The sequence below is a fragment of the Oreochromis aureus genome, linkage group 4 (assembly GCF_013358895.1).
Source record: "Oreochromis aureus strain Israel breed Guangdong linkage group 4, ZZ_aureus, whole genome shotgun sequence".
NCBI classification, from domain to species: Eukaryota; Metazoa; Chordata; class Actinopteri; order Cichliformes; family Cichlidae; genus Oreochromis; species Oreochromis aureus.
The window spans coordinates 20,338,355-20,410,443 of record NC_052945.1 but is presented as its reverse complement, the minus strand read 5'-3'; the positions used below and the strand labels follow the sequence as shown (position 1 = coordinate 20,410,443).

Sequence of the window (72,089 nt, the reverse complement as noted above, 5' to 3'; positions counted from 1 at the left end):
ATGCATTGCACATGTAAACAAGACATGAAGTGTATCCAGAGAAAACAAGCAAAAAAAAAAAAAAGCCAGGAGGGGAAAGCATCCTATTAATAATGAATCATCTCCATTCTCCCTGGGAACATTCCTGTATTTTGACTCATAAATGGTTGCTTCCTTCAAAAAAGTTGAATATAGATAGGCTATTTCAGTATAGCGCTATTACCAAACATCCAGTCCCAAAGTTAGATTTGATATGTTATTTGCAACAAAGATTTCTCTCAGGGGATAAAAGGAGCATTTTCTTTTCTTTTTATCTTTTATTTATTTATTTATTTATTGCTTTCTGGTATGAGTAGAAAAGGTATGATGCAATAAAACATGTGAAGGAAAAATGCTTAAAATCAGCACGAGGAGACTGCAGATTAGGTTTGCTCATCGACACACTTCTATCTTCATGTTTTAGGAGAGTTCTTTTAGTTCAGATGGCCAGCGCAGAGAAATCTTCCAGTTGCGGTCGGTGACAGCTAACTAAGAAACCCATGCAGGGTCCTTGCAACCAGGGTTACCGTCTATGTCAGCAACCCTGGACTTAAGAGGCTTTTCTCCAAAAGTGTCATTCAAGCAACTTCAAAAGACACATGGTGGTTAAAAGTAACCGCTTAAGGGTGTAACCTAGCTGAGGATGCAAATGTCTGAACCTTCAACAGGTTCTGAAGCTATCAACATCACAACGTGATCCCTTCTGTCTTCTTGCCTAGTTTTAGATATGCACTTTTCTGACTATGTGAAAAATCCAATGTTTCGCTTACAGACGGCGAGGGGGGCTTTGCCATTTAATAATCAGTGTGTAAAGCGACACTGACAGTGTTACAGTGTGTTGTCCATGACAAATACAATGCCTGGCTTCTCTCTCACCTCCACACAGTTGGCAAATCATAGTGTTAAACGGGTGTGAAAGTTTGTCAGTTTCTCAACGTTACAGTAAGATAATGACTGACACAACACCTCTTATCTGACTGTAGGGAGGACATTTCTGAAGCTAATCAACACCCCTCAACACACACACACGTACACACACATACACATTTTTTTTTACATTGTCTAGAATTTCTTCAGTGCACTTAAAGTCGTAAAGTATTATTAGAATGATTTATAAGACACAAATGCACTTGTTTCATTTGTTGTACGCCCAGTTTGTATGGCAGATTTCTGAGAAACGCTGGCAGCCAATTTAATCTCTTAAATAAAATATCTTGATTAATGCTGGAAATAATCTGTCTGAAGTAATGCAGCGCTTAAAATCTTTGCTACACCTTCTTTGCGGCAGCGATTTGATGAACAGTATCAGGCTGCGATGTTCTTTCTGTCTGACAAACAAGTATAGCACAGCACCAGCTACTGCTGGTAAGGATTTAAAAGCCTTGCATGGCACCATGTAATTACCCTGAATATTGTGTGTCATCCAAGCTCCTACATTAAAAGCATGTCAGGAATCACCCTGTGCGATTATAAAACTATTAACCCTCATTTGAATGTCTCATCATCCCTCCTTTCCACCCTCTTTTCACTTTTTTAAACCTTCCCATCCCTTAATCCTTTCATATCTCTCTTTAGTTTATCTCTCCTTACACGGTCTTTTCTTGTATTCAGCAGTTAAACAAAGTGCGGTCTTTTTTTCCCCCCTTTTTATTTTTAATTCCAAGTCATTATCATTTTTGATTGGTTGTGCAGCACCAATTTGACCAGTTGCACTAAACTTAAGTGCCCTCACAAATGGAAATGACCAGTGTGAGAATTGTGCCCAGTGTCACAATACAATTAAAATTACATATGTTTGTTATGGTCCAGCCTGGCTTACGTTTAGTGTCTCTTTTTGTCCCTCTCATTCTGAGTCTTCGGTGGCGTTGAGGGTTGGCACATCCTTACTGGCCTGTCCTTCGGCAAAGTTTCTCCCTCTCGGCTGCCTTTCCTGCACCTGGATGGTTCTGCTGTTCTCTGTCAGGTCATTAATACCAATATTGTGGCAATCGGGTTCTCCATAATAACTGCTAGCTTTTGTGGTCTTCATCTGTTAACTCTTTTTCCCTGTCTGCCTCCTAGTTGCCTGTACAAAAGTCAGTACAATAAAACCTTTCTCCTGGATCCATGTGTTCCTTAGGAATTCTGTAATCATGGCCAGACATTCTGTTTCAATCTTTCCCCCACATATATTCAAAAGGAAGTATTTACTAGAAGCTCACCTGCCAGCTCACTCTGCACCACCACTCACTCTCCAATGCCACTCACCCAGCTGCTTTGGATTCCTGCCTGCCTGCCAGTTACCCCTCCAAAACTCCTGTTCAGGAAACAAACAAGTGAGGCCATTGAAACTGATCACAACAATTACAAAATCCTTTTGAACTCGCCTTGGCTGCGCTTAACTCCGTCTCTGGCAGTGTTCCCGGTAGCCTTCCTGTTGCAAGACCACTCTCCAAGTCACTCACCTGTTCTCACTTAACTCAAGCCTTTTAATAAATGCTTTAAAACTGCTGTCAGTTTATTGAATCTGTGTTAAATCTAATTTAAGGCCAAAACATGACATTTTTTGGCAACCCTCACATCTGTGATCCCAGTGTTTTTTGTAGTTATATATATATATATATATATATATATATATATATATATATATATATATATATATATATATATATATATATATATATATATATATATATATATGTGTGTGTGTGTGTGTGTGTGTGTGTTATTTATAGATAGATAGATAGATAGATAGATGTAATGTGAGCGCCAGAGTCGCATTACTGAGATTGGTTCATAATAAAAAATGTTGAGAGCACAGTGTTCACATACAGAGCTCTGCAACAACATAAACCACCTTCATACCGAATTTATGACGTAACACACTAAAAGATCTGTCAGATTATGTGATTCAGTCAGATCTGAAGCATAATATGTATAATGTCTATAAGTCAGTGAGGTATCAATGAATGTAATTTGAGATTTTGCAGAAACTGCTGCAAACAGATGGGTGACAAACAAATTTCTTTGTTTAACTTTATTAAATCCTGCAAATTGGTCATGTCTTAAAAAAAGTTATCCACAGCACAGCTGCTCTATACTATACTACGAACTGTTTCAGGCAATGCCAAATGGAAGATTTATCACCAAAATCAAAACATATTAATTCTGCTTCATCTGTCTGTCCTTGATCTGAATTATGATTTCCATATGTTTCTAGAGAGAAACACAGGCATACAAGAAATTATGGTGAATAATAGATTACTTGCTCCCTCTCTGGGTTTGCATGCAAGCAAAGTTTCAGCCTTACATGCCTCTCTACAGCTTCTCTCCTCCTGTTAGCACCCCATCCCCATCAAAACTGTCTTTTCCCAGACCATTTAAACCACAAGCCAAAAATCAGAAAAACACAATTTAAATATAAAGAATAATATAGCAGCTACCCTCAGCTGCACTGAAGAGTAAAAATCAGTTAAATGTGGTTTATTAAACATTAGGTCTCTCTCTTTTAAGTCCCTGTTAGTGTATAATTTAATAAGTGATCAACATGTTGATTTAGTCTGCCTTATAGAAACCTAGTTACAGCAGGATGGTTAGTCAATACATACTATCAGATTTCCCAAAGCGCAGGCCGAGGAGGAGGAGTGGCAGCAATCTTCCAGTCCAGCTTATTAATCAACCATAGACCCAGACAGAGTTTTCATTCATTTAGCAGCCTGACTCTTAGCCTTTTCCACCCTTGCAGGAAAACTCTAAAAACTGTTTTATTTGCTGTTGCTTACTCCACCTGGCCCTTATTCAGAGTCTCTTTCAGAGACCTTTTATATGATTTAGTATTCATTTCAGATAAAATTATTATTGTGGGTGATCTTAACATCCATATAAATACTGGAAATGACAGCCTCAACACAGCATTTAATCTACTATTAGACTCAATTGGCTTATCTTAAAATGTTAAAGAGTCCACCCACCACTTTAATCAAACTCTGGATCTTGTTCTGACATTTAATAGTGTTCCCTAAAATAACCTCTTTTGTCTGATTATTTATTAATATCATTTAAATTTAATAATGGATTATGAAGGAGTGGGGAATGCATGTCATTACAGTAGTCGTCTTCGGAAAAGTACTGTAACTAAATGTAAGGGAATATTTCCTCCACTGATACGTTCATCATTACCATGTACAAACACAGAGCAGGTAAACACTCCCACATTGGTCATTTCCTTGCTGACCCACTTCCTTCGGGGGAGGGGCGTCTTGAGGCGTCTGACTTTGGTGGTGCAGGTGCAGCAGTTGGTGATACATCGTACTTTTCTATTTGTGCTCTCTTTGTGCTTCTTTTATTATATTTTCTTCTATTTTCTTCACCTTCATTTTTTTTCCTTCTGCCTGTCAGCTTAAACATTTTCATATTGCACACATACTGTAGAAACTAAAACAACACTAATAGAAATGATTTTTAAATTTAAAACAATCACTTCCTCCAAACCATCAGTGTATTTAGTAGATCCCTTTCCTTTAAGACTGCACAACCAGTCAGTACCAGTTAGTAGTTATTTGTGCTCTTTTGTAAATAACGCATAATATAAGTACTATTAGTACTACAAAAGGAAACCCAGAACACAAAGACAAAAAAAATAGCTCTTTAAATGTTACTATTTATGGTATTTTCTTATGATTTTAATGAAAATGCCTGGCTAATTATTTCATTCTTCTTCTTCATCATTATAATAATAATAATAATAATAATGTTGTTTATTATTATTATTATTATTATTATTATTATTATTATTATTATTATTGTACTAAAGCAATGAGCAGACAAAACAGTGGTTCAGTGTACATGCTATGTGTATATAATTACATGCTGCTTCGGGCCGTTACTAGTCAGGACTGTAGTGTCAACATTAGTGACTGAGAATCCCATCACAGCCAAGGAGCAGGCGGGAATTCAGCACAGATCTACCACAGATCTGTATAGAGGTTGTCACCAAGCAGCTGGAAATTTTAAGTGGCTGTATCCATAATTTTTTTTAAATGAAATGATTATAACTGCTTTATTTTTTTAATTTACATTATATACTGTATTCAATACAATTAAAAAATTAGGTCCGAAAAGTAACTGTCTTTAGTATATACTGCTAATTAGTAAATATTGACCATTCCTTCAAATTATATTTACATGGTCAGAGGCATGGTCTTTTAATCATCAAGTCTTTTCCTCTGAAACAGAATTATGAATAAAATAGCTCTTCCATAAAAGTGAAATGAAACATACGTAAAGGACTGTGCACATAGGACAGGAGCAGACAAGGTCGAGTTGCCAGACCAAGCAGATAAACAAGCAGAGTGATGGAGGTTAGGTGAAAACATTCATACTGCAACTTTATATTGTGCCAGGAACGCAGTTTGTCAAAACACGAATTCATGCATGCACATACAGAATATAATCTTATTCTGTATAAGACTTTTACCTTCTACAGAATATAAGACAGAGTTTTACCATCCTAACAAGCTTGAAAGCCAGTATATGGTGTGACCACCTTTGTATTTAAGTTCTTGTCTTTATAGACAAAACAAGAAAATGAAAGAGAGAAAAGAAAAGAAAAGAAAAGAAAGAACAACAACCATAGCAACTATGGACTGTTTTCAGTGCAGCTACTAACATTAAAATCCCTGTGTAGAAGACCTGTTATGGATCCCTGGCTGCTGTGTCTCGTTCAGTGTGTGAAAATGGTGATCCTTCAAATTGATTTTCATTTTCAGAAGTGGATGAAGTTGCGGGGAGGCAAATCTAATGAGTGAGCCCGCAGTGAGAAATGATTGCATTGATGTGACCAGAAAATTCCTGCTTTAACAGTGTGCTCTGACCTGGTAATAGATGACACGCTGATATTCAGAGGATTGTTGTCAGGACATTACAGCAGAACGCTGTTTTGACATTCTCAACCTGGGGGACCATTTCACACTGTACAACACAATGAATGTTCAAAACATGATGCGCATGCTCCTGGACTTACTCCTCACATGACGCACAGCCACTGTTCTTGGAAACTGTGGACTCTTCATCTGAAACCTGGTTAAAACTGCTCATCATATCCATAGCCAGAGCCCCGTCTCTCATCAACAGTGATGATGCGCTTCATATGAAATTTAAGCCGGTTTGAAAGAGAGATTTACTGCAAGTTTGTGGTGCAGAACACTCGGCATAAGTAGTCAAAACAGGCCTTCCAGGGAGAGATCTAAAAATATTAGCTGCATGGCAGTGGATTTTTATTGACTTTTATTAGTAAATTTATAGGTAAGGCTTTCAATTTTTATGAACTTATTCTCAGAACTTTTTGATCGTACCTCATACTTGATGAGGTGTGATCTGGGACAACTACGAGGCTTAGTAAGGATTAAATATCATTGAAGTAATGACCAGTGATCATCAGTGGAAAAAATCTGAAGCGCTGCCCTGATCCACTGGGCCTCCCACATGTTGCCCTGCTATTTTTTTCTGTCTTGCAATTAGAAAAGAGAACAGCAGCTTCAGTTTTATGGTTATCCACTATATTGACAATTAGATGTCTATTCTCAGGGGTAATCATCCTGCTTCTGCTGACAATAATGCTACAAAGATATTAATTGTGCGATCCAGGTAGCGCTTCACAGAGCAGAGGCATCCTAACAACATGACCCAAATGAGCATTCACTCACATGACTCATTCTGCCAATCAGGCTCATTAAAACCTGTTAGAAAGATCCTTTGCATTTTTAATGTACAGTGAGCATTCGGGATTCTGCCTGATGTTTAATTCATTCTGGCTGAATATGAATGGCATGCGACAAATACTTTTTAGATGTATTTGTTCATAACCTCGTTGATTATTTCAGGTGTGTAAATGTGTGCGTATGTGTGTATATTTTCATATTTCTGCGATAGCTGACTGCTATTCACAGTGTGAACTATTCCACTGGTGTTCTTATTGGTAATCCTTATCCGTTTGGTAGCAAGACTTTCATAGAATTTCTTTGACATTATTCAAAGCCTTCTTTTCAGTAGTCAGCCTGATGATATAACATGTCCGCTATTCAGCATTAGATCTTTATTTTACTAAAATCTGCTTTGATATTGGAAGTCATTGACTATTCAAAGCAGCTGAATTCCAAGGCTGGGCAAATCAACTAAAGACCAGTGGTGGAACAACTCAAAGCTTTGTTGCAGTATGTCTGGATTGGATGCACTAGAAATATTAAATCCAACATGCATAACTGTTCAGTGGTCAGTGGAGCACATATGCAAATAATCATTAAATATCAGCGTATTCTTTACATTTTGTTAACACTAAACATGATTTTCTCAAACCTTGACACATCCACATGTAGTTGCGTCAACCTAACCTAATTTGCTATACTCTGTTTTTCTTAATTATACGGGGGGAGTAGTATTTTGTACTTGATTTCAGGTAAAATACTGTAGGCTAATTAATCAAAAGATTTTTTAAATACTACCTAGAGTCAGTAAATGATTTTTAAATGGAAGTGTGCCGGCAGTCTTAATTGCTTAATAAAAAAAATGCAATATTCTCACAATACTTATCCCACAATATCTTAACGGTTTCTTCGAAGTATTAAATTGAAACACAATTGAGGTATTCAGGGTTCTGTAATAAATGATGAATTGTTCCTAATTCATCTGAGAGTAAACCATTAGGTTTATGAAGACTGTAACTGTAACTCCTGGATTAGAGCATCTCTACTGTTAAACATGAGATCTTCCATTCTGACCTCCTGCAGAATTTCAGCAGCGTTTCAAGGGAGCGCAGACAAATTGAGTCAGAATGCCCCGTATTCTGCACCTTGATGGCAAATGTAGAATAGTCAGTTCCTGCACAACAGGAACAATGGCTTGTGCCTGTTGTAGCGCTAATCCCCAAACTAAAAAAGTGGACATTGGAGGTTAAAGGAACCATTCGGGTGAGGAAGAAGTCTTCAAGCAATTCAGGAGGTGAAAGCGGTGACCTTTTTACACTGTCTACATTGTGGATGGGTTGCTGCTGACTTTAACCGAGGATATAGCTGGGCAGTGGAAAGAATATTTCGAGGACTTTTGACCCAACTTTTGTAGAGAAAACAGATTGTGGGCATGATGATTCAGAGCAACATGTTCTGGCACCAATTCTCATTAGTATTTCATGGTAGACCTTGCTTATTTAAGTAAGACAATGCAAAACAGCATGACCCAGTAGGAAAAACAAAAAAACAAAAAAATACAGAATTAAAAGAAATAAAAGGATATGATGACTTAATCATTCATTAAAACTGGCGAAACTTAAAAATTGAATTAAACTGAACTGAAAAGATGAGTAAATGCAAGACACTGTAAACATGCCCCTTTTATGTAACGTATGAATGTCATGATGGATATTATGCACATTTTCTGCAAGTACAAGTATTCAAGCCTATATACATATTGGTGTTTTAACTGCAACCTAAAGCTACAATTTGAGGCCGAATAACTGCAGTAAGACTCTATCAGTGGCAAAACACATATTTTCTATTAGCCACAGAATATTAACAGATAAAAAAAACCACACAAACATGTGTCAGAGATTCAAAGTTTTTAACTCAAGTGTGCCAAAGTTAGAACTCAGCTAAGCCTCTACAGAAACACAGCTTATGAACACCAGCCCCTAAGTAATCACCAACATGCACATAACCCGGAGCTTTGCTTGAATCCTTGTGTATGTTTATCCAGCAGAGCAGGTGTTCTTGTCACGGCTTTGCACACAGAGGCGATTACCAAAGGCAAGCATATAAATGTACCTATGAGACCCTTCACAAACAGGTGGTATCCCTTGATGCTGTATCAAAGAAAACAAAGCAGCAATACTACAGCTGGCACTATTCATTACAGTTGTGGAAGAAAAAACAAAGCAAGTACATCCAATGAAATTCATGAGACTCTGCTAATGATGCCAATAAACTAAAAAAAATGACTCAAACTGTCTCAAAACTTTTTTAGTAATTTAAAAAAAAAATCTAATAAAATGGCAAACAGACAGTCACCCATGTCTTCAACTCATAAAATAACAAGTAGAACCTGTTGCATTTAAATCTCTGACATCTAAATGTTGTTATTGAAGTCTGTGATATCATTATGTGAGGAGGTAAAGAAATACCACCAGAAAAAAGATTGTGTACGCTCAGGTTTTTAACAAGAGTCAGTTCATGTTCTTGAAAAGCTCAGCAGCTTTGACAAGGTACCAATATATTTTAATGAAAAACATGAAATTAACATAAAACTAATTTTTAAAAAGCCATCATGTGTGAAAGTAAGTATCATCATTAAAGAGGGTATGTGAGTAGATGAGTGAACACTATAGACTGGAGTATGAACGTGCAAAGCAGTGCAGAGTGATTTACTTGTTTAAACTTTAAGATGGGGGACCAAACGAGCTCTTCTCTGAGCAAAGTGAGGCTACTTTTGTGGAAAAGTTCCTGCAGATACTTCAGCAGTAACCCACAAAGCACAGGAAAAGGAGTTCTTTCATTTGTGATTACTGGCTCGTCCACACCCAGCAGCGCAGCTGAGGTGGATCATGGTTGCCCTTGGAGATTCATACTTTCCAGCCAAAAAGCAAATAGTTACCAGATACATCCAAGGTCACTTATCCCGGTGTATTCAAAGATTATTTATGGTCATTATGCAGTCACATCACAAAATTCTGTGCTGCAGTCCTCAGCTTAAAGGCGGGTGCATGGTCTTGTTTTTATAGTCCCTCAGTCTTGTTTTTATGGGTCTATATACCTTCAGGCAAGGCAAAGGGACAAAAATGTTTATTACCCAGGAGAGTGAAGTCTGCAGCAGTGCAGCTGGCCTTCTTATGGACATGGCCACTACATCTGGGAGAGGATTTCCCGCAATCACCTGTCTTGTTCTTACTACCCAAGTCCTTTCTGTCTCGTTTTGTGCAGCTGCTATGCCAAACTGTCATTCTGAGACAGAGGATGTTTTCTATTGTGGATTTGTAAAAGTTTGCCAGCAGCTGAAAGGAGAGCCCAGATCATAGCGATAGATGTAGCTATATGAAGAGATAGAAACATCAGGAAGAAGAAACACGAGAAGCTCTAAAAATACCAAGGTCTGAGAGAGGAGGGTGAAGGCGACATTGGTCCAGAACACTTGGGGCAGTGACATCCAAACACAAAGAGTGGCTTCAGCAGAAATGGCATCAGAGATTTCCAATTTTAGGATAAAATCAGAAATTAATATGCAAAGCTGCAACATTCAGTCAGTCAATTAAACCAATAAATAAACTTTAATAATATAAGTTTGAATCCGAACAGCCTTTCAGCTCTACTGAATTATACGTAGACAGCTACAGTATAGTCCTCCTTCTTAGACTAAAAAAATATTTAGTTGATAGACGTCTCTCCTCTTTTTGCCACCCCACATTTTTGTGAATCTTCACACAGAAGAGGAGGCAGCCCCTCTTCCATTTAGTGACATGAACAGCAGACGTTTGGACTTTCTGAAGAACTATGTACAGAGGGTCTAGACATATCTGAAAATGACTCACCTCCATAATATGTTTTACAGCATAAAGGCCTGATAGGATGTGCCTGCCTGTCTGTATTCTCCATATCCACCCATTACAGAAGCTGTGTCATCAGGTGAAATACAACAAAAAGTGAGAGTCATATTTCTTCAGAGATGCCTGGCATATCAAGGTTCTTTGAAGAAAAGTAACAAATAGCCCCAGTGAATGACTCCTATTCAACATCCTGAAATAAGTTGCAACTTTGTAGGGAATTTTACTGTACTTGGTAATATAGTGAAAAACTTTGCTTTTTTTGTAATTTAAATAAAAAGTCTAAAATTTGTTTTTCTACACTATGTTCATTCATTGTAAAGTTGAGTTCAAGCCTTTTGTATTTTAATTTTAATGATTCTGGTGCAAAGAGCATGAAGAATGGGAAATATAGTACATCAGATTATAGCATTATTTCCTTTTGAGTTCAAGTAAATGGCTGTTCATCACTGTATGTCTCTCAGCAGTTCATTACACCCAACCACAAAAAGGGGAAACACTGTTCACTTGATTACACCCAGATGACATAACACACCCCATGAGGCAGGGAAGTCACGGAAAGTTTGCTTAGGAAAGTGGCTCTTAGCAAAGGATATTAATGGAAAGTCCATTGGTCGGGAAATCTGTGGAAGGAAAAGCTACACAAACAATGTGGATGATTGAAGCTTTTAGAGGACTCAGATGTGTAATATTTTTACATAAAAAAGGTGTAGGCCTTGTAAAATATGATCATTTACTGTTCTGAATCAGTTTCATATTTCTTTTATTTAGCATGTGCTCGGATAAAATGCAGATTTTTCCTAGGACAAGGATTATCCCATCCAAACAGTGTGAACTGTAGTTTCACAGGAGCACAAAATCCATTTCTGAGTTCATTGTCGTTTACACTATTGACTGTTTCAAGTGGCAGTACTGAAAATCACTAAGTGGAGAAGATACCCTTTGTCCCCAACAGAGATACCAAATAAATGAGCACAGAGGGGATTCCCTCACCCAGTTTCTAATACAAGTGAAATACAAGTGAAGATGCTGTTGCTAAAGACAGTCAGAATACCTGCATGAGCTTTTCCTTTTACACGCTGTGCAACTTTATTATTTAGCCATTAATGAATATTCTTAGGACTCATTAAATCATATTCATTAAACATTTTAATGTGCAATATGTTAAATTAATTCACTCACAAGAGAATATTAATGCTCATTCCTCATCACATTTGGTAGACTACAGTATGTCACACCATTAAAATAGAGGTTTAGTGTTTTGAAGAAACTCCTTGGGCTAACAGTGTGTGATAACTCTGTGTGTATACAGTGTTTGTTACTTTGTTACTAAACATTCACATGTATTCTCTTTGAGGTTTTAATGACAATTCTTTGTCTGCCATGATTCCTGGTTGCTCACACATAAGCCGCATATCACAGATAATGCATATTTTTATTAGAGATTAGTGGAAGGGCTGACATCAGATAAAACCTGATAATTTTTCAGAAATTTTAAGTTTTTCAACTCTAAGTAAAAATACATCTGAGACACTGTGGTACTGAAAGATGCATATGTTCTTTTTCCCAAACAAAATGAGTGCGATATGAGATCTTACCTGTCTTACATCTAATCTTCACCTCTGCAATTGCTCTTTCTCTCATGTTCTGTCAATAAAATGATACAAACAGCTATAAATATTTCTGAATTTCTTTTATACATAAATAGAACCAAATTTTTTAAAAACTCATCAAACCTTACCTTGAAATTAGTCTTTTGTGTATTGAAGCCCCACTATAATCAGATGTAAAGGTGTGCCATGTGACAAAACTAGACCACTGAGCTAGACAAGCAAGGTATGCAAAGAGCCTGTGGATGAGGCAGTGGGACCAAGTCATCTGCTGCTACAGCAACGGGATGTACATAACCTTTTCTCAAACTCTTCTGGCTTCACGCCTTGTTGCTTTCCTCCTTTTTCCATTCATCGTTTTTCATCAACAGCATGCAGACACCACCCAGGAGACACTGAGTAACAAGTGTTAACCAACCAAAGAATTATTTATTTCAGAGGGGAAGCTCTTCAGCTACAGATTTTCCTGATCTGTAGCTGATTTAGTTTCAAACTTTATTATATTTTTAAAAGATTACTGTTATTGTTAAAATTGTATTGACTGTATCTTTGTACTTTAAATTACTAATACATTATGTCATTTGGCTGGTGCTGACCTTCATACATGTTTATCATTGTTCCCATGAGGTACATGGGAACAATGATAAGTACACCCGTGTACTTGTAGCTGTCCTGTATATCCACTATACTGCCTTCTGGTAGCTCAACCCCTTTCAATCCGGATCACTTTCCCTCTCTTTGTAACCATTCAGCAACATTGTGGTGAGATGGATCAGTCAGGTGATGTCTTACTGACTCCTAACATACAGGTTGATGTCATCCATGTCCATGGAGGTGGCTGATACTCACTCCACTCCTCAATCTTTTTCTGTATCTGCTCTTAAGGATGACATAGCTTAGGGATTTGAGGTTTATGAAGAACAGCAGTGCAGACAGTGCATAACCTTGATCTATTCTGCACCTGTTGGTTACTTGTGCGACAGCTTCTGAGTTGGCCTCCAGTGTACCAGTCCCATATGGAGGTCCTGATGGATGTTATTAGTACACTATTAGCTTTAGAGAGTGTCAAGCACTCCAGATTCCAAGTGTATGAATAAGGTTATAGGCTTTCTTGTAGTGTTCAGATTGATCTGCATACTGCCTGGTATACTGCTTTATCAACCAGGAGCTGGTGCTTGGCCCTCTCGTGTTATTTCCATTGCCAAAAGACATAGGCACCATTTGATGTTTGGTGACATGAACACTCATCACATTGGATGGTGGTCTCCACCAAGAGTCCAGAAATCTGAAGCTCTATGACTAATGGAAACGGGGAAGGCGAGGATTACTGAGTGTCAGACCAGGATGAAATGTGGAAAATCAGAGAATACACCAGGAGATGGGCCTCCAATATAAGCTGCAAGGGCAGCTGAAGATAGAAAGTGATATTACACAAGAAAATGAACTATCATGAATTACTCAGTGTCTGCATATGCTATCTAATTGGTTGACATCAAGAAACCCTACCAGTGGCTAGAGAAGGCTGGCTGAAAGGACACCACAGAGGCTCTGATCTGGGCAGCACAAGAACAGGCTCCAAGCACTAGTCCATAAAGACAGGATTGACCACAGCTGACAGCACCCAAGTTGCAGACTGTGCAAAGGTGCCCAGGAGCCAATACACAGTAGCAGGATATAATATGCAAGCCAGGACTGCATACACTGAAAGAAACAACCAAGAGGTTGGGATAGTGTCCAGGAACATCTGTACTGCATACAGACTAGAAGTTCCCAAGTCCCACTGGTGGTTAAGGTCTTGTGGGACTTTGTACTCCAGCCAGACATTTAGCTGCTGACCAACCAACCAGAGACAGTAGTGACTGACTAGGTGCAGAAGAAGAAGTTTTAATGGATGTACCAATATCAGTGGACAACATTATCAGGAAGAAAGGGCTCAAGAAAATAGATAGGTAATAGGGGGTGAAGGAAAAACTGAATCAGATATGGAAGATAAAGTGGTCCCAGTGGTAACAGAAGCATTTGGAGTTGTAACCCTGGAATTAAAAAAGTGGCTCCAGCAAATTCCAGGCACCACATCTGAGGTCTCTGTCCAGAAGAGTGCTGTCCATGGAACAGCTAAGGTACTGCACAGAACCCTCAAACTCCCAGGCCCATTATAGAGCACCTGAGCTTCCATAGCATAACCCAGGAGGTTGATATGTGTAGAGGGAAACCCTGAAGGATAGCAGTTGACCAAAAGAGGTGAAGAAAGGCATCATGAGTGACAGGTCCATAACTGAGGCTCTAGAAACTGCCAAGCAAAGGCACGCCGCTTTGGCCACTAGGCTGAAGAGATATACCAGAGAAGCAGATGCCAGGAGAATAAATGGTCTGTTCCTCAAAGATACATTCCAGGTGTAATCTCAGCCACAGAAAAACAATAGTATGGGCAGATCAACCCAGTCTGAGACTCAAGAATACTGGAAGAACATTTGGGAGAAAAAGTTATTACACAACACCAACACCAAGTTAATGGTGGACCTAAGAGCAGACCACAGCAACCTCTCAGAACAAGAACCAGTCAACATCACAGGCAGGCAGACAGAAGAAGACACAATTTGATACCCAAATTACACTAGAATCAGTGTCATAACAGACATGTACTGTGCAGGGAGACATTGGCTGTAAACTCTCAATTTCAATTCCCCAGGCTACTAGTGTCATTTCAAGCTGCTGTGAAATGTAAATGTACGTCAAAGCACAAGAATGTGTATACCAATACTGAATGGTGGCTGTGCAGAAAGATGAATTCTATGAGGTACTTAAAAACTGAAGAGTTAATGTCTGGAGCTAGTATGGGAACTGTGTTTGTGCATGGGTAATTTTATTTTGAGCAGTCAGTTTTATTGCCTTTTCCTGAGAAATGTGTGTTTGCATCCCACAGCCATAGCCTTAAATTGTGCCCACTTTCTGATTTGTGATGTAATAACAGCCTATGTCTATATTCGTGCAGATAAATTTAAAAGCAATAACCTTGTTTTTATATAAAGTCTTTCAGTCCATTTGCTCTTTGCAAAATGTTTTCCCAGCGTTCAACACAGGTTGTGTTAAATTTAGCAAAACCCAGAAATATTTCAGTGATACACATAAAAACATAAAAACAATAAACAGGTATAACATTAAATGAAACACCCATAGCTTTGTTGCTGGAAACCTGGTATAATGCCCATTTGAGCCAAGTTAGTAGAAAGTTCAGATTACTATTTATGAGAAGTAAACCAATCACTCACCAAATTAAATTAGTTTAACCAATAATCTGGATTCAACTTTTATGGAAACTAATGGGGAAAACGCAGGAAAGAATCAATGGAGAAATTAAATCCAGCCATCACTTTGTGAATATTTAAGGACAAATTCTTTTTTTCTTTTATCAGAATTATTTTAAATTAAGTTATCATTAATATAAGTCATGATTTGAGTCACGATGAGCTTAAATAGCTTCCTGGTTTGATTGTTATTTGTTTCTGTGTTGAACAGTAACTTCACAGAATTTTGTTAAATTTACTGGAAATGGGAAAACACAGGGTCAGATTTATTATTGGTTCACATCTGAACAAAATCCTCTTTTGATGCTGATGCTATCTATTTTGTGACACAGGTATGTTGCAGCTGGCCTTACTGCAGATGTGACTGTAGGAGTTTCCCTTTCAATGCACAGAATTTGTGGAGGAGAGTAAATGAGTCATGCAATCATTCTGTCATGATTTACTTAATTGCTCTGAACATCACCCTGAAACAAAGTATGTCTTTTTTTTAAATCTTTTTTTAAACAGGACAGTTGATTTACTTGCAACATTTGAAGTATGTAGACACATTAGCCAAAGCTTTCATGTGAATTCTCACCCTGCATGTTTAGCATCTAGCATCATATATTTCTGGTCCTCAGTTTAAACTGAACAGAATGTGGAATGTCTGAGGGAAGGGGAGCGTCTGAAAGAACTCTCAGGGCTGCTCACAAGGTCACAATGTCACTACAGGTTAAATACCACAGACTTCCCATCAGCTGTCTGACCTTGAATATGCAGTTTGGATGGGAGGTGAAATTTCTTTAAGAACCTAAAAAGGAAGTCCAGTTGCTTTCAACTGAAGCACTTATGACCTTGTATGTGTCTTGTATTATGTGTTTTACTTTTTGTATTATTGGCAGCAAAGTTTGTTTTTACAATGATCCTGTTCCATTTGCTGTGTTTGACATTTTTAGTCACATTTCTACACAGAAATTGGTTTAAAATAAGAAAAAATTAAAACATATTCTCAGTAGTGTGGAAGTACAAAAGGATTTTTTTTTAATCACACTTTATATGTAAAAATGCACCTTTTAATGGAACTGAAACAGATCTGAAACGCTTTACATTAAAGTGTGATACTAACTACCCATACTGGTGCAGGTGGTTGACTGTGGTGTCTACAAGTTGGAAGGTCGGTGGATTCATTTCTGACTCCTCCAGTCTGCCCGAGTTGCCCTCAATCTACTTTATGAATGAGCGTCTGTGTGTTTGGGTGAATACGATTTGTAGGAAGATATCACTTTGAGTGCTCAAATGAGTAGAAAGTGACCATTTATCAGATACCAGACCTTTTAACATCTTATAAATAAACAATAAACACCTGCAGCCTCATATGTGCACATTTTGTCGCAATAACATTAGTTTATTAATACTCGTGTTGTTTTGGCTTGACTAATCTTACTACAATGTTGGATTTTGATTCTGTCCTCTAGATTTGCATTCCATGAGCTGCTTAAACCTCTCTCCCTAACCCTAATGCTTCCTGTTGCATTATGACTAACCTTTACTTCTCTCCCCCTGCCTGTAGAACTGACCTTCCCAGAAGGCTGTGCACCATCAGCCTACTGCCAGGCCTGTCATGCTCCACTTGGAGCTCATCACGCTACGGACCCCAACTGACAGCCCGTCACGGCTGCAGATCTTTTTGCCCTCTAGTGGGACATGAAGGTGTTCATTAAAAAGGCATTTGTCCTGCTGCACGTCCACAGAATCACCAAAAAATAGCACAATTTTTATGACAGCTCTTTTCAACAACGTCCTTCATATATATTTCTTTTCTAAAGCATGGTATTATGAATAAAAGATGAATCAGGAATAACAAAGTGGGATAAAGAAGCATTCACAGAGATCTTACTGGATTTAATTGTTATGTTATTCTTTGAATGAATGAATTTATTTCATTATTTTATCCATATTCTTATCATACTTTCTTAATATTCACTAAACACTGTTCTCTAAAACAAACTGTCAAAAACCAAAAGTCAATTCTGTGTATTTAAAAAGTTAAAAAAAGAAAAGAAAAAAACAATTCTGATTTGGGCTTATTTTGTAGTTCTACTACTTCAAGTTAGAGAAGAAATTTGAAATTTTTTGAACTTTAAACCTGGCCAATCTGGGCATGAGGGCCATCACTGTAAAGACACCAAAGATTAGTCAGTGCCAGAAATATGTGGTTACAGTGGCTCTGAAAGCTAAATACTCAGCAACATGAACAAATCAAGCAAAAAATGTCCAAACCCGATGGAAATTGAGAAAAAAAATGCTGCCAAACACAGAAAACATTGTTAATTTTGGAAATTTTCCAATCCGACTGACAGATTCCTGTAACTTTTTGATTCAGCAACCATTTTACTATCAAACTATCCCCTGGACATTTTTTTCCATTGCAGTGCTTTTTTCCTTTGTTTCTGTATTCGCAGCTTTCTTTCCCGAAACGCAGCCCCTGTATACTGTGTTGTCAAACTGAGGATGTTTTCCTAATTTGCTTGTGTTTTATGTGTTTGCATGTTTTGTCAATCTGCAGTGCTTTGTGCTCTCGAGTCCCAGCAGCAGATTAAGGGACAGCGTGTCGCAAAGCATATTCGCAAAGCACCTTTCACCTGCCCCCAGGTTGAAGTGAGATATGTATATATGTTCTCAGGGTGCTACCAGGGAAAAAACATTAAAATTTCAAGGAGGAATAACCTCTCAGAGTGCCCCCATAAATATTGAATGTGCTCTATTTCTCCATGAGAGACCTCTAGCGTGTGTGTACGCAGACTGTGATTACCTTACTGCTGCAAAAACACCAGTCGAAAAAGAGAGGGAAGGGGAGTGGAGTGGAGGAAAGAGCGAGCAGAACGGAGGGAAGAAAGAAGCCTGACATGATTATGATAATTCCAACTATTCAAGGGACATTGTAAAGGTTTCAACTCCTTTGCACTGTAATTAGATGGAAGCCTGAGAGGATCTGAGATAGATGCACAAATAGGCACTGACACACAAATATTCAATGCTCCCCTTTCCTCGCTGTTTTATTCATCAAACTGTCAATTTAACTGCTAAAAGACATATAAACAGCCAAATGATACTAATATTTAATAATTTCATGTGATTCATGTGCCAAGTCACCCATAAGAATTCTGACAGAGATGACCGATAGTGATCATTATAAAAATTATGATAAGGCCAGGGTTGCTCTTGAGCAGAAATAATTGTTGAGGAAATTGAAGCGAGATATCAATGAGAGTTAAACACACAAGGACACTCATGTTAAACTTGTCATGGTCATTCAGAGCTTTTGAATGATAACTTCTTATAACCCCTCCACTGTCTCGTCTGCAGATGAGAGTACCTTGTTGATAGTCTCTGTCCACATGTCGAAGTTGCCAGTTCCATAGGCACTAACGTACCACCATACCATCACAGACGCAGGCTTTTTTGTTCTCTATTCGTCTCACTACAGAACAACTTCATATTTTGGCTCAGCCCATTTTAAATGAGGTGTGGCCCAGAGAAGAAGATGGTTTTAACCCGCATTTGTGGATGGCACAACAAACTGTATTCCTGAGTGATTGCAGTGATTTCCAATGCAGAACAAGCTTTTTTTAATGCAGTGCAGTCTGAGGGCTTGAAGGTCATGGACATGCAATACTGGGCTTGTCCCTTGTGCACAGTTATCCAGAATATCTGAGAACTGGTAGATAATGACATATCCAAAGCTTTTACAGTTTTACATAGAAAAACATTGTGAGTAATCTCTGCCCGTCTTTACTTCTCAGAAATTCTGCCTCTCCAAGATGCTCTTTTTATACCCAATCATGTTACTAACCTGTTGCTAGTTTGGCTAATAGTTGCAAAATGCTCCTTCGTCTGTTTCGTTTCGTTTCCAGCCGTTGGCCCACACTGCAACTTTTTTAAAGCTGTGCTGCTGCCATCAAATTTAAAATCAGTTAATATTTTTCACGAAAGGGTGACTGTCTCATGTTTTCTGTTTGAAAATCATTGCGTTCTATTTTTATCTACATTTTACACAGTGCCTCAGCATTTCTGGGATTGGGATTTGTTTGTGCTTGCAAAGTGTTGCTTTTGTGTTGCTTTGGTCAGTGAGCCTATCCTCATGCTAAGGATATCTATGTGTAACCAGGAAATGCCCTTTATCAATAATTCTGAGACAGAGACTGGTTAATCCAAACTATGACCTAAACAAATAACGATGAAAAACTTGTGATCTACACTTGAGAAAAAAAACGTGCTACATTTCATGAGATTTGGTCAAATGAAATTTACTTTATTGTTATACATTGAGTTTATACCAAGCACATTTTCCTTAATGATTAATTATTTGAATACAAAAAACCTCAGTTGGATTTTACTAAAAAATTACTGCTAATTTTTCTTGAGGGCGAAGAATCACCTGCCTACTGTTTAAAACAGTCGGTTAAAACTTTACAAAAACCATCGAGATAACATTTATGGATGGATTACAAAGTAGGTTTTTAATGGGTTAATAAACATTATTAATTATGATTTCGTTGTTTGAAATGGAATAGTTATAGTAGTTATTATTAAAAAAAAAAAAAATATTGCCCGAACAAATATTCTCATGTTAAATCTACCATAACAAAGTAAATGGCCACAAGGACTGTCCCATTCACACATTAAATCACTGTGGAATTTCATGCACGTGGGACTTCTTATAACCTGAGGTAACAGTCCAATTACAATCTTCATCTGCAAAGAGTCATGCAATAAAAATGCTGACATGGACCATTTGAATGAGTTTAATATCACTCAGATACTGTGGTGATAATTACACCAACCCATGGAAGAAAAAAAGCATTTGAATACAGCTTTAAGCAGTTACTCTTGTGCGTATCTTTTTTCACTACTCTTCTGTATTCAACAAAAGAATCAAGTATTGGATCAAATTAAAGCTGAACGGGGCCAAAACATTAAACCACACAGAGAACAAATGCAGGTAAAGATCAGGCAGCATTGCACTGCAGCATGCGTCATCTAATGCTTGTTGGTGATGCATCACATGATTAGATGATAGTTTAGATGTGTATGTTTGTTACACTAATACATGTTACATTAAATTTTGTATTTACATTCATAAAATAATGTATCAATAAAAACTGTTGCATTAATGGATAAAATAATTAATGTAATGCAAGTACATTCCTAAACAATTCAGAGGCGTGGCGATAGAGGGGTTACTACTGTCTCTCTCACCGTGCTGGTTAGACATCACTGAGCAGTAAGAAGTTACTATTTCTGAGTGGTAATAGTAATATTTTATAATATTATGTTATGGACTATGCTAGGGTTGTCAAACTCATTTTACCAAAACCATCCATGTTTGTTTTGGCCAGAAAACTCCTCTTTCTGTAAGGGTGAAGAAGTGAAGGAGGAATGGGATTTCAGGTATTAAATATTTATTAATTAAATCAAATATTTTTTAACCCACAGGAAAAAAATCATACATTTTTATAGGTGAATGTAAAGAAAACAAGAACCTTCTGTCATGTAATTGTTTATCTATTACAGATTTACTTTGGTGTAGTATGAATGTCCACGGGGGAGGTCTTTATCAGTAGGAAAAGTTGTAAAACATGTAAAAGACTAACATTTATTTCCTCCTTTACATTTTCCAAAGCCATGCAGTGGGTAAGATTGGAGTATTGGTTTTGTAATTGTAGTTTTAACAGTGGCTGTTAAGACAATAGACTAACGATATTGGGTGTTTGTTAGTAGATGTGATAAGTTTGCAGTGGAAAGGATATATTCATTTTGTCACTGACAGTTATTTTTTTCCCAAAACAGGTGAGCTGATTGAAATTCCCAGCTACATCCATCACCTCCTGTGTGGTGTCCTTGGCACAAGGAGGACAGTGTGCACCTTCAATCTTTGTCATAGATGTGGCGAAGCCATTATGCATATGAGCAGAATGCTTATAAAATTATAAATCATCACATACCTATAAGAGGGAGGCTGATCTGATTTGATCATATATATGCAGCAAATATCACTTTATAGGAGCAGCAGAACACTTAATGGGTGCTTTGCTTTTGCTGCAGTTTGCAGAGCTGCAATATGCTAACTGTCCAAGCAATACTGTTACAGTCTAAAGGCACATGTTGTGTTCATCTTGAATTTAAGAAGTGTGTTTGTTGTTTGCCTGCTGGGTCACAATGATTCATATCTAAAAGGAGCACTAAAGTCTTTCTTAGTTATAAAAGAAATATACAATTTGTACACTCTGGCCTACCCCACTCTAAGACATACAGTCACTCACACATTCACAAACACACGCGCACACACACACACACACACACACACAAACAGTGCACTGAAGGGCAGAGGGATCAGTCATGGACTCCCCAGAGCATGTCTGTGTTGTAGAGAATGCATTGCGACAGGGAACCTGACTCACCACTGCACCCGGGGGAGATCGGCATCAGCAGCGACCCAATGTAGCCAGCCGCTCGCAGCACCAAACCTCCTTTCCAATAGGAAACAGCACCCAACACACAGTCATCCTACGACTGTCAGCGTCAATTACGTTGACTTTTTTCAAATCATCTTCATGCTTCAATTCATCTCGTTGAACTGGCAGTGAATTGCCATCATCCGTTACGTTTTCAGAGATCCGAGTAAAATCACAAACGCACATACTATCGGAATCGTCGTTTTACGCCGACACTTCAGCTTCAGTGCTGTTTGTATTAGTAATATGTAACCTCATGCACGTCGCTCTGTGGGCAAATATTTAACAATTAACAGCGTTTGTTAGGCCTGTCCCATTACTTGTGTGCACAGCGCAAGTCAAATGTAATAGGATCAGTGTTGCATGTTAGAGCGTAAATGCTTTTCAGGCTTTACTTTTCTGTCCTGTGGGAGAAAATCCCGAGAGAAGTTGTGTCAAAGGCATGTCACTTTCAAAGGCATGCATGCCATTTTGCAAATCTCATTTCCACTCTGCTATATTTTAATAACCTCCATCCACACTGAGGTTTTGACACTGGTTTGTATGAAACAGGTGAATCTGCTTAAAGCTCTTGTGTATATGTTCTCTGATTTTTTTGTCTTTCTTTTTGATGAAACTTAGTTCAAATGTGATGTTGATTGCTGAGGAATTAAGTGTGAGCTTGCACATAGATTAGTAAATCCTTTTATTCATCTTGCCTTCAACAATGTTAAAAATTTAGATGAAGCGTTCCCTTACTCCCTGGGATGGATGAAAGACTTGCTGCGGTTTTAAAGTTACTTGGGGGGAAAACAGCACAAAGCTCTTGCTGTAGCAGCTCTGGATTAATGACTATTAGAAAATAATTAAAACTACAGGAGCCAAAAAGTTATTAGAACCGCTCTTGCACCATCAAGACACCAAGTATCTTTTTCTGTGTTTTTTTAAAGCTGAAACAAATTTGCAGTCTTCTTCTTCTCATTTCCCCCCCTATAGCAACAACGCTTGTCCTCATCTTAATATTCATCTTAATTTTCACCCAGCTTATACTCCCTTTCCTCCTGCTCTCTTCTTTCCCACTGCATCTTCACATGCACATCACTCCCCATATCTCTTGCAAGCTCTTGGTCAATGGCAAACAGGATTCAGGGCCTTAATTACACCCCAGAGGAGCCTCCTCCCCCTTCTCTTCCTTTTTCCTCTTATCACTGCTGCTTCCCTCATTCTCTTTGCTTTGTTATTCTTCACTCTCCCTCCTGTGCTTGCCCCTTTTATGTACCTACAAATTCTCTTCTCTTGCTTTTAGTTTCTGCCTTTTGACCTGTCACTAAACCCTGCATTGTTCCTCTCTTGTTCCACACTTTTGCTCTTTGCTTGCTTGTGCCAAACACGCCACTAAGGCATTCATCACAAAAGTCATGTATCTTTTGTCACCACCACCTACTGCCTCTTAAGGCAGTCGCATTCACTCTTTCGAACTAAAAGCGTCACCATCGTGAACTTGAATTGCGATTTAATTTTGTGCCTGTTTGACAAGCTGCTATCATACTGTGTTGCAGCTGTTCTCTGTGTCAGAGTACATGAAAAATATTTTACATCAGCACGTTAACAGTCTCATAGTTCCAACAATAAGGTTTGGTATGTCTATGATCTTAGCTATTTTGTGCTAAAAGGCACTAAAAGCACATTATTGCTGAAAGCAGTAGGAATGTCTTGCTCCTAGAATGACTGAAAGTTTATCATATTTTGTTCCATTTCTCTCATTCTGTGTTGTTTCTATATGACTTTGCATCTTTTATTATGATTTTTCTTCTTTGCTTGCTTTTTGCCCAACGGCGTTGGTTTTGTGCGGGGAAGTTTTCTTTACTGAGCTGCTTGCATACATCGGTCAAAGTTCAGAGTCAGCTCAGTAACATTTAAACTGAGTGGATGTTTCTTGTCATCCAGGCGTGAACTGCCTGCCCTTTCCTCGCCACCATCCTGCCATAGGCATACACTGGTCATGATTCACCGACAGGAGCTATAAGGCAGAAAAAAACAACCCCAAACAAGCACTAATAACTTTAGATAGAATGATGATTAACATGGTTTTAATTAATTAAGTCATCTGCTGAGCCTTGTGCTCTCTTCACCCTGGGGATATCAGCAACTAGAGTGGTGCTTTGGGACCAGGACTCTTATGAATTGAGGATTCAAGATACGCACTGCTAATCAGAATACTGTTAGTGTCCTCTTCTTAGTTCTTATGTCATTGGAAACCAAAAAAACCACTCAATTAATTTTTATATAATCTATAGTAAGTTTTTGAACATTTTATATACAACTTTGTACATTTTATGAAGCTACATGTATTGGCATCTTTTAAGCTATGTTGCATCCTATGAAGAGTCAACATACCTGGTATTTGTATGACATGCTCAATCATTTTAATGACTTTATATTGGATGCAAGCATTGTTTAGTCTACAGCTTTTTTGGTGTTTTTTGGCATCTATGTATTTTTTAGATGATTATACTTTTATCCAGTGTTTTGGCTCTACTATAATAATAGAATATCACTGAGAAACTTGCATTGCATAGTCGTGAAGGAAGCAAAAAGAGTACATCATTTTAAGGGTCTTAAAATGACAAAATGCGTCTTCAAAAGAACTACAAAGCATTGTACAAAACTAGTGTGATCACTTCTCTAACAATACAAAAACACATGCTGGCAGTTTGAAGCATTCAGGTGTGTGTTAACACAATGCCAAGGAGAAAAGACATCGTCAGTGACCTTAAAGAAGCAATTATCGCTGATCGTCAGTCTGGATAGAGTTAGGAGGCCACTTCCTGGAAATCTGAAGTCCATCATTCGACAGCAAGAAATATTATTAGCAAGTTAAAAACATTCACAACAGAGGCCAAAATCTTTCCAGGACTGGACTTCCCAGCAAATTCACCCCAAGGTCAGAACAATGAACCCTCAAAGAAAGTGCAAAAATACACAAGTTAACATTTTAAATGTTAAAGTTCGTGACAGTACAATTAGAAAAAAATGTTTGGGTTGTTTGGCCACGTGAAAGCTTCTCCTCTCTAAAAAGAACACCACAGCATGGCTTAAGGTTTGTAAACATTGCATTTGAGCAAACCACAAGACCAGACCAAAGGGGAGATGTTGAGCCATAATGCACAGCACCACATGAAGTGAAAATCACGCACAGCACATCAGCACAAACACGTGAGATCAACTGTCAGCACAGAGGTGGAGGGGTGATGATTTGAACTAATTTTGCAGCCACAGGACCTCGGCATCAGTTACTGTATTGAACACGAGCTCCTCTCTATGACAAACTATTCTAGAATCAAATGTGAGGCTATCTGTCCACCAGCTAAAACTTGGCCAAAATTGGATCATGCATCAGGACAACGATCCCAAGCACAGCAGCAGATCTACAACAGACTGGCCAAAAAGGAAAAGAATCAAGGTGTTGCAATGGCCCACTCAAAGTCCAGACCTCAACCTCATTGAAAAGCCGTGATGAGATCTTAAGAGAGTTGTGCATAAAGCAACAATGTATAGAAGAGTGGCCCAAAACACCTCCACAATGATGTGATGAAGTCATTTATTGATGCTAGAGGTAGTTCTACAAGATATGAAATCAGGAGGGTAATTGTTGTTGATGTGATGATTTTGTATTTTGGCTCATTTCTATGACATGTAATATTCAGAATAATTTTGAGAGCCAGTGCTGCTTGTACACTACATTATATTATATTTTGTTATCACTGGTACTCCCTGGCTTGTATTGAGTTCAAAGGAGACAAAAAATAAACCTATGTTGGGATAGAGCAAAAGGTGCTGGACTGTAAGACCGGATTAGTTGAATAAACAAAAGTGAAACCAAAAGTCAAAGAAATAATGCAGTCACACAGAGACACATGGTTGAGAACAGGAAGGTATGGGTAGTTAGCTGGCAGACATATACAGGAAATGTCAAAGACAGGGGGATGCAAAGACTAATCAAAACTCAGAAACCATAGCAACTAGTCATTTATGTAACTCCTCAAGCTTTGTTTTCCATCCTTCCTGCTCCCCAACTCGTTTTATCATATTAGTCAACAGTTTCCAGCATTTTTAGAGAGGTGTCAAGAGGGTTTACCCTGCCAATTAATATTACCATTTTTACCCACCCCTGCTGATAAACAATCTGTTTCTGTGCAAAATGTCAGCATCGTGGAAGAGGAACAGAATCGGACACGGCGTTTCATGCTGTGAAGCACTTCTAACAGTTGCACCTGGAGCTTCTTTCTGCCTGTTTTTATTTATTTATATTATATTTTTATTTTTATTTATTTTTTTTAAACATTTTAGAAACATAAAACTCGGTTAACTCAGTTTTTTTTATTTAGACTTTATGTTGGACTTTGATTAGTTTTTGCCCTTCTTAAGAGCAGAGAGAGTATTCAAATTAAACTGTATAATATAATCCGGAATATTTATGAGCATTACACAGGCTGACTTTAGACTTCCTCTTACTTCTACTACACGTCACCCAGCCCACCCCTTAAAATCCTCTTGCATATTCATAAAGTGTTCACATAACTTTATTTATTGTAGCAAAAAGCAACGGAGCAGTCCTGAGCTATGCAAAATATTTCACAGGGATATAGAGCTGGCAAGCTGGAAAAATTAATGTTCTGGACATAAATTATGGCATTATTCATATCCATGTCTTGCTGCTTCAGCACTCCCATTGAAAGTGAAGTTAAAGACAGCTTTAAATTTCATTACTTCATATAGGGTGCTAGCCTCTCACCAAGATGATGACTCATGGTGAAAATGGATAAATCAAATATTCCAGTATACTGTGTGCGTAATGTCTGTGTGTGTGTTTGTGTGCATCTGTGCAGGGTTACGTGTGTGCACCTCTGTTTCTCTGTGTATACCATTCACTTTTTTTTTCATGTGCAGCAGAAGGAGAAGCAGCGAAGCGTGGCATTGCACTAGCCTGCTTGTTATCAGGTTGCAAAGACGAGGACAGAAAATGGGCATACAGTGCTCGCGAGCGGCGGGAAAAGGGGTGAATAGAGGAATGAGCAGAGAATGAGAAAAATGAAGGAAAAGGGCACGGATGGCTGGAGAGACAGAAAGAGAAAGGACGCAGGGCAGCAGGCGTGGACAAATGACTGGGAGAGGGAAGAGAGGCAGACAGAATGACACTTGAATCTGTGCTGTGAGCAAACGAGAGAAACTGTGACAGGATTAAAGTCGATAGAGATTGAGAGAAATGTGAGGAAGAGGATGGAGACAAAAATTAGATGAATTACAGGAGACCTAAGTGTCAGACAGAACAGTGACATCAATGCTGTTAGCTTCCTGAAATATTAATCATGTACAGAAACTGACAAATACAGAACTGCACAGCATATAAAGTGTAACCATCAGGCAGCGTCACGCCAACATGTTCACATGAATACAAATATTTACATGCTGCATAAAGCTCGGAATAGGAAATGCAAAATTATATAATAAAAATCGTTGTAAATATTTACTATAGACTACAACAGAAAGCAGAACAACTTTGATATTGTATGGACAATAATTATAATCATTACAAAACAGCCACATCTGAGTAAAATCTCTTTAACAAGAATAAAAAAATGTCATGAGATTTTCAGGAAGGTTCATTTAGAGGACAAATTATTCAAATGTCCAACAGCCATGAACTGGCAAACAAAAGACAAAAGGCTGAACTGCTGGAAATCGGAAAAGTTTAGCATCCAGCTGTCTTCAGCAATCGTATCACTGCATAAACCACCACAACACAGATTTGCTTCTCTCTGTCCGAGACCAGTTGTCAGTTGCTTTTATGTCATTACTGTCCTAAGTACATCTTAGACACACACTTACACTTGCACACAGGCATGTGTCAGCACATATCAAACAAGAAGAAAGAGCCGTATCCCCCTAATCTTCCAATCCATGTGGACCCCCTGCCTACAAAGTGCTTCAGAAGGAAGGAGATAACTAGGCAACATGCAGAGCCACAAACGCAATCAGGGATATATATGTATATATATATATATATATACATATATAATATAAAAAACAACAGCAACAAAACTGCAGTTAATATTGTATTTTAATGCTGTAGTTAAAGCGGTGTGTACTTGTCTTTTACATGCACATCCCTCTTAAATGTAAATCTGTAGTTTTACACGGACACTTGCAAATGTGCACATGGATGCATCAGTGTACGATTTAAAAGCGTGCACAGGAGTATTTATTAAACTATTTATTGAAATACAGAGTTTAAATATTTGATTTTTTGTGCTAAAGCTTCAAGGATGAGTGAGGTGAAAGAATGTTAAATATTTGATCTGACCCAGAAAGCGCATGCTGCCATAAAAAGCTGACTGCTTGAAAATAGCATTGCTGGCCTAATTCATTGAATTTTTATAAATAAACTAAAACTCTGGTTCTCATTTTCAGACTTTTTTTTAAATTTTATTGATGTACAGATGATTTAGGTCTCAGATTCCAAAGTTTAAAAAATTTCCAAACTCTCAAATTCAAATGCTGGATCGTTTGTGTTTATGTTTCAGTAATTGTGGAGCAGACAGAGTGCCTTGCATACATTATGTGAAGATAGGCTCCAAAAAAAAAAATAGGTCAACAGTTATGATTAACACATGAGCTATAGCTTTTTGAGCTAAGAAAATAATTATACTGACCCCATGAAAACCAGTTATGGAAAGCTATTCCTCCTATGTTCATTAATTTGATGGAAAAAGTGCTTAACTGAAAGTAAATTGAACCCTACAGGGTCATAATAAAGCAAACAACAATCTCTGATTCTGAAAAAGAAATGCAGGAGTGCTGAAAAAAACATCCCCACTTCCAAAACAGTTGGGTCATTGTGTAAAATGCAAATGAATAAAAAATGTTCTGATTTGCACAAGAGCTCATAAATTCCCTTATATATTTTCAGAATAGAACACAGGAAATATATCAAATATTTAAACTGAGACATTTTACTCATTCACGAAAATTATTTGCTCCTTTTAAATTTAATGGCAGGAACATGCGTCAAAAAAGGGACAGGGGCAACAAAAAGATGGGAAAGGAAATCAGACTAAACAGAAACAACTGGAGGAATATTTTGCAACTAATTAGTAACATGATTCTGATAAACATGATGATACTTCTTCACCCCAACATCTGGTTCTTCCAGAGGTTTGTTCCTGTTCAAAGGGAGTTTTTCCTTCCCACTGTTGCCAGGTGCTTGCTCCTGGGAGTGTCAACTGATTGTTGTGGATTTCTCAGTATTATTGCACGGTCTTTGCCTTACAATATAAAGTGCCTTAAAGTAACTGTTGTCGGGGTTTGGCATTATATAAATAAAATATTAATATTATATAACTAAAATGGAACTCTATGTTTGGGAGGAATTTTAAGCTTAATAAAGCTTATACAGGGATACATTATCAAGCTGATGACCACTCACCAGCATGTTCAGCTGTACACATAATAAACATTCACATTCAGTATCACCATACCATCTGTGTTTTGAAGCCAGATGAGACAAGCGAGAAGATGAACTGGAAGAGAAACTGAGATGCAGCCCGTGCACACTGGGTGCTGCAGCTGTCAATCCTAAAGCATTCTCTTTATTTCTGTTGCATTAGAATTTTGCATATATTGAAAACAGGCATGATTCTCTCATGGATCTCTCACTGCATGGACAGGAGAACTTCCAGAAATCATTGTCTGTGAATACACTTTGCCATCCATAAATCAAGGTTAAAGTTCTGTGATGCAAAGAAGAGTCCATGACACATCTTCTTGTGGCCAAAGCTCATTTAAGATGGAGTGAGGCAAAATGCAAAACCATTCGGCGGTCAAACAAATCTAAATCTAAAATTCCTTTTGGGAAACATGGACACTGTGAGAGGGACCATCTGGTTTGTAATCAGCACTCACATAAAAAGCCAGCATCTCTGATGATGGTATGGGGGTGCATTAGTGCCTATGGAATTGCCAGCTTGAACATGAGGAAATGTACCATCGATGAACATTTAGATTAAGTGTCACCATTCCATCTCACTGTTTTGTTTGCTAAAGCATACTCTTTATTCTTGTCCTTTTGGATTGCTAAAATGAGATGTTATATTAAAGACTTAAAGCATCGGGAACGTGTTTGCTGATAGATCGAAACCTGATGGTCAGGTTTTAGGGCACAGCTGCATTTTCACTTCTCAGTGTCTGTATCGTTTTGTTACAGTTTATGGGACTTAATAAAGTGAAAATGACTGAGTAAAAATTTAGCATATTTCCAAAATAACTCAAAGCGTGCTTTCCACATGGGCAGAATAACACAGCTAGGAAAGGATGAAACTTGTTACCTGTTGCAGGAAATGAGTTGCAGAGGACAGCAGGAGGTTATTTAGTTGATTTAGTCTATTCATAGCCTACTGTAAAGCTACTTTTTGATTTCTTGCAGTTACCTTTAGGCTTTTGGGTTTGAGTAGGTTTATCTTTCGGAACAAAACACAAACTTTTCTCCCACAGGTCTTGTTTTCTGAGGTAATGTAAAAGCCTCTGATGAGGGAATCAGCACAAGTCTACCATATATCTTCCATAAAACATAAGCCCTGCTGCACTCTGAGAAACTGTTCTCTCAGTTTCCCATTCAAATGCTGTGGCTTACAAATTCAAGCTTAAGCCTTATTTTTTACTGTTTTCAGCCAGTTCTGGCATTTCATCTCTATCTTCTAATCACTTTTATTATTATTATCATTACTATTATTTATTTATTTATTAACATACTAATGTTTTTGGCACTGACTGGGTCGATGACAAATTGAACCATAGCTGCATATAAATGCTGTTGAGTAATATTTTATGTGAAGCTGACGATGTAAACTGACGTGACCTGTTTATAACAGGTTACATAATATCATAAATATGTAATTCAACTTCAAAATGTTATTTAAATTTAAATGTGATGTAATCTACAGTAAATTCATGTGTTACACTTTATTTTGTCATTGTTAGGGGACTTTATGATGTGAGTTCATGTCTCACGAGAACGTACTCGGGAGTTATGTGTGATCTAGACTTCTGCAGGAAATCCCATCATTGATTACGACCAAACCAGAAAATTCTCTTAACCCCCTGTTACTGTCCACGTAATCTGATGTGCACCTCCTGAAAAATCTAACTATATGTCAGGTTAACACAGCCCATATTGAACTGAATGGCGTTAAAGGTTGCAGCTTAGGGTTAAAGGGGGTTTCTGGTTACGTCACATGTTTGGACATAGATTTCCTGCAGTGGGAGAATGTAGTGAGTTGTAATTTAAGTCAGCATATGGATAGAGGACAATCTTCCCGAAACGGCATGAGAACTTCATCAAAACGTCATGACAAGAGGTAGTTTGTTATTTGTTCGGTCAAAAGTGCTTTGCATTTTTATGCCATTTTGTGTACATGCTAGGCACTGTGTAATGGGCTTTTTACTGTTCATTCACTCATGAATACAGTTCTCACAGTGTCACTGGGATATCGGAGAAAGACTCAAGCAATAAAACACTGGTTTTGAAAAAGCGACCTGTGTTTGTGTTGTCATGGAGAGAGCTACAGATGCATGCTTTGAATAGGAGAGTAAGTATCTCTCACATTAGCACACTAACCATATTAGCTGAGTTCATTTTAGCTTTAATTTATGTTTTTCTGTTACTTCTATCCAGCATGATATCTTGTTTTTCTTTCCTCAGGGCTGAGTGCAAGCTAGCATCTTCACACAACCCAAACTAAAAACATGCAGAATAGGTGAATGACTATTTTTCATTGTGGTTACAAGTGGTAAGTGTCTGGACTTCGAAATGATTAAACAATGCAGACAACATTCATCATAATCAATAGGTGCATGATTACAAGTTAGCTCTTGGCTAAACCAGCTATGGTTCATTTTATTTTGACTCAAGGGGCTCTTCAGACTTTGGCTGCCCTTCATTAACGTCCAAGGTCGTACAAACGAAATGAACCTGTCCTGTGACAGCTTCAATGATGTCATGCAAACATGTGCACACAAACGGACAGCATTCAGACACGAGAACACTTATCTCCCAACGAAAGCTTGTTTGTAGCGTCTAGCCCTCGCGTTGATATTTTAATTTGCACCCACTCAGTCTGACATGGAGAGTTGCAAAGCTTTTCACACTAATAAATAAACCATTGCTCTAAGCTCAGTGCTATGTTTCTCTCTCACACATGCACAAATACAAATGGACACAGAGAAAAGGTGCTTGTGTAAGAGAAGAACAAGAAGACTGTTGTAGCCCAGCACACAGTTGAATTTATGCCACAAAAAATGCACTAAAAGCTCTTCAAGTTGCCATTTTGGGGTTTTATTTGATGCAAAATGTCACAGGATATCTGTTTGAGCTATAGTCCTTATAGTCCTCCTTCTGCTTCATTCTTTCATCTGTTATTTGAATGCATATTAGATCCTCTACCAATCTAACCAGTTGCATCTATCTAGAATTAATAAGTGTCATCAGTCGTATCCAAATATTAACCTGTAGATGATTTTCGGTCTATGGAGAATTCATTTAAACCCAAGCAAGATTAGAATCACTGTAAATGTTTACTCAGGAAGTTAAATTATTATTTAGGCCAACATTTCAATTAATGTGCACAGGGACACAAATTTGTGAAGAAATAGAGCCTCTAAGTCTGCATATGTGGGCGTGCTATGATATGGACACTGTGTCAGATGGCTAACTGTGTAGATGCTCATTATTACGAGCAGCCCCTCCATCTGTATGTGCCTTATGGTGATTGTTTCTGAGTGCACCTACACCTAAGTATTGAATTCCATCCCTTTAATTGTGTTTATGCATGCTTGAGCTTTATAGATATTGAAAACTGTTGTTCACCGATACCCACTGGGACGTGTTTACTCAAAGCAGGTTTTAATGAAGTCTCGGTGGTAACATTTCAGGCGCTATTTGCATCCAGATTGCACCGAGCATTTTAAGTGAGTCTTGGTAGAACAATTTTAAAGTCTCTTTTTCTCTCTCTGTTTTTTTTTTATATGATGTGAAATGTTGTTATTCTTTTTTTTTATGTCTATAAGTCTTGGCTGTGACCTGCGCACTTCTTTTTGTGCTGTGTAGTAAAACAGACTTGTGAAGAGTTCATAATAGGCCAATCTGGAAAAGGCCAAGTGCTCCTTTTACTGGAGGCTGCAAACCTCGCTTTGCTCCCAGATGCTCTCCCACTTACACATACACAGTCATGATGAGGCACTTTGTTAGGAACACCAGTACACCTGCTCATCCGTTTTGTTATGCCACATGACTGGCAGCAATGCATAATACCATGTTTACGAGTCCCAGTTAATGCTCACGTCAGACACCAGCACGAAGGGGAAAATATGATCTTAGATGTGTGATTGTTAATATCACAACAGTTGGTTTTGTTTTTTTGTTTTTCTGAAACTGCTGATAATAACAGGATGATCGTAGTAATCTTCACATATACAATTCTCTTTAGAGTTTACTCATAATTAATGGAAAAGGTCATCCACCTGGAGGCTACTTTGCACATGGAAATGCTCTGCTGATGAGAGAGGTCAGAAAGGCTATAGCAACCCTGATAAACACATTATACGACTCTGTGGGGTAAACAAGGGTCTGAGATTTCATAACACATACCAGCTTGAAGTATGCAGGACACAGTAGTAAAAGATGATGTCAGGTTTCACTCCTTACACAGCAAAAAGCAGATGGCTGAGGCTGGAGTGGGCACAGATTCACTGGCAGTGGAGTGCTGGGAAACAAAAATAATGGAGTGTTGAAGACTTGATTTTTGATTGTAGCCAACAATGCTCAGAAATCAGCATAAAAAGGATCCAACATATCTTCTGTCAACAGTTCAGGCTGGTGCTGGTGCACTGATGGATTTTATGGACATAAATTTACCCAGAAGTGCTTTCATGAACATGGGAATGACTACCAAATACTTCAGCGTCCTCAGAAGCCTCCCAAATCCACCTGAAGGTCTTTGGATTTCCTCGGCTCATGACATGACTGTTTGCAAAACTGCAGGAATCCTGAGACTCACGTCTCAAGAGTGCATCACAAATTTCAGATTAGGACCTAGGATAGAAATCCTAATTAAGTGCACAGTAAGCATGAATGACTATAACTTCCTGCATACACACACAGAAAATCACAGTGTTTATCAACAGCCAGATAGAAAATGGACTGTGTGGTCTCCATCAGTTGATGTGTATCAGGGCTACCGGGACACTATTCATTTCTGTTATCAGTGATAACCGCCACCGAGTGCTCTTGCTGCTGCTGATTTTTATCTGCACCTCTGGACCGAAAGATCTCTATTAGACATCCTTGTAAGTACTGCGAAAAGGTGAAATATTCTAAATCATAATCAAGAGGACAAGGTGGATAAGATGGGTGATGGTGTTATTAAATTGAAAAATTATTGTCCTTGAGAAAACTGAGCTAAAGTCAGATTTATCTGTGTGCATGTAGTTTCTATTAGCACCTGTATTATTTCAAAGTTAAAAAAGATTTGTGTGGAAAAAATACGCTCAAGCATTTAGGTATATTGCGCTTATACAATAGACTGTATATAAAAGATGAACACGGCCACTGTAATGTCGCCTGACGTTTTGTAAAGCCCAGGTTTGAAACCTTTTGGTCGCTGCCATTATGATTTCTGAAGTGAAATTGTTATTATATAAGCAAATTATGATGGCAAGATGCATTCATATACCCTATTGTTGCATTGCTAAGGCACTAATACTTTTAATTACTGCTAAGAAACATCCAAACATACCAGGTTTTCCTCACAAAAATCTTCTTGGATGCCCTGTTAGCGCAGTTAACCCCGGAGAAAGTTATATTTCTTAATATATAATAACATTAAGAGGCTCCTCAATGCATCTACACTACAAACACAGCCAAGAGACTTTAATTAGCACAGCAGACAGCTGCCAGTGACAGCTGTCTGTGTCAGAATTCACCTGTGGATATTCAGGTTGTCAACTGTCTCAAATCTGTAATTGTTTTTGACTGATATTTCTGCAAGAGTAGGTGACATCAAACATCACTCAGAGTGGGTCAGGTAGATTTTGATGACCTTGGGCCCCCATATTGCAGATAGGGGCGTTCATGGCTCAATCTTGTTTTGGCACATCCTACAAATGCATGATGGGATCGGGAGGGAGAGTGGAGGTCAGGGTAAATGCCATGGGCTCATGGGCACTCAGGGATGCTGCAGCATCCGCAAGAGTGGCAGGAGCAAACAAGATAAACACTGGACTGTATTGCTCAGTATCATCAGTGTTTTTAACATGCTTCTGGTGGCTGTACGATCATCATTTTTGAACACAAACTGACAAACTGCAACACTTACATCTAAATTACTTTCAAAGCAGCGTGACAAAGGATCATCTGTGGTTTACAGCTGCATTAACACACCTATAAAGGCACGCATTTAAAGGCAACACATTCATATAAAACAACTTTATTAACTGATGGTCTTTCTCTTATACTTTTTATGTTCCTTGTGATGTTTACACATTATGCTTTCAGATCAGGCTTTCTATGCAAGCTGCTCATATACTTAATGTCAGTGCGCATGCAGAAAAGTATGTGTACACATTAGTATTGCAATATAAGTCACCATATGGATAAAGGACACGCTGTTCTTTCATTACTTTTGGCAAAAGTCACTCGCACACACACACACACACACACACACACACACACACACACACACACACACACACACACACACACACACACACACACAGATGTACAGACATAAGTTATTATCTCGGTTTTGGACTATCTACACTGTTGTTGTCCCCTCACTCTTTTGCACTCTCTTTCTTTTGCCTTTGACAAAGACTAATGACAGAACTGAAGACTGGCTACCTTGGAATTCATCCCAATCTACAACTTAGACAAATAGCATTTTTGTTTTATTTGTTTGTTTGTTTTTCCTGCATTCAGAAAAAGCGAGACTTCTCGGTGGTCTTCTGAAATGCTATGACCAGTGTAAGAGATGACCATAAGTTCATGGATATAAGTGTATTGTTAGCATGAGCAGCATAAACCACAGAGGTAGAAAATCCACAATGATAAGGAAGTGATCACAAAAATCTACAGCTTCTAAACAAATTAATGCTGAGTCAAAGCAAATAAAACAGAGAAATAATTATATGAATGACTGTATGAAGGAAAAACCTCTTGAAAGAAACCTAGATGGCAACATCCATCCATCCTCTTATCCAGTTCAGGGTCACAGGGGGAGTTGGAGCCTTTCCCAAATGTGATATAGGGCAAGAGGCGGTGTGAACCTTGGACAGGTTTCCTGTCTATCACGGGGCTAACAGAGAGAGAGAGAGAGGCAGTCATTCACTCTCACATACATTCACACCAGCAGCGTATTTAGAATCACCAACACATTTTCTGGATGTGGGAAGAAGCCACACAGACGCAGAGAGAACACGCAAACTCCCTCCCATGCAACTTTGAAACCAGAACAACTCTTGCTGTGAGGCTAACCACTGCACCACCATGCTGCTCAAGTGGCTGTATGCGGCACAAAACCAGGTCATTAATAGGCCTGACGCAAGTGCTCACAATCTTATGTCACCACTAAATAAATCAACAGTGTATGAGCGAGTCGTAAAAATCAACAGACAAAAATAAACTTGAACAACGATCCCCAAGATGATAGTTAAGCATATTTTAATTGCATTCTTTTATAAAGTAGCAAAATGAATGTAGGGAAAACCTCATCTGAGATAAATTTTATTATCCCTTCATATTTCCATTTCTCACTTTCACTGCAAATGAAACATTGGAATGAAATAGAATTCTATAAATTAATGTCTATATACTTCAGAATTTTATGATAATGTGAACACACACAGACACTGTGACACACAGCACAGTATGGGGTTCAACGGTTAACAAGCATTATTCGCAAGGTCCTAAACACTGCACAAGAAGGGAAAGGAAGAGGGATGGAAGAGGTTAAAGGGATATATGTTGCTACAGCATCTCTTTTTCTGTCTATCACTAAGAAAAATAATGATCATCCACCCACCCAGCACATGGCCATAGCAGATGGAGATAATTGGTACACAAACAGCACATCACTATCATCACTCGTGCCAACAGCAAACAATGTACAATCGGGAAGTGCTTCATGGGAGCTTTAATGATGTTTTTTTAAACTACAGTATAGAAAAGACTTGTTTTGATGTTTTGTTAAGTGTTATAACGATTTAGATTTTTTTTTTTTTTTTTTTTTTAAATAACCATAAAGTAATAGCTGTAGCAGATATCACTACAGTAAGTAGCATTTTTATTCCTTTGCTGGCAGTAGATGTAACCTGAGCTGTCTTGTAGCACTGTGTGAAGGTTCATATACACAGGTTTAAGGGTAATTAAACATTGATGGTGGTCTTTGATGTCCTGCAGGAAAATTACCATCAACAAGAATTCTGCTTTATGATTTGTGTTCTTTGTCTTTTGCTCTGTCTTCTGTTTTCATGTTAGCAAAGTTCAGCATCTGTTCTTCCCTCTGCTGCATTGATTGTCTCTTTTGAGGTCAACGTGCACCATCAAACTCACGTTCTTCTTTACATTGCATCACAACAGTCACATTGCTATCTTACATCTCATAAGTTTAGAAACAAACAAGTTTAGATGGAGTTTTATATGTTAGTTGTTCTTTTCTCACTACTTGGACCAGTGTAGGACATGTTTGTCTTCCATATTTATTTATTTTTTGTTTCATTTATTTATATATATATAAAACATATAATATATATTCATATATATATATATATATATATATATATATATATATATATATATATATATATATATATATATATATATATATATATATATATATATATATATATATATATATATATATATATATATATACCACTCTCTTCATGGGACCCAAGAGAAATTAGTTGCCATTGCCACATGTAGCCCCAGAGCCCCTGCCCTTTACCTTCAATCTTCCTCATCACATGATAAGCCCTCAGAGACTGGGGTAACAGCTTTATGAAAGCCCCACGATCCAGCCCAGGAGACCCATTCAAGCTAGGCTAGCCTGGCCTGGCCTTATATGCATAAGTCATGCAAATTATCCCAGAGGCCAAATTATGCAGGTTACATAAACCTGTGCACTGTACTTAAAGGGTGCCTTATACATTGCCTGCACAGCAGTAAAGACTTAGACATGTTCTAATTTAAAAAGTTTCAGGTTAGTTCAAGCTGAGGCTAAATTCCTGGAAATTTCAATGTGGACATAAGTTAGATTCATCAACTGCAATATTATATATATAGAGCAATTGAAAAAAACATAACCCACACATATAATGTCCTGTATCCATGCATATAAATTAGTATGCATGAACAGAAGTAATACATGTGCCCATTTTCACACGCATCAATGCATCCTTGAATCCATGCGCACGTGAGGGCACACGGACCTTTACGTTTACAATCTAATGTACACACATATGGCCCACTTGCATAGTTAATTGTATGCTGCCTGATGCAATGCAACAGTGCTATCTTCTGTCCTGAAAAATTACTGCAGGACTGCAGTAAATTGATCCAGAGTGAACAAGTGGTCCTTTCAGAGTCTTGTTTTTTTTCTTTCACCTATCTGATGTTAACCTGCTGATTCATCTGGATCACTAAACTCTGTCATCTAATTCAATGAACATACCAGTGCTCATGTGTGTGTGCAAGAAGTTGTGTAAAAACCCACCCACATGTGCAGCAGAAACTGTAAGTTTCTAAAAACAATATATCAAGGGAAGGAAAAAACTGTCTCTTCAGCCCACATGTTCTCTTCTTCCTCTGCTTTCTGTGTTTGTACAGCTTTGGTCCTTTCCTTACTATAAGCCTAATCATTCCCCTCTTTTGCTTCAGTTTCACACACACACACCTTTTTAAGCTAAAGCTCTTCCTCATTCTCCTGTAATTTTTCAGCTCATAGTTGCCTTTTGGCAGCATTATTTTTCCACCCACCCGCCCTCCGCTTTCCCATCTATTCTCCCACCCTGGATGTACCTCGATCTCTATCCATCTCCTTATCCCTCCCTTGGCAGCTCCCTTCACCCGTCTCTGGCTCTGCCTGACGTCATTGTAACTGCAGAGTAAGATTCAGAGCTTTCTCGACAGTGGGCATCATTCTATCAAGAGTGACAGACGCAGTCAGACCGATGAGCACGGGAGAAGGTGGGGCATTGAGAAAGAGGTGACACAAAAGGGACTGAGTCTCACCCACACTGCTGTGGCATGTCGGGTGAACACACTATGCGCACTATTTGGCCAGGCAGATTGTGGGCAAGGTCGGCATCTAGAGCATTTTTAATGATGTGACTCACTCTGGCGTGGTGGAGCTGACTGAACATAAGCAATGTGAGAGGGTTAGAAATAGAATATAGTGTCATACTGATGTGTCAACATACAGCTAGAAAAGGGAAAGGGAGACTTGTGGAAAAGAGAGATTGATGGAAGTGTATGTAAAAACAACATAAAAAAGACATGAAGACCGCTGAATGTCAGGATGAAGCTGTGAAAATGTATTTGATATACAGATGTGTTCAACATTTATAAGATCATGGGTTCACAGTCGGAAGGATGTGCAATACACAAACACACACACGCACACAGATAAGTAAGAAATTAAAATGCAGTTTCACAGTCCACATTCTCAGGTACAGCATCAAAGAGCTTCCTCTCGTCATGCACGAGTTTCCTCTGAGATGGAAAAATAACTGATCATTTGGTTTTAGCATTCATTTAGCCTGGCTTCCAATTACTTACACAAAATGTGCAAGGTGCCATCCCCAAGTGCCAGTTTCCTCTAAGAGTACACAGCAAAGATAGTATAACTGGCTGGTATATGGAGATGGATGATAGTGGATGGTGGGAAATGTGCGCTTTAATGTTTCCACAGGAATAGTGAGCCAATCAGAAGAATCCCTGCTGCAGTCTAGTGTTTTAAAAAGAAAACTATCCAATAAATAACAAGCAATACCAGGAGCTGTATGAGGATAAAGCTGAAAAGTGCTTGTATGAGAAGAACAGAACATGCCTTGAGTTCTCTGGGTTACATTATGCAGATCATATTAGCTTTGTTAATGATTTTGTAAAGAGGTAAATCACTGACACTGACAGTGCCACCAGCAACTTATAAACCCAGAAGCCAAGCAACTGCTCTGTGGCCCCGAGAGCCAACAAACTTCCCCTCTCCTCGGTAAACACCCAATGGATAAACTAGTTGGCATCTCAGAAGGAAAAGAAAAGGACCACATGGATTCAAAATGCAACAGAGCATCACAGAGCTAATGGTATGTTCAAATGTTCTGAAATGTGTTTGCATGCTGTTATTTATCATTTCAGATTAAATTATTATTATGGAACTCACTGAGAAGCACTGGCTTCAAGCTGTGGTTTGCATGCCCATCACTCAGAATGCTCATCACTGTAAACTATAAATAAAGATGAAGAATATTGACATAAAGGACAAAAGCATGAAAAAAAATGAATCTCCAAAAGTTGAATCTGTTCATCTGGACGTAGCGTTTTGTGGGAGAAACGTTTCGTCACTCATCCAAGTGACTTCTTCAGTCTCAGCTGACTGCAGGTTTCCCCAAACCTTATAAACAGTACATTTGCATAATGACTGAAACCAGCCCACTGAAGGAACAATGGGCTGTGAGGTCAGTTCCTTAATCATAATTATGCAAATTCCCATGACCATTGATCAACAATCACTGACCAAAACCCACTGATCAAAGAACACTGATCAATGGCCATGAGTACCATTCACAGCGAGTTGGGGAATGGCTGCAATCACAGCATTGTAAGATGGCGAAAGATGTACCCTAAGGCCCCCTCCTCGATTCAGAGATGGTCTTTCCCTTTTCACGTAAATGGCCTCCTTGACTCCGCGCTCAAACCAGCGTTCCTCCCTGTCCAGGATGTGTACATCCTCATCGTTGAAAGAGTGTCCACTGGCCTGTAGGTGTAAATAAACTGCAGAGTCCTGGCCTGATGAGGTAGCTCTTCTGTGTTGTGCCATCCGATCCGCTTCGCTAGAGGTTGTTTGGTTTCCCCGATGTATAAATCCTGGCAATCCTCCTGGCACTTAACAGCGTACACTATGTTACTCTGTCTGTGTCGGGGGACCCGATCCTTGGGGTGGACCAGTTTTTGGCGCAGCGTGTTTTGGGGTTTAAAAGCCACAGAGACCCGGTGTTTAGAAAAAATGCGTCTCAACTGCTCCGATACTCCTGACACATATGGGATCACTACAGGTTTTCGCCTGGGCGGCGGTTGTCCTTCTCTCCTGGATCGGCTGGAGCTTTCTTTAGGTGCCTTCCCAGCTTTGACAAAAGTCCAGCTGGGATAACCACATTTACTCAGGGCCTTCTTGATGTGCTGTCCTTCTGTCTCCCTGGCCGCTGTGTCAGTGGGGATGGTGTTCGCTCTGTGTTGTAGCGTCCTGATGACACCCAGTTTGTGCTCCAGTGGATGATGAGAGTGGTCAGTGACTGTTGATCAATGGTCATGGGAATTTGCATAATTATGATTAAGGAACTGACCTCACAGCCCATTGTTCCTTCAGTGGGCTGGTTTCAGTCATTATGCAAATGTACTGTTTATAAGGTTTGGGGAAACCTGTAGTCAGCTGAGACTGAAGAAGTCACTTGGATGAGTGACGAAACGTTTCTCCCACAAAACGCTACGTCCAGATGAACAGATTCAACTTTTGGAGATTTACTTTCCTGGATGATTGAGAATGCATCAAGACGTTTTAAAAAAAAAATGAATCCCTTTAAAAAATAATGAAATGATGATTAATGATAGTAAACCTGAAATACTAAACTAACAATAACTAAATCTGAAAGGCGTTATTAATGTTAAAACTAATGGATTCATTAGAGACGGTAGGAGGAGGCTTTTGTAAAACACAGCCATCTTGTGGAGTAGTCATGTAAGAGCAACGTGATGTGGCTTCAATCAGCAGCTAATTAGATTAAAAATTAAGCTGCTGTCATATGCTTAACAACGTTAGAAAGAAGGAAAGAGAGGGGGCAGTGGAATACGCTGTATTGTGCGTGAATACACTTTAATGCTAATAAGAGTAAATAAATTAAATAAACATTAATTACTGTGAAATAACAGTGATAGATGCAGTGATAGTTGAATTTTCTCATTTGCAGTTTCTGTCTTTACCTATTTTTTTAAAGAGGTTTCTTTACAAAGAAAAAAAAAAAAAAAAAAAAAAAAGGTTTATTTGAAAAAAACCCCCACTCAAGCAATTGGAGTTAGCACAAACTCCCATAACAGCTACTGGTTGACTCCCGTCATGACTAGCACTGCTCTGATGTTCTGAAATGTGTGTGGTTGTTTTCGTAGCTGGTCTGAATGAGGTAAGGGAGTACAAAAAAAGAAAAAAAAAAAAGAATGAATGAATGGAACAAACAAGAGATACGTCGTGTGCCTGCGTCACCTACTCCCCACCTGCGGAAGGATATTTTTTGACTGAGAATTGTAGTTCCGGGATCTGGCGCTACTTCCCACGATGGAAAAGGAACTGGGAAAGCCTTACAGGGCGTAAGAATACGTCGGAGTTACACGTCGCCACTAGCAGGTGCACAGCGTTGGGAAGTCTTACGTCCGAGGCGAGAGATGGCATAGCATATGGCGTTTTCTCTTTAAAACTATAGGGGAAAACGAAAAGGCACGTCCTCCAGAAACCTTAGCGTGCTTTCGCTAGAATAATGTCACGGTAAGTTAACCGGGCAGGCCTTCCGTGGCACACCGTTTTGCACCTAACTACTAGCTAAAAGCTAAACGTAGCATGTTTGGCTAACAGCTGACAAGTCAGTATGAATGCATGAGCGTTAAATTTCATGGCTTATTGTTTGATAACATTTGTGGAAAATAAACGTGTTGACTAAATGTGTTGTCCCTGATGGGATTTTTTTTTAAGGAAAGAAAATGTTTTGTTATCGTCTCGTAGCTGCACCTGACGTCAGCTGGGGTTTGACGTAACAATAATTGAATCATTGCTGAGCATTGTGCTTCATACATATCTTTAAGTTTAAAAAAAGCAGACTATTCAGTGAGATTTGTGTGTGTGTGTGTGTGTGTGTGTCGGTAATATCACGTGTGGTCTACCATTAACGTTTCAGCATTTCTGGGTCAGCTGAACGGTTTAACGATGACACATACAAAGCTGACAGATGCTGCAGTCTGTACCAACACAACAGATGATTTACACTCAAACGTGCCTCGTAGTGCTATCAGACGCAGGAGAGTCACTTGTTGCTTTATGCATAATCTTATGGCTTACTGACAACAGAGCTTAGGTGTTGCAGATAGATGTTGACAAGAGTGATGCAGTGCTTTTTTTTTTTTTTTGTCATACAGCACCTATTCCCTACAGGTTCTTGCCTTACACTCCCTTGAAACGAGGAAGTAAGGGTATTTAGACGGGAGTTTCCAGCACTTTCACTCAAAGAAGTGGCCTTCCACGAACATCCCTTTGCGTGTATGTGTGTGTAAGTGTAACTGAGACTATAATTAAATGCAATGCATGCCAGTGTGTAAGAGGGGAGACACACACAGATGGACGGCCAAGGAGACTGAAGGTGTGCGCCTGTCATTCTTCAGCCAAAGCTAGATTTGTTGGGCACAAGGCAGAGATGCTCTGGCATACACCGACATCCTTTTTTTTTTTTCTTCTTCTTCTTCTTCTTCTTTTGGTGAGGAGGCGACATGAGTCACCAATGTTGTGATTAGTGAAAGGGACAGCTGGGGGAGGTGTAAGGGGAAGTGGAGTGGGTAGAGCTGATTGGGCAGGCTGACAAGGCAGCACAAACTCTAATTAGAGTAGATGTAAGAGCTTCCTTATAGTGTTTAAAAGGAAAGGCTTTATGTGTACGATGCACACTCTTGGCCTGTTTGCACAGCAGGATGTTGCTTATTGGTGTTCTTACAACAGGGTGTTGACCAGTGTGTGTGCAAACACTTGCGAGTACAGCCACACCTCCGCAGTGAAAAGGATGTTATTTTGTTTGGAGAGGAAAAAAGCATGAAAGACCCTTTGTTATAGGTCCGGGAAGGTCCTCAGATGAAGTGATTTGATTTGTCTGTGCTGTTTACATCCTTGGGAGAACAAAACTGTAACAAGTTTCCATTTCCATTTATCACATGCATGTGAGAGCATTAACTTCCAACTCACCTTAGTTCTGTTCATTTCCTGAAAGTTGTGACTTATTTCTGCCCAAGTTTTGCCTTTCTCTACAAAATCTAAAATACTCACTTTTATTAATCTATTGTGTATTTGAACTATCTGTTTTGCAGTAGGGTGGTTGCAAAATTTACAGCAGAGTCACAATCGTATTTTAAGTATCCGTGTTTGCAAACTTGGTGTTCTTCTTTGTAGTAAAGAGCACATCCTGCAATGACTCTGAGAATAAGGATTCATATTCTGAGAATAAGGATTCATAGTGGGTTACTCAGAAATTACCAATATGTTCAACAGTTTGCAGGATGGATTTTGTAATGTTTGTTTTTTTGGCAGGTGATTAAGCTGTTAATGTTCTTGTAAAGGAGAAACTCTAAAATCCCAGGCCTCCCCTCAGTTAGACAGAGCTTCCCTGAAAACACTTGGCCATCCTCCAGACCTCAAATTGATTTCTCATCTCTCTTGAGTCCTAAATCTCCCTTCATGCCGCAAGCCTGCTGCTAGAATGAATCATTTTGGCACTGTGTTTGCATGCAGGCGAGCCTCTTTTCGTAGGTTATGGTTGTTATAGTGTTATGTGGCTTGTAGTTGCTTAGATTCCAAGTAGTGGTTTGTCTTACTGATATACTGTATAATTTCTTCTCTGGGGCAACAACTCGCTTGTTGCATTTGCCCACAAAACATCTATCAAACACAAACCATATATAGTGTTTTACTATTTGTATGCAAAAGACAGAACTGAGACTTGAAATCTTCTTAGATGCTAATGGCAAGAATCCATCATTTTAGAGGGACATTTGAAGTTGTCCAATAGCCATATATCGGCCATTATACATACATCTTCCCAATATGCCTATGTGATCTGTACTTTGTTAGAAATGCTGCAGTGATTACTGAAACTTGGAGAAATTGAGCCAGAATCATCGCACAATTACTCCAAGAATAGTTTTCTAGCTTTCTGTTTTGTAAAGGGGAAAAACCAACAGCATCTTTTTATTAAAGTCAGGTTTCATCACAAATCCTCCAGCAAAATGCAGCTCTCTGTGGTTGTTCCCAAGCACAGTGCTGTTTAAATGTACACCTAAAGACTGTAAATAAATCTGTGTCCTCTAGACTATTCTGACTTTAGAAAAATGTCCTTTTGTTTTGTTGTTGATTGTTTTGTTTTATAGTCAGCAAATTCATGGTCTGAATGCTTTAAGGGCGTAACATATACAGACTCTCTGTAGACTTCTCTTGTTAATCTTTTTGTTTTATTTATTTATTTTATTTTATTACATTATTATTAGTGGATATTATACTGGAGCAGACAGTGGGTGGAGGACAGGTCGGCCGGTGGTGGTGGTGGTGGGATTGATCAGGTTTAATGAGGTTACAGCTGTGTCATCTGTGCTCCCTCCCACTGTTCGGTAGGTTTAATTGGCATCAGTGCTTTAGCTGTGAGTGGGGAGGAAAAAAATGTGTGAATGTTAGTTCTGAAAACTATTTTGTGCAGCAGGCAGTTTGTTCAGCATTCCTTGGCATTAGTTTCAGCTTTAATAAGTTAATATGCAAAATATGTTGTTCATAATTGTGCAGTTACATAGTGTGCAAAGTGTGTGGAGCTGAGTTAAAGTTGTGAATATTAGCCTGTGGAAACACCATTGTTATTAACAATATCTAAAACACAGAAAGGCTGTACTGAGGTTAACAACTTTTTACCAACAGTTAGATGAGATCATGGTATTTGTCGCAGTGCTGTAGTGGGATGACCCACTTTGCTCGCCGTCATTGCCAATATTTGCCATGTAATTTATTTATATGCTTAAACTGTCACTTTTTTTATTTTAATGCACAGGCTAAAATCTTGCAGACAAAAGCTTTTAAATACATGGTGTGTTAAGTCTTTGTTGTGAATTTGTAGGCGCAATTTTTTTTATGGTTTTCTCACAGAATGTTAATTTTACCCCAAGATGTGCGCCTCTACATTTAGAGCATGACAACACACATTTGTACACACACAAAGAGTTTAGTAGAATAGTTAGCCTCTGGTAATTACAGCAGTCATATGGCCTTGAAGAGAGAAACAAGAATCCTCTTTATTTTGTTTTGTGTTTTTTTTCCTCTCTGTGTTTGTGCCGAAGCTCTGCATGTCCTGGAGTTTATTCTAGAAGAAGGGGCATTGCCTTGTTACATTGTTGTTGGTCTGTTGGACAATTTCTTCGTACTCGATTGGTTTGAGGAATGGCGTATTTGTTTAGCAGTTAGGTAGGTTTACATTATAGTAACTTGGATAGTATCAAAATGGTCTGAGGTACTGAATAACAGATTATGGTATCCGAAAGGATTTCAAACATTACATTTGGCTTGGTGACCGGATTGCTACTGAAACAGTGAAGTCAAACACATTTATAATGTCAGCTAACTTGATGTGGTTAGTGGTTGTAAAGGTCTTTTATTCTCAGTGCACCACTGTGTCTGGAGATTATCCCACAAACATATGGGGTGCTGTCAGCTGGAGGACTGACTAGCTTCAGCATCGTTCTGAAAAATGCAAATGTTGACGATCTAGAAATTAAAGTGCCAACTCATTCTCAGCATCTGTTTCTTTTCTATAGAGTGGCGATCAGCTGACTTGTTTACTCCCAGGTGTCCCACCATATTGAACTCAATCAGCAAAATGTCAGGTATATTTGCAAAATGTAATTTCTTTGCAGAACTTTGGATTTATTATATATATGTGTGCGTGTGTGTGCATGTGCGTGTGCATGCGTGTATGCGTGTATGTGTGTATAGATTTAGCAATAGAAAGATGGATATAATAAGAACCTTTGTTTTCTTTTAGGTACCTACACACCAGCTCCTGGTGGGCCATTCTCGGCTCTTACCCCAAGCATGTGGCCCCAGGACATTTTGGCCAAGTACCATCAAGTAAGAATATGGTTTCCCACATTATTGATAAAACAAGTTTCTTGAGAAATGGAACATTTCAGATCGTAAAAATTGAGAAAAAAATATTAAAGGCTGTCACACATCTACATCTTTTTTTTTTTAGTTTTCTTCAACAAAAAATCGACTAATCAAATGCTGCCTACTTTAGTTAAAGATGTGAGTTGTGGAGGTTAATAAAGAATATATTTAAAAAATTAAGTGCATTCAGGGTTGTGGTCCCACAGTGAAAGAGGGGTGGAATTCCCATTAGTGTTTGCCCAAATCAAAGTAAAATAAAAGTTTTTGATTGTGTATAATCCATGAATTGGTTTGGTATGAATATCAGTAGATTTATCGTTTTTGTTTTCTGTGTTCTACCAGTTTCATTAACAGGTATTTATGACTAAGCATAAATATTTAGTTTTTAAATCACCAATTAAATAACCCACAGGTTTGTATATAATGTATCTGAGCTTACTTTTAAATTGAGAGGAAAAACGTGGTGAAAATGTGGCTTTGTGCTGCCAGTTTATATCTAAAACACCTCCTGTAGCCTGCTTGGGTGAAGGTAACTTTGTTCAGCATAAGTTACCATGGTGATCTCGTCAGTTTAAAACACTGCTCCTTTAATGGCACTGAAACCATTAATCTCACTTCTTTATAGCCACGTTTGTTTGTTATAGTCATGTTTCTACTATGAGATGTTCACCGATTAAATGCATGTCACTGTTTTGTTTCTGCAGAAAGACTCTTCACAGCAGCTTGAACTCCAGTATGATGAATTTGGCTTTAGAGTGGACACAGAGGGTATTTTTAATTTATCCATTTCTTCTTTTTTGCTCTCTCTCACTCACACACACAGACAATTCTTTTCTATCTTAAAACTTTTTTTTTTATCATCATTTGGTGAATCGCAGTAAAAAAAAAAAAAAGATATGAGCATAGTAGCTCTATTATGTAGGTGAAGTGCATGTGATCTCAGGGTTTTTACAGCCTTGACCTATTATGATGATGAAGAAGGCTATTTATTGAATATTCTTTGAGCGTGTATTTTGAGTTTTAAACCCCCAAAAAATGTTTTGTTAATCTATCAGCCAATTTTTAGTGATTTTAAAAAACAATCCAAATACACAAAATTATGGTTCCAATGTCATGAATGACATTGGAATGAACTCTCCGCTTCTCTGAAGTGTGCTGGTTGACAACTCTTACAAAAGTAGACTACTCTCTGCAGTCCTCCTGGAGACTCAGCTGAGTTTGTTTTAAGTGAAGCAGCTTTCATATCTCTGCAGTGCATGCCCACAGTATTGCAGCGGGTACCATTTTCCATTATATTGTTCTCCTTAATCCAAGAGTTTGCAAGTTATAACAATTTTAATATAGAGCCTGCACAGAAAACAAACTAAAGCTGAAGTTAAGGCTGAATATATTACTTTCTCTTAGATGGTGGGGAGCCTAGGTCTTGGCTGGGCACTGAGGGCTCGCCCCAGCGTGAAGACCCCCAGCAGCGACTGCGTTGGCAAGCCCACCTGGAGTTCACCCATAACCACACAGTAGGTGACCTGACCTGGGATCTTATTGATCCTGTCCTTCCACGCTCTGAGCGTTTGCATTCCTTGGTGCTAGGAGGAATACCTCATAGTATGAGACCACAGGTAAGCTTTACCACCAGTGCTGTTTCTTGAAGTTGACTCGAAGTCTAAAATACTGTTAAAGCAAGCTAGTTATATAGTGATGTTACTGAAACATCGTTTTTTTTCCCCCCTCCTCTCCTAGCTTTGGATGCGTCTGTCTGGAGCCCTTCAAAAGAAGAGGACCTCTGAGATCTCTTACAGAGAAATCATCAAGAACAGCTCTAATGATGACACCACAGTTGCTAAACAGGTAAAATGCCTAACTGTATATATGTGTGAAGACTTATTATTGTAATTATTATTATTAAGTACAAAATGTACTGCCTAAATGCAGTCAGCAAATCTGTCTGACACATTTCACTCAACACATTTGGAGATTAGACTTCAAGCATTTGGGTGTTTTGCACTATTTTTCTTCATTTGCTATGCAGAATCCTTAAAGATCTTTCAAATAATAATGGGATGATCCCGTCTTAATCTTTTGTCCCTCAGATAGAGAAGGACTTGTTACGGACTATGCCAACCAATGCGTGTTTCAATAGTCTGACCAGTGTTGGAGTGCCAAGGCTGAGACGTGTACTGAGAAGCCTAGCGTGGCTCTACCCTGACATTGGGTACTGTCAGGGAACTGGCATGGTAAGAACACATACATAGAGAGCCTGTCTGATCAGTTACAGTACGCAGAGCAGCTGATTCAACATAGAAGGTATTCTCCTCTTTACGCTCTCATTGTTTCTCATATCTGTCTCATCTATCCAGGTGGTTTCCTGCCTGCTGCTCTTTCTCGAGGAGGAGGATGCACTATGGATGATGTGCGCCCTGATTGAAGATCTTCTTCCTCCATCTTACTTTTCCTCCACTCTGCTGGGTGTTCAAACGGACCAGAGAGTTCTCCGCCAACTTATTGTTCAGTACCTGCCAGCCCTTGACCGCCTTCTGCAGGAGCATGACATAGGTAGGTTCAAGCATCAAGAAAGATGAGAGTTTAGTCCTTGGGTTGTTAAAAAAAAAAAAAAAAAAAAAAAAAAAAGTTGTGAGTTGCACTCTATACTGTACATTGTATACAGTAGGTAACATCATCTTCTTTTTTGTACATCCAGAGTTGTCACTGATCACACTGCACTGGTTCCTGACATCATTCGCCAGTGTGGTGGATATCCGTCTGCTCCTTAGAATCTGGGATCTGCTCTTCTATGAAGGGTCACTTGTGCTTTTCCAGGTGACACTGGGCATGCTCAAGATTAAGGTTAGCCACAGTACTTCTACTGAATCTCAATAGCCTCATGCAGTTTGCATTTTTCTTGAATGCTTTACATTTATTTTTATTGTTTTCTTTAGTCAGTGTGTGCAGTTACCAATTAGATTTTTTTTCTTTGGGGGAAAGCAATTAGGATGGAAGATAATCATCATCCTTAATTCCCACTCCAGTTATCTGCCAATCATTCCTATTATTAACAAGAGCGGTTTATATTGAGTACTAATCTTATTTAATTTACTCCTTGACTCCAGGAGGAGGAACTTGTATCATCAGAGAACTCTGCATCCATTTTTAATACTCTTTCGGATTTGCCGAGCCAGCTGAGAGACGCACCTGCAGTTCTAGGGGAGGCTATGAGGCTAGCAGGGACACTCTCCCAAGAAACTCTGGAAGCTCACAGACACAAGCACCTAGCCTACATCCTAAATGAACAGGCACAGCTCAGCAACGGCAACAACACAACACTCAACACCAATCTCAACAAGGTCAGTCATTATAGTAATTGGCATAATTTACTAGTCATGTGGTTTAGACAGGGAGAGTAGGAGTTGTATATTTACTTTCTTCTAAAATTTTTGTTAAACAAAAAGAGGGGGAAAAAATTGAGATTTTATTGATACATGTTTAGGTGGTGAGGAGGCAGTCGCTGCGCAGGAAATCCACCCTGACCTCCCTGCTTTTTGGGGAGGACGAGGCAGAAGCTCTGAAGTCAAAGAACATAAAGCAGACTGAGTTGGTGGCCTCCTTGCGAGAGGCCATATCCCGCATTGCAGAGCACTTCCATTGTCTGGATCCACGCCACTCCAGCACTGTGAGTGTTTATGTCCTGTTCTGAACTATGAATCAACCAAAATAAACAGAGCATCAGCCATGCTGTACTTTCATTGGCTGTCTGTAGCATTATAATTAGGGATGGGTATCGAAAACCGGTTCTTGTTGAGAACCGGTTCCCACTGTTTCAATTCCTTGGAATCGTTTGCCATTTTTGCAAACGATCCCCTTATCGATTCCAGTCGCCCCGAATGACGTCACCACGTTGCGGAGCGTACCTGGCAGGAAACACAGCACCTAAGCGGCTCAAACGCTTAAAAGTTTGTTTATACTTTACGAGAACGGATGACAACAGGGCAACTTGCAATACTTGCAAAGTAGATATTTCATTAAGGGAGGAAACACTACGAATATGCAAAAGCATTTGCTCACAAAACACGCGATGAACTTAAATGAATGTCTTTAATTCCGCTCCGGACTCGTGAATCTCAACCCAGCAGCAGCAGCGGTAACGTTTGCACGTCATCTCCCGTTAATGCGGCAGGTAAATAATCAACTAACAGTGCATATTATGTTAGCGCGATCTGCTTTATTACAAAACCTGCCATTGTGCATTTAGGTGACTATGATGAGACAGACAGAGTCTGGCTGGCGCTCGCTGGCAGTTGTCGCTGCAGTCTACCGGTAGCGTCTCTTTTCAGGCCCGAATGTCACCGAGCAGTGACTAGTTTGTGGTCAAAACCTTGCAGCCATTTGCCACAGCAGATGGTAAGTGAATGTGTTTAATTGTAGGCAGGGACATTACTGGATATTCTTGTGTAATTGCTACAGAATAATTTATGTTATACTTTGTTATTGCTACAGAAGAATATTTATTTTATTATTTTACATTTACAATTTTCCCCGGGGACCCTGTGACACCCCATTGAAGAGCTGTAGGCTGTGGATCTCTTAAGATCTCACTGTTGGGTTTGTAAGGCCATGTTACTCCTAAATTTCTATCTTGTTGAAAGAGAAGATATAAAACAGTTCTAAGCTAATCGACCTTAGTGTTCTCCTTTTTAAAAACAAGAATCGATAAGAGAATCGATAAAGAATCGAATCGTTAAACAGAATCGAAAATGGAATCGGAATCGTTAAAATCTTATCAATACCCATCCCTAATTATAATACTCCCCAAATTGTGGAATTAATTTTAAGATTATTATTTTCTCACATTTTGACTTCGTATTGATCTGTTCCATTTTATCTGTCTAGGATCTGACTCCAGACTACTCCATGGAGAGTCATCAGCGGGATCATGAAAACTTTCTTGTGGTATCTCGCAACCGACGGAGACGGGCAAAGGCTTTGCTGGACTTTGAGCGTCATGATGATGATGAACTGGGCTTTAGAAAGAATGACATCATCACTGTGAGTCATAATTTACAGAAATGCAGGCAAAAAAGAAGCACAGCTTTAACACCGTCTGGTCTCTGTGTCTCATTCTGCTATATTCTTCTGTCGCTCAGATTATTTCGCAAAAGGACGAACATTGCTGGGTTGGTGAACTCAACAGCCTTAGAGGTATGTGGGATTTAAAAAATCATAATAATTTTTTAAATCTAAAGAGTCAAAAAAATTTCAATGATCTAGCACATTTAAAATTTTAAAAAGCTGATCCAAAGGCAGATGTATTTACATTCCAGGATTTCAGAAAAACATTTAAAAATGAAAAACAAAGTAAAGAATTAGTGATAATAACACAAATATGCAAAATAAGTAAAATTGTGTAAAAGCTAGGGGATAAAATTATAAAAGGAATCATGTTAAAGTAAATGCATAAGTAAATGTAACCATAGAAACAACTGATATAAAAGATCGGTAAGTAATTATCCACTGTATCATAAATTTTGTCTTTAACAGGCTGGTTTCCAGCAAAGTTTGTTGAGATTCTTGATGAAAGGAGCAAGGAGGTATGCACATTCTTACATTATTCTCCCAATTAAAGCTAAGCACTTTGAAATTGTCCAATTAGCTGATGTTTCTTACAGTGGTCGATGTCATCAACTATGCACCAGGTTTTGTCTTTGCTTCTTTATTATTGTAATGTCCTGACTGTCGAATCATACAGTGTCTTCAACGCTGATTGACGATCTCGTACATGTCTTCAGTACTCACTAGCAGGTGACGACTCTGTGACAGAGGCAGTGACAGACCTGGCCAGAGGGACTCTATGTCCAGCTCTGAAGGCTATCTTCCAGCATGGTCTGAAGAAACCATCTATACTTGGAGGGCCATGTCATCCCTGGTTATTCATAGAGGAGGTAGGAAAACTTTTTGTCATCATAGTACCTTGTATCACACATGCGTCTGTCAAACTGAAAATGTAAATTAAATCCTCTGCTTTTTACTCAGGCGGCCAGCAGGGAGGTAGAGAGGGACTTCAATTCTGTTTACTCCAGGCTAGTCCTGTGTAAAACCTACAGGTGAGATGCACAGAAAGTGTTATTCTTTGTTATATTAACCTAAATTGTAATGTTCTCCAGGTGCAATCAGGGATGCACTTGACTTTAATTAGCATTGCATGATGCTTTGTTAAGAACATAAATGGGCCATTTACCGTTAACTGTATGCTCAGTGCACTGTGTGCTTTTTGCACTACTGCTACTAGAGATTTGGAAATAACAAGTGGTTGTCTTTGGGATTTACCAGGTTAGATGAAGATGGAAAAGTACTAACACCAGAGGAGCTGCTTTACAGAGTAAGTGAACACTCTATTTATTAATCACTAAGTGTATTGTCAGTGAAGTGAGGCGTAGCTTCTAGTCTGTAAAGTCGCCATGTAGCACTGAAGACTGTTTCCCTTTGATTACCTTCTCAGGCAGTGCAGTCAGTCAACATGAGCCATGATGCAGCACATGCCCAGATGGATGTCAAGTTTAGGTCTCTTGTGTGTGTTGGCCTGAAGTAAGTTTCATCACACATGCATGTAGAATTGAAATCATCAAAGTCACTCTGTAGAAGCATATTTTCATACCGAGTCTGTTTGAAACTTAACATGCCTCTCTTCAGTGAGCAGGTGCTGCACTTATGGTTGGAGGTGTTGTGCTCCAGCATGGCGGCTGTAGAAAAATGGTATCACCCATGGTCATTCCTTCGTAGCCCCGGATGGGTTCAAATCAAGTGTGAGCTCAGGTAGTTAACACACATCAGTGTGTTCAAAACATGGATGGTTACGGAGTGTTAAATTCTTGAAGTTGGCTGTATCTTATCCACGAGCCATCTTTTGCATTTTCCACACATAATTCAGTAGTGTAAAAACAGGAATATACATGTAAAAGAAGCTTAAAGGGTAAAAGTTAAACAAAGTGAAGCTGTGTATCCATCAGGATAATGATTAACAAACCTGTTTTCTCCTCAGGGTCCTGTCAAAGTTTGCCTTCAGTCTCTCCCAAGATTGTGAGCTTCCCGACAAAAAAGAGGTGAGTCAAGGAGAATGTGACAGCGTCTCAATATAGAGCGGTTATGAGCCAGTCTTACTATCAAGGACGACTTGTTAGAACTAAGTGAAGAAAAACATTATGACTTATACTGTTTCAGAAGTCTGCTATTCTGAAAGCAGAAGCTATGGAAGTGCTGGTTCAGCATCACCTCTTTAGTTGGGATCTCTAGGTAATGTCGCTCATGAGACTGTCGGTACATTAGCGTAGATATTAGTGTTCTTCGTATTCTTTTACCCTTCATTTTCAGAGTGATGTGGCACATTTGAATAAAAGAATAAAATATCTTTGAAAGAGGAAATTTTGCCATGTCACTGTAGAAGTAGACTAGAAATAGCAGTTGTTAGTGCTATTAGTGACATGCTGCCATCTCCTCCCTCCTTCCTGTAAGTCAGACTGTCTCCTCTGGGGGGAAAAAAGCGTCATCTTTATCGGATCCACTGATTTCACTTTTATTATATTATGCTGACTGTAGATACTATAGTCATCATGTGCGGTCAGTGTCATGAATTTTTTTTCCCTTCAGACTCCAGATGGTAACTTTTTGTTTTGTTTTGTTTTTTTAATTAAAGGAATATTCTTTTAGGCATATAATAAAACATATTTTCATTAAAATTGCTGATTGGTGTTTCTGTCAGAAGGTGTTGCTATCTGCCATGCATTACTAACTTCTGACTTCAAGTAAAAGCTTTCCCCATTTCATTTATGTCCCAGGAAAAGGAGCAGAAGCCACTGAAAGAGGGAGTGCAGGATATGTTGGTGAAACATCACCTGTTCAGCTGGGACATTGACGGATAAATGTGCAGCAAGAATGGCTGAAACCTATGACTTGGTCTCAAAGTCATAGCTTAGCTTAGCCTTTTATTTTTTTTCTTTAAATGTTAAAAAAAAGTGCAGAGACAAGAAATGTAGACTACTACTGTCAGCCTGCTAAAAGAAGTGACTGCTTCACCAACCGGTTCACCCTCTCATCCTGTGTCAGTTTTGGACAATGGTAACACCCAAATGACTGAAACTCAACTGGTTTGTGTTGGCTGAAGCATGTGCACATCATTGTACATAATTTAAACTGATCAATACCCAGTACTGGAGGTTTCACTGCAAGGTTTAAAATACATATATATCTATATACACATCTTACACACTCCTGCCATAGAAAGAGAGTTTACCGTTAGGACAGACTACAACATATGCCTGAACAGCATTTTTTTCAGTACCTGCAGCTCATGGTGCATGAGTGGGTGAGAAATACAATCTATTCTTTTATTCTGCTCATAATGTTGCCATGACGAACACAAGTTTTTGTAACATTATCCTAAATTCCCTCCGCATCATCCTTTAAAGATTTAAGGCCAAACTAGAACATTACTAAACACAAAGCTGTAAAGTTACAAACTATTTTTAAGTGGAATGTATTTTACCTCAGTCTCACAAATTCCACAAAATACTTCATTAAATGTTGCACATGCCAAGTAAAGCCTTGTGACTTTGTGATATAAAACTATGGGTATGTGTGCTACCTAAGCAGTGGTAGTAAAACGTCTGTCTTGTGTAATATAATGTACATGAAGCAGATAATTTGTGTTACACCTATATATGTATAAAAGATAACTACACATACAAATCTATACTTTGTAATGTTTGTTTTTTGTATATGAACACATTTGTTGCTTGTGACTAAATGTACCATTAAGGCAATTCAAACATAGGACTTTTTATCTGTATTTTACATACAGCTTTACAGACTGATCTCTAGCTTTGACTTAAACATTCAGAAATAAACTGCATCAAGTTCAGTGAGCTGTGTTACATGCAATGAAACCTGTTCATTACTGTTTTTAAGACAAAGTTTTTGACTTTGTTCTTTTGATTTTTATCCCTTAGAGCAGCGGTCCCCAACCTTTTTTGCGCCACGGACCGGTTTATGCCCGACAATATTTTCACGGACCGGCAATGAGGTGTCGCGGATGAATACAACAAAATAAAACTAGTGCCGGTACCGAAAAAAAGAAGATTTATTCATAACACACGTGAAAAGACCCAGGAAAACCGAGTTAACGATAAAAACCATAACAAAATAACGTTGAAAACCGATAAAAACCCTGAAAACCATACGTTTCACACCTGAGCCTCAACTCTCGCGGCCCGGTACCAAACGACTCACGGACCGGTACCGGTCCGAGGCCCGGGGGTTGGGGACCGCTGCCTTAGAGCAGGGGTGCCCAATCCTAGTCCTCGAGAGCTACTGTCCTGCAGCTTTTAGATTCATCCTTGTTCCAACACACCTGAATCAAATGAATGTCTTGTTATCAGGACTTTGCCAAACTTGATGACATGCTGAAGAGGTCATCAAACCATTTGATTCAGCTGTGTTGGAGTAGGGATGCATCTAAAAGCTGCAGGACAGTAGCTCTCGAGGACTAGGATTGGGCACCCCTGCCTTAGAGTTAAAGAACAGCTCTAAGTATTTTTTTAATTTCACAGGTATACTGTGTGTATCTTTCCTTAGTTTCTTAGGTCTACATGACTTTTTACTTAATTGTCAAATTAACAATTGAATTCTTTCTTTTCACTAATGTAATTTAAAATAATATTTCACCAATCCATAACGCTCTAAGGCCTGCTGTACAAAATTTCACTAAAGATTTACTGAAGAAAATCATCTATTCTCCTGGCAAATCATTTTTGCTAAACTTTGGAGTGACCCCACATTTCTTGTTATTTTGCTTCCAATGAACCAGGCTTACACTTTTCTGAAATGGTCTTGAGCAATAGTTTTGCAGTCTTTCTGAAGGTCGTACAAAGTGTTTTTTCTTTGGACCTTGGCTATTTTTTTTTTTTTTTTTTTTCCACTCATTTTCAGTCCAGTTCAGTTTTCAGGGGAAATGTTTTATTGTTAAGCCTTATGACACTGGCAACTAACTTATGTGATGAACCACTGTTGTCTACGCTGACAACATGGCATAGATCCATTTTTAAATTGTATCTTTAGGTACTTTGTTACTAGCTGCCAATTTGCTCACATTTCTCTACAAAAAATGCCAGAGATAACAGTTTGAAAGACATAAAATAGCCAAAAAGGTGAATCCATCAACCAAAAGTTTGCAAGGTGTGCAATGTGGCCTTAAGCAGTTTGACAAAACTTGGACAAAAGGGGCACAAAAGAAGTGGCAGGTCTTAAAAATTACAACAGAAAAACAGTATCTGAAAGTAATTTCCTGAACTACAGGGAGTGCAGAATTATTAGGCAAGTTGTATTTTTGAGGAATAATTTTATTATTGAACAACAACCATGTTCTCAATGAACCCAAAAAACTCATTAATATCAAAGCTGAATGTTTTTGGAAGTAGTTTTTAGTTTTAGCTATTTTAGGGGGATATCTGTGTGTGCAGGTGACTATTACTGTGCATAATTATTAGGCAACTTAACAAAAACAAATATATACCCATTTCAATTATTTATTTTACCAGTGAAACCAATATAACATCTCCACATTCACAAATATACATTTCTGACATTCAAAAACAAAACAAAAACAAATCAGCGACCAATATAGCCACCTTTCTTTGCAAGGACACTCAAAAGCCTGCCATCCATGGATTCTGTCAGTGTTTTGATCTGTTCACCATCAACATTACGTGCAGCAGCAACCACAGCCTCCCAGACACTGTTCAGAGAGGTGTACTGTTTTCCCTCCTTGTAAATCTCACATTTGATGATGGACCACAGGTTCTCAATGGGGTTCAGATCAGGTGAACAAGGAGGCCATGTCATTAGTTTTTCTTCTTTTATACCCTTTCTTGCCAGCCACGCTGTGGAGTACTTGGACGCGCGTGATGGAGTATTGTCCTGCATGAAAATCATGTTTTTCTGAAGGATGCAGACTTCTTCCTGTACCACTGCTTGAAGAAGGTGTCTTCCAGAAACTGGCAGTAGGACTGGGAGTTGAGCTTGACTCCATCCTCAACCCGAAAAGGCCCCACAAGCTCATCTTTGATGATACCAGCCCAAACCAGTACTCCGCCTCCACCTTGCTGGCGTCTGAGTCGGACTGGAGCTCTCTGCCCTTTACCAATCCAGCCACGGGCCCATCCATCTGGCCCATCAAGACTCACTCTCATTTCATCAGTCCATAAAACCTTAGAAAAATCAGTCTTGAGATATTTCTTGGCCCAGTCTTGACGTTTCAGCTTGTGTCTTGTTCAGTGGTGGTCGCCTTTCAGCCTTTCTTACCTTGGCCATGTCTCTGAGTATTGCACACCTTGTGCTTTTGGGCACTCCAGTGATGTTGCAGCTCTGAAATATGGCCAAACTGGTGGCAAGTGGCATCTTGGCAGCTGCACGCTTGACTTTTCTCAGTTCATGGGCAGTTATTTTGCGCCTTGGTTTTTCCACACGCTTCTTGTGACCCTGTTGACTATTTTGAATGAAACGCTTGATTGTTCGATGATCACGCTTCAGAAGCTTTGCAATTTTAAGACCGCTGCATCCCTCTGCAAGATATCTCACTATTTTTGACTTTTCTGAGCCTGTCAAGTCCTTCTTTTGACCCATTTTGCCAAAGGAAAGGAAGTTGCCTAATAATTATGCACACCTGATATAGGGTGTTGATGTCATTAGACCACACCCCTTCTCATTACAGAGATGCACATCACCTAATATGCTTAATTGGTAGTAGGCTTTCGAGCCTATACAGCTTGGAGTAAGACAACATGCATGAAGAGGATGATGTGGACAAAATACTCATTTGCCTAATAATTCTGCACTCCCTGTAATGAGGAAAAAATTCCAGCAAAGACCTGATACAGGACTAGAGAGGCTCTGCAGTTGATTCATCTACTGTTCAGTGAAGGTTCTCAGTCATCCAGGTCATCGTAGTCAAAGGAGTTTGCAAAGAAAAGCGTCTGGACTTCTTCAAGCAACTTAAAGAAGTCCAGACGCTTTTCTTTGCAAACTCCTTTGACATCTACTGTTCACTGAAGCCTCGTCAGAAATGGTCTCAAGAATGGCTGGCTGTCAAGAAACCATTTTTGAGGAAGGGAAACTGGCAGAAAAGCCTGGGGTTACACAACAACTGGACAGAAAGGCAGTGGCAACAGGTCTGACGGAGTGATAACTACAAAGTTGAAATGTTTGGTACATAGGAGGTCTGGAGAGAGGTACAACAGTGAGTGTCTGCAGGCATCTGTAAAAACTGGTGGCAGCTGTGTCAGGATTTTGACCTGCGCTTCAGCCAGTGGTGTAGGGGATCATGTCAATATTGATGGATTTCTCAATCATTGCTACCATCTGGAAAGCATCTGTCAGCAACCTCAGCATAACAATGATTTTACGCACACTGCCAAAAAAAAAGCATTCTTGGATAGAAAAACACACAATAGAATGCCATCAGTCATGGATTTTTCTTCCCAGAGCCCAGGCCTCAACATAACTGAAGCAGTGTGGGATCATCTTGACAGAAAACAGAACAAAAAGGCAGAAAACAACCAAAGGCGGGTTTTGAATGTTCTTCAAGAAGCCTGGAGAACTATTCCTGAAGACTACTAAAAGAAATGATAAGAATTCAGGCAGTGCTAAAGAGTGAAGGTGGTAATACCAAATGTTGACCTTCAAGCTGGTTAGAACTGTACAAACTCTGTATAGTATATACTGTATTTTCATTTCGACTTGAACTTGTTTAAATAAATCTAATTCCCATTTTCCTTGCAAAATAATAAGAAATGAGGGGTTCGATCCAAGCAAACAATATTGCTGCAAGTAAGGTCAGAAATATTGAAAACATGGAAACACAATAGCCAGCAATGTTGAAAAGTTCACTAAACTGTGTTTATTAATGGTCCTTTTCTTGTAGCAAGGGGTTTAAAATGTCACAATATGTCTACAGCAACAAGCCATAACACATGGGATATGAGAATTACAAGTAGCACTGCAAGTACGGCAAGTATTACAATCAGTAGCAGCTGCTGAAGTGAGAAACTGTGCTGTATTGGTACTAACACTATTATAAGGTTTATATATAGACCGACGATGGAAGAATGACGCATACTACTGAATCTAGGTGTGCAAGTGAACTTATCTCAAAAGATAAAGACCATCCAAGAGTAAATGTTCTGCATGTCAAATAAATAATTATAAAACAAAACAGCTTATATTTTCTGTATACCTAGAATTTTAAATCAACTCTGCTACATTTGTGATTTGCATACATTTTGTACATCCTTCCAATCAGTAAAACTAAGAGGCGATTAATGCTGTATAAATAGTACAACTGTTTATCATTGCAAATACACAAGGAATTCATGGGTGTCACTAATAGCTGCTCGTAAATATAGGGTATTGGACCCTTGTCTTGGGTTTATCCTTCCTCCCTGCCCCTGAAACTGAGCCAGAGGACTGTTTTCAGACACGCATAAAATATGGATAAAATTAAATATATTCATCATCCTGAGTGAGGCTAACCTCAAAAACCACACTGCTTTCAATCACCCAAGCCATTCGAAATGGTAAAGGCAGCTGATATTAAATGCTTAGGAGGTGTATGCTTTTAGTGTGAGACATACTCCTCTGTGTTCCCTTTTAAAAAGAATTAAATAAAAAGCACGGGACCTGGTGTAAAAACAAACAAACAATAAAACTAAAAAAGGCGAGGAGTAATAAGACTGAGGAGAGTGTCTTCCTCCAAACATCTGCTTCCTTCATGGTGTGTGGAATGAAGACACTTGGTGGAGTGACAGGAAGAAATCAGACCCGTGGGCTTTTCAGCAGCTCCCTATCCCCGATGAGGAGGGCGCTGCTGTGGGGTTGGTGCTGCTGTTCTGGCCTTTTCCTTTGTGCCTCTGGCCACCCCTTCTCCTTCCACCACCTCCAGACTTTGGCTGTAATGTAGATAGAACGAAACTGCTCAATACGGCAGTCGCTGCACTGCATCACAATGCCAAAAACAACAACAAATGCAAAGACTAGAGTCCATATTGCCAGTCTTCACAAATCAGCCTCACTGTTGCTTTTGTTTTCTGTCAACACAGTTTACCTTGTTCTCTTTGTTGCCCTCCTTTAACTGAGGGTCATCATCTCCCTCTCCCTTTGAGAGCCAGCCACGAAAGCAAAGGAGATGGAGAGAGTGTACAGGAGTGGTGTGGGTGAGTTAAAATTTAGGGTGAAATATTACAAAGCAGACAAGGTGTTAAATGAGAAAAAAAAGGGGAGGAGGAAACAGAAGTTAGCAGAACAGCAACTTCGGGGTAAGTAATCAGAATCTGAAGAAACGCAGGAACTGCACTAGTGCGCACACAGTATTTGTACATACAGCATACAGCTTTAGGACTTTTAATGACTTGTGACTCACCGGTTGTATCGAGTTGGAGGCTGCCGGCTGAGCTGCTGCTCCCACGTCGTCACCGGCCACCACAGTGCCGTCCTCTTTTCGCAGCGGCGCCTTTTTGGTAGACTGCATTTTGATTTGTGGCGGTTTTGAGTTTGATGGCATGTTATTGGTGGATTGCAGCAGCTGAAAATGATATGAGACAACACGTTAGTCCCAAAGAACTATCTGTGAGCACATAAACTTACAATGATTTCTACATTTTGGCCATAATCTTAATATTATTTCCAACTACAGCTTTAGAACCTGGCTCATGATCATCAGATCACTGTAGCGTTATCTCAACATAAACCTTCAGCTTCCAGAAGGCTTTGCTACCTTAGTGATGGTTCCTACAGCCTTGGTGCGCCCCTCCCTGAACACCAGCCTCTGGTCACAATGCAGGTACTCGGGGGTCTTGATGAAGCGGAAGTGGACTGAAGCCTTGTCGCCTGTTCGTAAGCAGTCTCTGTTCATGGACAGGATGGTGGCTGTCTGCCTTATGCTGCCACAGTGGACTGAGTGTTGAATCAGGGGGAATATATACGTAAAGGAGAATGAACTGACGCTTACTGTGGTTGTAAAATGACCATTTCAATCCCATAACATTTATTACACATACAAATGTTCAATGTCATTTAGAAACTTGGCTATAAATCTTTGCTCAAATGTCCTGCCCTTGCCTTAAGGTGACTCTAGAAACACACACAGAGCGTGTCACTACTACCCACCCATGGCCTGGTATCTCGGGGATATCGTGGTGGGATGATGCAGCACCAGGATCTCAGCCTCAAACTCCCAAGTTGCCTGTGGGTTTAACCTTGGGGACACCATTACCATGCCTTTCCTTATGGACGAACGCTTGATCTTTGGAAGGAAGCATATGATAAAATGCCATCATTTTCACTTCCCTTCTATTATCAAGATGAATAAGACAATGAATAAGTCTGTGAAGGTTCTCAGTCATCCAAGTCATCGTAGTCTAAGGAGCTTGGAAAGAAAAGCGTCTGGACTTCTTTAAGTTGCTTGAAGACGTTTCACCTCTCATCCGAGAAGCTTTTTCAGTTTTAGGGTCAAATGGTGGAGAGTCCCAGATTTAAGAGATTTGAGAGATTTGAGAGGTGAAACGTCTTCAACCAACTTAAAGATGTCCAGACGCTTTTCTTTCCAAGCTCCTTAAAAGACAATGAATAACACTTTTCAAGACCAGCAATAAGGCCTAATGAGTAAAAAAACTGCTAACATTTAACTGACCTATGCAATGCCAAGCATCTGCACTAGACAGTGGATGATTTTATTGTTTCTCTACCTTTTTAAGAGCAAACGAGGCAGTCTGGCCACCTCTGACCTCCTTCACAGGCATTCTTTTACGGTGTATTGATTTGACAGCAATAGAGATGAAGCTCCCTAGAGGATCGGGTCCCAGCAGCATGGTGTCATTCAGGCGTATGAGCCCACGTAAAGTAGTTCCCGATACTACAGTTCCCACACCCTAAGACATAAACAACACATGACCTGTTTTTTTTGCATTAAATTTACATGATAAAATAAATTAGGGAGAGGAGTTTATCAGCGTTCATAGTACCGGCACAGAATAGGTATCATCTATTTGAAACTCAGCAGGCTGATCGTCCCGGTAGGATGTCCTGGAGGAAAGCAGGTTGAGAAACATCTTAAGCAGGTCCATGTTCTCACCGGTCACATTGGAGATCTGAAAGATGGGGCACATCCTGGGGGAGCACAACAAACACACGTAGGTTACAGTGAGGCATTTTCTTTCTGATGCTGAATCTCGCTAGAACAGACCCAGTACCTCTCCGAACTGAAGTTTGAAGCCGTGACTATGACGTCGTCCTTGTTCTGTACCAGGACAGGAATTTTTCTACAGCCTGGGGACTTCAGTAACCTCTGCAGCAGCTTTAGGGTCTCTGATAAAAGGAAAGGAAGACCACACAAGTTATTTAGTTGTTAATGTAATTTTTTTAGCATGTGAAAATGCAGACAAACAGCATATCAGTTAATAGAAGCCAACATGCCAACACAAGCTCTGATGTATATATTGCATAATAAGGAAATATTGCAAAGCAAATAAAACCCCAGAAGGCTTACCTTGCAAGATGTTGGCTGGGCACATGTCTATCTTGGTTACCACTACAAACACAGGCACGTTCAGAGCTAAAGCCAGGCCCAGGTGCTCTTTGGTCATTCCTACGATACCTGCATTACTGCCCACCTGGAAAGGAAGGGAAAAGTGAATTTTATTCCTATATTTGCATGAAAAAGAAAAAAAATGGGACATCATGGATACTGTATATAGGCACACGACACCATCTTCCCTCCCCCTCCCCCTTTCTGACCATAAGCATGCAGAAGTCTGGAAGGTGTCCTGTCATCCCAAACACTGTAGTCTTGAGGTATTTCTCATGGCCAGCCAAGTCTATGAAGGTAATGACCTTAGAGGACTTCTCGCAGATTTTCGTCCAGTCCAGACTTCCTCCGTGACTGTCTGGTTTATTCACCACCTGGGAGGCAAGAACAAAAACAGAAATCCTAAACATACAGTCTTTCATCTTACATCAACATTTACTGTAGGTCCTCCATATTACTATTAACCTTCAACACCAAACTCATTTCTTCTCACACTTATTTTAATAGTCAACATATTTCAGCACCTCATGATTCAGTATATGAACCATCATTAAAAACATGAGTCATTTTCAGAGTTACACTTCTTTTAGAAGTAAAGCACTGAGCATACACACTCACCTGTCCCTCTTGGTCAAACCCCAGGATATCATTGCCCACACTGCTGGTCCTGCCACTCTCCATCTCATGCTTGTGTCTGAAAAGTTTCTGGCGGGCAAAGCCCCTGCCGTTGTCTAGCTCACCATGTGTTAACACTCCCAGTAGAGTACTTTTACCAGCATCCACATTGCCCACCACTGCAACCCTGAGAGACACAAGAATACCATATAGGTTGAAAAAAGAGCCTTGGATGCTTCAGGGATAGAATAGAACTGAAAAAAATAACTTTCATTGTCCAAACTAGTGGAAAACTGGTTATCAATTCATACTAAAAACTCTGATAATTATCAGCACACATTCATACACACACATGCATAAACCTCTGTGAAAGTTAGAAAATACATCACAGCATCTTATTATTCATCATACTAATTGCATTTGGCACAAATCATCCTATATACAGCTTTTTACAAGCCAGAGGCATCCTATAACATTGTCCTGAGTGCAATTCAGATTCAGTCCAGTATGTTCCTATTTACCACAGTCAGACTACCATACCAGACTGAGTATTGAACATGAGGACGATTTCAATCAAGCTCACATTTACTCTTTCCAAATTTTGGAAATATTTGCTAACCCCAAAGCCTCTTAGCTTCCTCATAAGAAACAGTCTCTGACTAACTTTCTTATTGATGTAATCAGCATTAGCTGTAAAATGTAATTCCTTATCACTGTCAAGATCCTGGGTCTCTCAACCCAGCGTTTTGAGTTCCTTGTGTCTTTTGTATTATGTTTGATGTTTAAGGTTCTCTTTGTATCTTAGTTTATTCCATAGTGTCCAGTGTTCTTAGGTTTCCTGTATTCTCTGTTTAGTTTCCTGTGTATTTAATAGGTTTCCCTCTGTGTCTGTGTTTCCTCATTCCATCATGTGCTCCTCCATGTTCTCTTTCTCCCTTTAGGCTGTCTGTGCACTTCCTGTTTTACTTTGAAGGTCTGTGTCTCATGTTAGTGTATTCTGCTTTGCTTCCTTGTCTCGTCAGTTCTGATTACTCCCACCTGTGTTTCCCTCCTGTTGCCCGTTCCCTGATTGCCCCTGTGAATATATAAGCTCTGTGTTTTCTTGTGTGGTTTGCTGGTTTGCCTGTGATGTATCCCCGAGTCTCCCTGTGTTCGTCTGTATGTTATCCTGTGAGTTTTGGGTTCAGTTTCATGTGTTTAGGTTTTCCCAGTTTAGTTATTTCTTAGTTCCTTTCCTCGCCATCTCCACTTAAATAAACTCACTCCTCATACCAACCTCTGCTTGCACTTGGGTCCTCACTTTACCTCCGCATGGCCTGCCTCATCACAATCACAATGTTTTTCCAGATACTTAAACTTATTAATGACTTCCACAGACTGAACAGAAAATGGAAGACCTGTTTTACGGCCTGTGTAATTCAAGACAGGCTCTTTTGTGTTTTCAATGTTAATCAACAAATAGAGAGATTTATAGCATTCCTCCAACCTACGCAATGATGCAAAATCATCAGGGCTGGTTATGACCGGGACCAACAAGAGCTATATCATCAGCATATTATACCAGCTTCATATTCCCATTCTGTAGCTGTACATCATTTATATAAAGAGAAAATAACAATTGGGATAAAACACACCCTTACAGGTTCCCCGTATTACAAATTATTTCATTAGATACAACATGAGTAATACAGACTTTCTGCGAACAATAAGTTTCAAAATATCTAATCCACTGTTACCCTCTTATTATTAGTTCTTGCAATAAAATGTGTCCTTGTATTAAAGGCTGAAGTTGGATTGACAAATATAATCCTTCCCTGATCAGCTGTTTGCTGTAAGCGATGTATAACTGTATTAACTAGAATCAATGCAGCGTCTTTTGTGCTCCTTTGTGACTTGTATGCTAACTGCATACAGGCCAACTGATCCATAATAGCTGAGGTGAGATGTTTTTAACCACTCCCTCCATATAATTAGACAGTACACAGGTCAAAGCCACTGGCCAAAAGTCACTAAGGGTTTTGGAACCCAGCCCTCTTGGGATTGGTTTTAAATTTCCTTTAAAATTCTCAGCTGTAATTGTACCAAGTGTGCATCTGACTTTTTCCACACCTGAGGGGCCTCTGGGTTTTTTCAGTAGTTTATCTGATAAAAAATTGAAACAGTCTGGTCGGGACACATGTCACCTGTACTGAACACACTGTGCACTGTCGAAAGTAAGTGTGACTTCATTACTGCTCACCTGACCTCCAGGAAGTCCAGCTCACCCACACGCCTCCGTATCAGATAGTCACGTACCAAACCGGCAGCCTCATTGCGCTCCCGTAGAGGGATCAGGTCAGCATCCAGCTGCTCACACATGGAGTGCACTGTGGCTACTGAGGCCTCCATATCTTTCTCATCCAAACCCCAGTCACCACCATCTGCACAGGAGGAGAACAAGAACAGATGTGTTACAAACTGTTACAGAGTGAATAGGTGAAAAGGTGGAAGAGAGAGACTCATAATTTACACTATAGTATCCTTGGAATTTGGACAAGGGCTTTTATATATCTCTCACCTGAGCCCATTCCAACCACATAAATAGTCTCTCCACATCCCTCTTCCATCCTGTCTCGTAGCTGCCGAAGTAACGAATCATACTGCTCTCCATTTGGGCTAACAAGTGCCAGCTATTGGGTTCCAGAGAGGGGAAGAGAGAAAACATAAAGAGTAACACTGGCCATGAAATTGTTAAATCAAATATCCTTCTTCTAATAACAGTTAATAACAGTTCCCGGGAGAGACTGCATCAGGTAAGGTTGTTTTAAAAAAAAAGAACAGGCATTGAACCAAACAGTATTACTTATTTGGGACTATTTATTTTCACTGGAGGACACTCTCATACCCTGTAAGCAAAAAGAAATCTGAAGAGAATGGCAGGATCGAAAGCATCCCTCCACACGCAAACACAGCTGCTTCTTTTCTCATGACATACCTCAAGGTTACATGAGCACACTGCTGTTATCCCTGCTGATGTGGACCTAAAAACACCTTGAAATGCAATGCTATTTGTGTAAGAAGAACCTGCTTGTTTTATGTTTATTTGTTGTGAATGTTGGATTGAGTGTGTAGGACCTTGGGAAGAGTAACTAAGGATGAGGGTGATGCTCATGGGGATCCTGATTAAACAAACAAGTTTTTTTTTTAAAGCACAACTTTTGCTAATTTTTGTTTCTATTTTTAAAAGAAACTAACACACATACACACACACACACACACACACACAATGAAATAAGTGAACTATTGAGGAAATGTAGTTTAGGCCCAGGAGTAGCAGAAACATACTTTACTTAGTGGCAGTACATTGCTTTCCCTTTAAGGGCGGGTTACAAGTGTAATAGTACTATCATACTTTATACTAAGAGATATGCATTTGGAGCTACACTAAAGGCCTACTAGATGAATAGTACCCAGTGTATTGGGTTATTGAGAAGTTACTACACAGAATAGCATATCAGTTGCTGACATACTTAAACTGTCAGGAGCCAAAAGTCAACAAGGGACTGCCTACCTGATGCAACTCTGTGCAATGTGTTTATGGGACCAAAAAAACACCATTGTAATGTGCAATTTAATACCTGTGGGGGGAAACATGATTGCTTTCACTATTACATTCAAACATTCCGGATTACGTCAGGCCAAAAACTCTTTTTTCATGCTACAAGTTCCGGTATTTAAGAGCAACTTTCAGTATCGCTACAGCCAACAATATATATCATACATAGAAATTATAGGCAAAACATGTCGGGTAGTTTAGCTGGTATCCTGGGAAGCCGACCATATTATCTCATTGTTCGTTATTATCCCGTATGTTTTTGTTTTCGGTTCACAAATCGTCAATGACAGATGAGCCATATTCACTTGTGTCACGAAGTGCTTCTATGTGCAGCTAACGTTAGCGCCGGGCTCTGCTCCGCTGCTATTTTAGCTGGAGCTGCTAACACCTGCTAGCTGTTTAGTGTCAACAAAAGCAGCTCGGTGTCCAGAAAATCTGTCGTGTGTTATATTTGGTGCTTAAAAATACTCCGTAGCTATAAAACGTTAATTACATAGCTATAGAGGAGAGGCACATTCTTCTTTTCATTCATTCATTCACTGACAGCAGCAGCTAGCATTAGCTTGGCCAGCTTAGCTTTACCTTGCTAGTAAAGTCAATCCCCCGATCCTCGGGCTCGCCATTGAGCACGTCCCCATCCTCGAAACACTCATCCCCGGCGTCGTCGCTGCATCCTCCACGGTCTGGAGCAAATATACTCGCCGGGACTAAAGCATCGGCCAGCGGTACGGAGCCTGGGCTAATGCCTGGCTCATGCGCCGCCGCTACTGATGCCATTTTTATGCCAACTTTGCAGTAATAAATTGCAGGTTTTCCAAACTGTTGTGATGACGGCTGGCAGACAAACACACACACATATACACACTAACCGGTGCACCTCGAGCTGTCAACTCCAGTGTTAGTTAGACATTTACTACGCTACGGTTAATGACGTTAGCAAGGGTCTCACCGCGCTTTAACTAACATTAAAATAACGCTTATTTATGTACCGTCTGTCTGCATTTGAAAATGAAAACTACCAGCACCTGAATGTTAACAAGGAGGGCGTGGATAACCGTGTGTTTTGACATCATATTCACCAGTAGAGTTGAAGTCACTGGGAATATGTTAACAGTGGACCAATACCAGTGAGGGGGTCGTTCATATGATTACAAGCTGGATCAGCCCCTCATACTCAGAGCAGCTCTAAGTATGAGGAGGCGGCTCTAATAGCGATATGCTATTAAGGTGTAATTAGCACGTATTGCTGAAATATCATACAGGTCATTTAAATCATTTAAGATTAATATATGCAATCATTACTGTGTCGGTTTGGTCTGCTTTGGTCTGACACCACAAGGTATTCAAAAGTTAATATTGTCTGACCTATGTCATTATGACAAGGAAATGATATGTTGTACTTTTCAATTATTGTTGTGACCAATGCTCAGTCTGACATTGATCTGCAGACTGAAAGAAATGTCACCTCTGTTGTACAACCTGTTGTACCTGTTGTACTAAATGTTGTGCTTGACTAATAGTTGGCATTAAATAGCCAGGTTATAGGTACATCATGTTAGTTTGTTCTTAAATGGTCAGTGAGTGTAATTTACCTTATTATTGTTTTCTTAATGGCAACAATGTGATGTCATGTGTAAAATTTTTCATTTTATATTTTCAAAAAAAATTTTTTGTTGTTCTCCAGTGACAGAAGCACTATACTCATAGAGCATAGTGAAGTGCTTTTTTAATATCTTTTTTAAAAAATTAATTTTTTATGCTTTACACCACATTTTTTTCTCAGGGATAATATGGGAGGCTGAATTGTGAAAAATAGCCTGTTTATGTTTTGACTGTTTTGAGCCCAAATTGTTAAAAGTAAATTTGAATACTGAAAATCTCAAGTAAGCACTAAATATTGATATTTATTTTGCTTTCTGTTTTTGAAGCTAGATAATCCTTCCTGGTGTATTACCCTCACACAAACGCCGATACTCCTGCATTTACCCAAGAATAGTGGCATATATATGTAGTTTGATTGACTTTTGTGCAGCTGAGTGGTATGTGACGTTTTGCATTATATTTTGTTATAATTTTGCATCACTGTCAGATTGATATTTTTGTTTGTTTGTTTGTTTGTAACTTTTATGTTACTTTAGTTTAATCTATACATCCCCATCACTCAGAGGGAATATCCTCAAAAGACTTCCCACCTACATTAGCACTCTATTGGTTCTCCTTGTCACCTTGTAATAACAGCTGCCTCGGCCACCAGTAGTAAATAGTCGTGTAGTATTGCACTCTGACCACTGGAGGACAGTGAACACTCAGATCACCTTTGTGTCAGACCACAAACAATATAACTATTCTCAAATTCTTCTCACCTTCAAGCATTTTCAGTAATAACTCTTAAGTAAAATAGTGAATTTTGATAATTGTCTGCTAACTACCAATCAATAGATAGCATTTTTTTAATAGTTTGCATTTAATCATAGGAAATATACACAAATATAATTGTTTTGTGCTGATGTGAAGCCTGGAATAAATTTTGTAGTGATTTGCATTGCATTGTCTCACATGATTAAAGTATGCAGCTGAATTACTGACATTCATGTGATGATAATAGATAGTTTTAATAAATATTAAGTAAAACTTGTGCCAGGTCTTTGTGTGTGTGTGTGTGTGTGTGTGTGTGTGTGTGTGTGTGTGTGTGTGTGTGTGAGAGAGAGAGAGAGAGAGAGAGAGAGTGAGTGAGTGTGTAGGCGGATATGTGTGTGTCATAAGATCTGCTGACTGCTGACCACGTGCATGTGCAAACATGTCACATCTCTTTGCCCCACTGAACTTCTGATAAAGGCACTGCCTTTCACAATAGTACCAACAAAAATAACAGCTTTTCCAGATTCATCCTGTAGAGAGATGAACTTTAAAAAAAAAATAATAACCATAATTCCACCTGCTTTCCACAAACTGTGGCTTGTAAACTGCCATTTTACTAGTACGAGAAAATGGATGCCAGCTGTTTGAAATCGGAACAAACCACACACTGTTTGTCAGCCAACACTCAAAGTACAGCTGAACTAAGATCCTCAGACGTTCACTTGTAAACTGGTACATAACTTTGAACAAGCTCATCTGAAAGTAAAGATAATCTTTCCAAATACAAAATATGCCAGTTTTGATCACTTTTCTGAGAAGGATTATTAAACACTAGTAATAAACTCCATCACACCTTTTTAAAGAAGTCTTTGCTAGTCCCAATTAGAGCAAAGCTTTTTCTAAAATCTTGTTAATTGGAAACAGGCCTATAGTTACTGAGGGGATCAGGGTCCATGTTGTGTTTCTATAGGACTGTGTGACTGCGTGCTGACTGCGTGCTTTAAAACAAGATGAAATGACTCAGTTTACTGAGAAGTTATTAATTATAGCCATGTTTAAATACTTTTACCATATCTGACAAGTTTCACTCTGGTTTTAAAAGCATACATAGAAAAAAAACTACTCTGTTAAAGGCACATAATAATATGCTTTTGTCTGTCAGTCTACTATTTAGTCATGCTTGATCTCAGCATAGAATCTAACAAGTTCTTTAAAAATATCTGGAACACAAAGCTTGTCACGTTTTACACTGGTTTCCCTCCTCAAATATAGGAACGTCATGATTGAAAGACGAAGCTAGTCGGCTTCCAGTAGCTGTTGCATCCCACAAGGATCCATTTTTGTTCCTCTTCTGTTTTTAATCATACGTGTTACATACATCATGCATTGCCTTTATATTTCTGAAATAGATAAACACATGTTACCATTTGTCTATCTCTGTTATGTGAATGATACGCAGTTTTATCTACCTGCCACACTTGACAGTGACTGTTCTCATGATGACCCTTTTTGACTGTTTCAGTGAGCTGAACTTCCTTCAACTAAACAATACCAAAACTGATGTTATTTTATTTGGCACAGCCAGCTCTATAAATATTCTAATTAAGGCATTCTATCCACATAAATTCAGACTCTAGTTAATGTTTCAGTGGATAGTTTCATGTC

At 39.1% G+C, this 72,089-nt stretch overlaps 2 protein-coding genes across 2 annotated transcripts; one reads left to right on the top strand and one right to left on the bottom strand.

Annotated features, from left to right (window-relative positions):
- The first annotated feature begins 42,599 nt into the window (after positions 1-42,599).
- Positions 42,600-56,168, top strand: sgsm3 (small G protein signaling modulator 3). The gene is made up of 21 exons (XM_031751198.2): positions 42,600-42,828; positions 46,890-46,958; positions 47,117-47,202; positions 47,946-48,009; positions 48,646-48,857; positions 48,979-49,086; positions 49,329-49,472; positions 49,596-49,791; positions 49,937-50,082; positions 50,346-50,579; positions 50,723-50,905; positions 52,123-52,278; positions 52,377-52,431; positions 52,771-52,820; positions 53,019-53,171; positions 53,263-53,333; positions 53,560-53,608; positions 53,729-53,814; positions 53,920-54,042; positions 54,269-54,329; positions 55,062-56,168. Exons 2-21 carry the CDS (start codon positions 46,952-46,954, stop codon positions 55,143-55,145), a joined length of 2,268 nt encoding a protein of 755 aa, XP_031607058.1. The 5' UTR covers positions 42,600-42,828; positions 46,890-46,951; the 3' UTR covers positions 55,146-56,168.
- Positions 56,169-60,150: 3,982 nt separating this feature from the next.
- On the bottom strand, positions 60,151-69,090 carry gtpbp1 (GTP binding protein 1). Its single transcript, XM_031751203.2, has 13 exons — positions 68,649-69,090; positions 67,029-67,140; positions 66,711-66,891; positions 64,475-64,658; positions 64,066-64,230; positions 63,818-63,941; positions 63,522-63,636; positions 63,294-63,438; positions 63,018-63,200; positions 62,440-62,575; positions 62,048-62,226; positions 61,694-61,855; positions 60,151-61,223 (listed from the first exon to the last, which is right to left on the bottom strand). The coding sequence occupies exons 1-13, from the start codon at positions 68,841-68,843 to the stop codon at positions 61,107-61,109; spliced, it is 1,998 nt and encodes a 665-aa protein (XP_031607063.1). The 5' UTR covers positions 68,844-69,090; the 3' UTR covers positions 60,151-61,106.
- Between the last annotated feature and the right edge of the window lie 2,999 nt (positions 69,091-72,089).

Excerpts from the sequence above, each read along its gene's own strand:
- sgsm3 (XM_031751198.2), top strand. Across the intron at positions 48,010-48,645 it reads CTTTAGAGTGGACACAGAGG|ATGGTGGGGAGCCTAGGTCT; the intron begins GTATTTTTAATT and ends ACTTTCTCTTAG. Across the intron at positions 53,334-53,559 it reads GTCCTGTGTAAAACCTACAG|GTTAGATGAAGATGGAAAAG; the intron begins GTGAGATGCACA and ends GGGATTTACCAG.
- gtpbp1 (XM_031751203.2), bottom strand. The coding sequence starts at position 68,843 with ATGGCATCAGTAGCGGCGGCGCATGAGCCAGGCATTAGCCCAGGCTCC. Across the intron at positions 63,201-63,293 it reads ATGATACCTATTCTGTGCCG|GGTGTGGGAACTGTAGTATC; the intron begins GTACTATGAACG and ends TTTATGTCTTAG. Across the intron at positions 61,224-61,693 it reads CCTCCAACTCGATACAACCG|CCAAAGTCTGGAGGTGGTGG; the intron begins GTGAGTCACAAG and ends TCTACATTACAG.